The 72,089-nt window shown below is 34.1% G+C and overlaps 4 protein-coding genes across 5 annotated transcripts; 2 read left to right on the top strand and 2 right to left on the bottom strand.

The window, feature by feature from the left end:
- Window positions 1–3,417: 3,417 nt before the first annotated feature.
- Window positions 3,418–9,175, top strand: LOC108918008 (trypsin-1). The gene is made up of 4 exons (XM_018724847.2): window positions 3,418–3,488; window positions 7,395–7,683; window positions 7,824–8,035; window positions 8,855–9,175. The coding sequence occupies exons 1-4, from the start codon at window positions 3,443–3,445 to the stop codon at window positions 9,127–9,129; spliced, it is 822 nt and encodes a 273-aa protein (XP_018580363.1). The 5' UTR covers window positions 3,418–3,442; the 3' UTR covers window positions 9,130–9,175.
- Window positions 9,176–20,086: 10,911 nt separating this feature from the next.
- On the bottom strand, window positions 20,087–24,193 carry LOC108918010. 2 transcript variants are annotated; one of them, XM_018724849.2, is made up of 3 exons: window positions 24,109–24,193; window positions 21,890–22,199; window positions 20,087–21,048 (listed from the first exon to the last, which is right to left on the bottom strand). In XM_018724849.2, the coding sequence occupies exons 2-3, from the start codon at window positions 22,190–22,192 to the stop codon at window positions 20,521–20,523; spliced, it is 831 nt and encodes a 276-aa protein (XP_018580365.1). In that variant the 5' UTR covers window positions 22,193–22,199; window positions 24,109–24,193; the 3' UTR covers window positions 20,087–20,520. The 2 variants fall into 2 exon arrangements, with proteins under 2 accessions (XP_018580365.1, XP_018580366.1); XM_018724850.2 differs by lacking the exon at window positions 24,109–24,193 and adding an exon at window positions 22,433–22,469.
- LOC108918009 (ketimine reductase mu-crystallin) lies at window positions 23,015–39,982 on the top strand. Its single transcript, XM_018724848.2, has 5 exons — window positions 23,015–23,458; window positions 23,580–23,753; window positions 32,665–32,863; window positions 34,763–34,972; window positions 39,749–39,982. The coding sequence occupies exons 1-5, from the start codon at window positions 23,150–23,152 to the stop codon at window positions 39,832–39,834; spliced, it is 978 nt and encodes a 325-aa protein (XP_018580364.1). The 5' UTR covers window positions 23,015–23,149; the 3' UTR covers window positions 39,835–39,982.
- Window positions 39,983–45,741: 5,759 nt separating this feature from the next.
- LOC108917992 lies at window positions 45,742–52,806 on the bottom strand. The gene is made up of 2 exons (XM_018724827.1): window positions 52,746–52,806; window positions 45,742–45,887 (listed from the first exon to the last, which is right to left on the bottom strand). The coding sequence occupies exons 1-2, from the start codon at window positions 52,804–52,806 to the stop codon at window positions 45,742–45,744; spliced, it is 207 nt and encodes a 68-aa protein (XP_018580343.1).
- Between the last annotated feature and the right edge of the window lie 19,283 nt (window positions 52,807–72,089).

The following is a 72,089-nucleotide window of genomic DNA, read 5'->3' as shown; positions in this document are numbered from 1 at the left end:
GCTAAAAATAAAAGATGTGGTTTTGACTTTTCAAGACCCCGGGAAATTGTTATGTTTTTGGACTTTTCCGGGTGGAAAAGCGGAGGAATCGAGAAAAGTCGCAGAGGAAAAATGTGGTAGACTCATTAAAAGGATGCGCCTCAGGAGTTATAAAGTATGTGGTAATCAACTTTCCAGGGGGGGCCTGTACTGTGGACTAATTCATTTAAACATTTTAAAAGCCCATCTTATATCATTATTAATACAGATGAAAATAAGGTATTTTCAAAGAATTATAATAACAAAACTTTTACGTTTTGTAGACAAAAAACTGTTGTTTTCGTAAAATGTTACTGTCGCCTCGAGACGAAAATGAAAATATCAAATTGATATTGAAAGAGGCCTATATCTACAAGTGTTTATTGTTATGTCTAGAATGTATTCATTTACTGAGAAAAGTAAAAAGAAGATTAAATGATAAGCTGCCATAGATTAAAATATAATTACCGGTTCAACATGAAATTTCAATGGGAATTATTCTGTTTTAAAATTAATATACTGACTTATCCCATAATCACATTAAAAAAACTTGATCGATTAATCAATTAATACCAAAATCCCATCTGTCATTGATTAAATCAATACAACATATTTGTTTAATAGTCCGCTGGAGAAAATTTGTAAAAATTAAAGCGTGCGTGCTTAAATAGGGTGGCCCAACAACCTCGGACAACGTGTACTATTGTTATAGGTTATACAGTGTGGTCCAATTTGACTGTGCAACTTGTACACTGTATATTAATTAAAATTAGCATAGAAAAATAGTAATTATCTAGAAGCACACGCTCTGGAACCACATGTCCTTAGAACTGGGGTAAACTCACGGAAACGTTTCAACTTTTGAACTTCTGATGTGCCGAATCCAAATCTGAAGTATTTTCAGCTGCATTCCCCTTTAGATTTTGCAAAAATCGCAAAATAATAGTAAAATATCACCGGACATATCGAAAAATCGCTAAAAGTCACTTTAGTGAGCGCAAAATTTTCTCTGATCTTGATCTTATGTAATTTGAAACGCTGAATTTGAGTCTGAAGTCTATTAGCTGTATCCTCCCACATATTTTGCAATAAAAACGCAAAAAATAGCTGAAAGTGGCAAAAAATTATATTAATGGGAGAGAAAATTCAGAGAGAGGTTTTCTAGATTGGATCAAGTGTTCTTCTCATAAATTTTATAGAGTCGAATTTGAATCTAAAGTCTATCGAGCCTCATTACCCAAAAAATTTGCAAAAGTCGCAAAATGCCGGAAAAATCCCAAGAAATCATGAATAAATGTCATGGATATGAATTACTTCCAAATAAATTCCACTGACTCGAACCAGGCTTTCTTTGATGTTGCTCTTACACTTTTCTTCTCTTGTAGCGAACACTTTTCTTTTCGAAGTACAATTTAAGATTCATCAACCATCCCAACTGTTTGAAATTTTTCAATATTTCTTCAATCAAATTTTCGTAATCCTCGCTCTTCTTATTTCCTAAAAAGTTCCGAGAGATATTCTTGAAACTTTACCATGCTGCTTTTTCAGTGTCATTCATCCCTGCTAATCAAATTTTTGTTTCGAAAAAGAGTACGCATTTGAGGACCATCAAAAATACCTTCTTTCAATTTCGCATGAATTATCGCTCAAAACTTCTTTTCTAAATATTGAAAACAATTACCGTCTTTGACCAGAACTTTGACAAACTGCTTCATGAGACCACGCTTGATATGATGAATTTTTGAAGGCATAATCAGTGGTCTTCTTCTTCCTTTCCTAGTGGTTGGTCCTAATAAGTCCCATAGCACCGCGGCCTAATTAGGCCTATTGTGCATCGCACTACTAGTCCTATTCAGTAAGTAGTTTTGTCCTTTTGACAAAATCCTAAAGCTTCCTTGCTGACACTTCTCTCAGTTCCTTAGGTTCCAAATAGTGTCTCCCCCAGCGTCATTCAACTCATTCAACTACGTGCAAATGCCGGACACTCGCCTAGGATATGCAGGGATGTTTCATCCATCCTCGGCAGACCGGACTGTCCCGTCACTCTCCTGCGCTGGATTTTATTCAAGCTCAGTAAATCGTTTGTTCTTTCCTTCAAAGGATACTCCATGAGCTCCTTAGAATGGCTATGTCCTGGCCTTGAAGACCAGTATTTCCTATGTTCTGTCTCGGCCCGCCTGATCGTACTGGGAGATGTACCACAGAAGGGCTCCGGACCAATGAACTCACATCCCTTCCTAGCAAGTTCATCCGCTTTCTCGTTCCCACAAATGCCTTTGTGTCCTGGCAGTTTAACTGTATTATTGATGGCCAGTACAGTCAGCATTTGTAAACAGTCCCACACAAGTTTTGAACTCATCTTGTTTGTGCTTAAAACTTCACTGGTCAGTGGTCTACATGTATGATGTTCCTCGAATCTGAATGAAAGAAGCAGGGATATTTTGTGAAACCTGATTGCTGGCCCAGAATCATGGTTGAATTTTTTAGATCAACGCAAACTTTCCATTGATATTTTGAGTAGTTTATTTTCTCCAACATTATCTGTAAATTCTCGTGAGCTTTGAGCTTCATTGAGTAAACCACACTTGATCAGGGTCAGGAAAAATTTTTTTTCGAATTTTTTTGGGCTCACTAACGTGATTTTTGGCGAATTTTCGCTATTTTTGGTGATTTTTCGTTATGATTTTACAATTTTTGTAAAATCTGGGAGGATACAGCTTAAAAGACTACAGAATTGGATTGAGCATATCAAAATACACAAGAAACCCACTTGATCAAGTTTAGAACAAATTTTTTCGGATATTTTTTCGCTCACTAACGTGATTTTCGGCGATTTTTCACTATTCCTTGCCAATTACTCAAAATTCTGGGGGCTTGAGCTAAAGCCTATTGGGTCAAATCAAAGGCATATACCACTTTTTTGTGTGTCCCGGTATTAACGTGAATATACTTTTATTTTGTGGAGAGAAATTTTATTCAACTCAATCTTCCTCAACCAAAACGTAATAAGACAAATAAATGTTTCCTTCAATATGATCAAAGACAAAAGGTCTGTTCCAACAAGTGTCAGGGATTGGTTCCGAACCGTTCGAAATGTTTGACCAGCTAAGTTCTAAATGTTTCTTCACTGAATATATCGCAAGAATTAGTTGGATGCACATTTCGAACGGTTTGGAACCAATTCCTGACTCATGTTGGAACAGACCTAAAGGGTTTCGTTCCGAGAACATCAGTTATGCGTCTGTTAAGATAATTTTTTTTTCTGTATAGGAATATCCCACTCTATTTTTGCCTCATTGTAAGATACCTGACAAATTGTCAGTTAGAGGAATTAAAAGTATTAGTTTTTAGATAAATTTAATTCCTAACTTTTTCTTATAAAAGGATACTAATCGAAATTAATGCAGGCATTCGTCGAGCCAAAATGAAGGTTGTGTTGTGCGTCCTAGCTCTTGCTGCAGTCGCCTTAGGTAAGATACAAACAAATATATATTTTCATCTCATTTTATTATAGCTAATATTAATTAATTTAGGTGTACAACTTTTTTTGGTAGAAGCCTAGTCATATGATTACAAAAATTAGATCTTTCTTGATGCATATATCCTTTGTTTGTGAAAACAGTAATATACAGGGAGTTCCTAAATATTATGTATATAAGGGATGGGGTAATTCTTTGGCTTATTTCATGACTAAAAGTTCGTATAAATATAGGTCCGCAAACGCTTCGTTACCGATCTACAGAGTGTTGAAATTTTAAGATTTTTAAAATTTTTTCTCTATAGCTCCCACAGTTTTTGAGATATTTAGCTGAAATTTGGAATATACGTTACCCTGTAGGGCTTACATCATCGGGCATGCCAAATGGTCGTGATATTCTATAGAGTGATATTTTTTCGGGGTTCATGCCCCCTTTTCTTCCCCTGAACTTTTGTGTGGTGCGCCGCTGGTAGATACTAAAACTAAAATGAATTTTATGTTTTGTTGAGAAACTTTTTTGCTTCTTTTGATTTTTTCGTATCTGCGATCGTTATCGAGAAAAAAATAAAAAACGATTTTATGTAATTTGTTAAATGAAATTTAAATTCTTAAAAAGGTCCAGTAGGCTCTAGCTTTATTTAGATAATCTCTTGTTTCTATTAATTTTAACAGTTTATTCGCCACTACCTGTTAAAAATTAAAGCTCTGAGATGACCTATTTCAAAATTCGTAAAATGAGATTATAATGAGTATTTAAAACACTTTTACACGTTACAGTTTGTAACATAAACCTTTAATTTTTAAACATATGCAGACCCAAGTTACTATTTCAAATGCGAACTGTCAAAATTCCTTATGTACATGATATTTAGGAACACCTTATATATTATTTGTTTGTAATGAATGTGCATTTATCCGTAATGCCAAAATTCTGATCACTCTGTGCTCTGTGCATAGAAATTTGCGATATACGAGTTTGTCGAGATAGAATTCTAGTACTAATATGAGGATCATCTTCAATTGTATTCAAAATAAGTTCTTCGTCTTGTGCCCTGATTGCAATAGCACGTTCTCGAGTGTTACTCAAAAACTTGCCTGTTTCTCGAGCCCATCTCTTAACATTGAAAAATGTTTCTCTATGGAGGATTACACGATTTGGACATCTTCTTTGATATTCTTCAACACTTCTTCTATAGTTTCCTTCACAGACACCTAACACTAATAGCATGTCAACTTGTTCGCTGAATCAAAACTTCCCGGTCATTTTCAAACTACTTTACTAAAATTAAATCCTAGATTAGAGAAGTATAAATTAAATGACTTTTTTCCTGATCGTCAAGTTTGACGTTTAAATTCATAGCCAACTTTTGAATTTTCGATGATTTTGAATAACAGGTACAATACGTATTATAGTGGAGTCAAGATAGATTTTAACTTCGCGGAAATTACTGGGAGAGAACTTTTTATTTTTCGCTTTGTAAAGTTGTCAGAAACAACATATAAAAAGTTACCAACTGTAGAGTGTACGCTAAATTATTTATTTAACAAATTAGTTGCAAAATTACAGTTTTTGCAAAATATATAAAAAAATATAATTTAAAAAAAAATAACTGTGACCTCACAAAAATTTAAATGAAAGAAGTATCATCCGGCTATCAAAATTTTATGTCCATAAACTTGAGAAAAAAAAATATATATATGTATATTACGTATACAAAGTTACATCATTCTATAATTTTGTAATAAAATAGCTCTCATGCTTTTAATTTTTAAAATAAATATCTGTAACTTTCACAGATTATTCTTCAAATGACGATTGAAACAGTGAGCGATATGGAAAAAATCTTAAAAATTTAATTTGAAAAATATTGAGCCCAACATATTCAATAATTTAAAAAAATCACAAATTTGACTTTTGAGGCCATACTTTATAGATCAAAAACTATAGTTGCAAATGTGATATTGAAACTTTATGAGAGCACTTTTTAAAGCTTAAAATCTCTACTCTAAGATGGCGCATTTTATTTTTCTTAAAAAATTGAAATAATAGTTGAAAAAACAAAAAATAACAAAAAATAAAAATATTTCATGAGAAATCCCTGAAATTTATTGTTAAATAAAGTTTAATAATGTACAAAAAATATTTATTTTTGTTTAATAAACTATCAAAGAATTAAGTTAAAACCTTAAAAAAAGTAAATCCTGGGAAAAATAATTTTTTTATTTATAGTAATAAGTGGAAAATTGCAAAAAAATTACGTTTTTTGATTAATTGATTTAATATTAATTTTTAAAACGTATATTCTGTATCTGAAATTGTGAATATAAGTTCTCTTATTGATGTAGACACAGATATGAGTCTAATATATGCTCAAGAGAGACAGAAGAGAGAGGAAACCTGCTCGGTGAGTATAGCACGCACTATTACATAGAATTGTTTGCTAAGGGGAATTTTGAAAGTTGTTTTTCTTGTCAGTTTGGGTGACGAAGCTAAGCAGTGAACACACCAAATATTTTTTTGTTACTTACAGTTTCATTTATTTTAAAAGCGTTTTTCGTTTATAAGAATTAAATAATAATTATTATAAATGGTATAAGAATATGATTTTTATGCTTTCGAGTAAACTGCAGTTATCAGTGTGTTAAATAGTGTATTATTCACATATTTTGTCCATTTTGAGGTTATACTCTCTTTCACTTGTAAGTCGCTAATTGCTAAATAAATTGTTTACAATAGTCGGTCATATTGGATCAGCCATTTTGAATTATCATTTTCCGACATCATATTCTTGTTTAGCGACCTCAAAAACTCCTATATTACAAATATAAACAAGTTTGATTTAAAATCGATAATTGTTAAATAAATTGTTTAAAATAGTCAGCCATTTTGAATTTTCATTTTCCGACTTCACATTCTTGTTCAGCGACATCGAAAACCCCTATATTGTCAATTTGAAAGAATTCGATTTAAAATTCATTGAATTATTTTAAATGTCCTTAAAAAAACTATTTATTATTGTTTAAACAATTAAAAACAATTAGCGTACAAAAATAAGTTTATAACTTTTTTTTAATACTTATCTCCAAGTAATTTCAAAAGGTTTTAGGAAAATCCATGCTTTCCATAATTATTTCGAAATAATGCCTAATTTTAAGCTATCTTGACTCCACTATTATTAGTTATTCGCGTTTTTGCTGAAAACGACAAACTTTCTTGAAAACTAACAAGAGTAAGAAAAGTTTTAGAATTAAATAACAATAATAATCTTTAACTTTCTTCACCATTCACCAAATACTAATTCTCCCCAAATATTTTTCTGTTCCTCTTCTCAACTTTCCTAAACTCTTCACAAGCATTCCTGCCAACCCCGTTGCCAACATAACAATGGGCGGCAATTTTGAAATATACATACCATAAAAAATCCTTATATTATCATCCGTTTAGTTGACTTAGCTCAGTTATTTGTATGAATTTGGTGGCTTGCACTTGATAAATTTATATGAAGAGACACGTACGTTAGTGTTATTAACCATACTAAAGGATGATTCTTTTCTATTTTTAGCATTTTATTTTCATTTATTCATTTTTAACGTCTTATTAAAACATAGGTACCTTATTAATATGGCAGTGTGGAGAAATTAGTAACTAACTAAAACTTCCTGTTCCTTACCCTCTTCTTCAGATCGCTGGGTAAGCTCTATACTTTCCCATTGCAAATCAGAAAGAACCACTGTTCACAATGCAAACTCCAAAACCCCATACCTCGACAACTCATTCATGCACCAAAGTGACGAAGTCTAGTTATCAGCACTAAGAACATCTCCCCTGATTTATTTTATTTAAAAGTAATTTAAATAAGTTGAAAAAATCATTCTAAAATCCTATCTTCATCCGCAGGTGCTCCAAGTGCACCAGGCGGTCGCATCTTCGGGGGTATCAATGCTGCTAGAGGCGAATTTCCCTTTATAGTTTCTCTGCAGTATTGCATAATTGGTTTCTGCCAACATTCCTGCGGGGCCACCATATTGTCGCCAAGTTGGCTGCTCACCGCTGCGCATTGCTTCACCGAATTGCCGGGTATAGGTAGTGTACGAGTCATAGCTGGAATACTGAATCAGAACGACGCAAACGCAGAAAAGCAGACCATTAATATTGGTCGTTATATCGTCCATCCGAACTATGAAGGGTAAGTTAGTATTGTGGATTTTGTGCTAATCCGACAGTTTTTGAACAATCCTAACCTCAAAAAGTTACAACCTAAAATAAATAATAAAAATTAATCTAACTAAACTTTGTGAAATAAATAATTGTTGTTTATCTCCAAAGTGGCGTCAATCCCCACGACATCGCCCTCATAATGTTGTCATCTTCTTTAATCTTGAACGCGCAAGTACAACCAGCAAGACTTCCCAGACAGGGCGAAGAACCGCAGGGGCCATTCGATCTGGCAGGATGGGGTTCTATAGGCGGTAGTAACCTCTTCCCACAGATGCCAAACAATCTGCAGAAGGCCGTCGTTCCGTTAGTTCCCATTAGAGGTAAGTCTAGTCATTGTTTCTCAATATTCATTCAACCATTATTTATATGAATTATTTTTTTATTTAACTCTGTTACATTATTTCAAGGGGTTAGTTTAGTTGCTGTTGAAATATAAGAAATATTTTTAAATTATCGTACTACAGTATCTAGATTGACCAAGATCAAGCAACCTATTGTTCTATAAAAAAAGTATCAAAATTCGATATCATAAACAAAGTATAGGAAAATAATAAGAAAATAATCAAATGTTGTTACACGATTTTCTTTCGTTTTCAGGCTGTGACGTAATAACTAATTTTAAAAATTTTAAATCAGAGTATGTGCATGTCCCAAGCTCAAAAGTGGGATATTTTTCAGTTTCATTTTATGTTAAATCTCTTAACATTTGATTACAAGTTTCTACGCAAAAAATATAATTTGCTTCAAATTGATACCAAACGTCAACGTACAGGGTAGCAGAAAAGTTGGAGCCAATTTAATTCAAGTGAACCTTGATAGTTGGCACCCTCTACAAGCAGCATTAAAAGCAACGACATATTTAGCATCCTAAAAACTCCCGTACCCCAAGTTGTTTGCCATCATTCAAATCACCCTATGTATATCGAAAACTAAGCACTTGTGGACCCACGTGTATAGGAAAAAGTCTTATTTTGACTTCAAAAGTATGCACCTAAATTCTTTATACTGAATTATTTTTAATCAACCTGTATACTGCAGATAGTATACATTAATGAGTCAAACTGAACAACTCTGAAAATATAAAGACCAGCCAATAACCACGATCATTCTTGTTATAAATATTATTATTCAATTTTTAGAATGCGACGCAGTGTTGACTAGGATCTTGGAAGGAAGACCACATCCCCTCCATTTTGAAAGTAACGTCTGCTCTGGGCCTTTGGACGCGCCGATCACTGCTTGCGGCGGAGACTCAGGTGGGCCCCTCTCAAAAGGCAATGTGGTGGAGGGCGTTGTTTCCTGGGGTATCAACCCATGTGGTGGAGTAGATGCTCCTACCGTGTATGTAAAGGTCAGCAACTACATCAACTGGATCCAGCGGTACGTCGATGAACCTTTATTGTTCGCCGATTAATCTCTGAAATAAAGTACCATGTTTTCAATGAATTTGAAAATTTTAAGCGTCTTTTTCTGACCCCTGAAATACAGTGACCTGTTCCTTGGCTTTTTTTCATGAACATGATTTTAATCGGCATTCAGGATGTCTTTACACTTAACAATTTCTGTTTCTCTTTGATAAAAGTAGTGGACGTAGTTTCTCGAGGAATCTCACTTTGTTGAATTAGTGCCAAAACCCGGAAACGGCCACACTTCCACATTTGACAGAATGACATTTATCGATAAAACAATTCGATTACAAACTAATATTTGTAAGCTGGAAACTGGACAGTGGACTGGAGGTTCGATAGATCTCTTGCGGGGTAGGCGGTACGGGAGGAAAGCCTATGCTTATACACGGGAGATTCGTTGCAGTACCCAAGGATTGTATACAATTTTTTTTGTATAAAATCCTTGGCAGTACCAACCTCACTGTAAGGACCTTACATAAACTAATTTGAGCGAACTAAATATAATATATGCGAATGAAATTTATAACACATATTTTTCGTGTGCAATTAACTTTTTATTTGAATAAAACTGTCTAATTCATTAAGAGCTTGTAAAACTATGGGTGAAATCTGGCAACATTGCACATCAGTGTGGCGTGGTGGTAAAAGTCAACTGACAACTGTGCTTAGCGCGTATACCGTAAACCGTAATCATTAGAGAGCGGACAATGTGTGTCTTTAACCCGAAGAATAGGTCAAATTTTGGTAGAGATGTGTACGCGTTCAAAAATGTATTGTGTATAAACTATGCAAAATATAATTATTATGTATAAGAAATATATCGTATTATCCTCGTGAAGATTTGTATCCTTTATTTAAAATCCGCAAATCATGTAAACTGGTAAAACAACGAGAAAATAATGAAGTTAATTTAATTCTAAAGAAATGAAATGACACTCGCGCCCATCTCTAGTCCATCCGTCGACATCGGTTGCGTTTATCGAATTCCTATTGGTCAGAATTCAAACTGCAGCCCTGTTATGAATGGAGCGTGAGTTGGACTATTCTATCATGTGCGTCGCCTGAGGCTATTCGTTACATTGACTCCTAATTTCCAATTAAAAGAATGATACTATTTTTAACCGAACTTTATTTAATAAATATGTAGTATACAATTTCTGATTTTCGAAATATTTTATAACGCCTAAAAATTTATGCACCGTGGAATTTTCGTGAATTATCACGTAAATTTCCGATTCTAAGTTTATGAATGACATATCTGTGTTCAAGGTTAAAGACACAAATTGTCCGCTCTCTGGTAATCATGAATGAACATCCAACAAGATACAAAGGGAAAGTAATGACTGAAAACAATATAAACGGCGTATGAAACAAATATATTATATGAATTGATGAGAAAGAAGCAAAATGTGCAAACCGAGAATCCATATGACAACTTATTTATCGTTCATGTTACCGCACGTAGCATAGACAACCACGTAGTAAGCACATAACACTTTATGTGGTAGTAAGTAGTAAAATTGCTTTTGGTTCATCTTAGCTACTTAATTGTTAAATCGTTAGTCGAAGTTGTTGTTGCCTTTGCGTTGCGTGCTTTTGCCATTCTTACATTCATAACAATGACTTCTTTATCCATCTCTGGGACAATAAATAGTTTAAATAACCTATATGGGACTACTCGAATGAAAATTATCAATTATATCGATTATAAAAATCTCTCGAGATATCTCGAGTGATCATATAAATTCATTCGATTATTCTTAGACGAATGACGAATGACAGTGGCCACAGTATTACTAACGTCAATCGTCACTCGTCATCACCGAATAACGCAAACGCGCTGCTCGAGCGAGAGCACAGGTGTTTCGATTATTCCAACGCTCTAACGAGCTACAAAACCTCGAGATAAGACGGCCGAGAGGATGGATGAGACAATCGATTATCACCGCATAAAAAAGATATGCAGTATTTTTATGAGTGGCATCGCGCGGTTTTGAAGGGCGGTTTAGAAGGGAGCTTTATTTAGCAAGAATAGAAATTCATATGAATGAAAATAATACAAAAATTATGTTTTCTATATAATATTTTTTTTTCAAAAACCCAAACAATGGATCTCTTTAGGCGGCGACTACTCATTTTAAACACATGCTGATGAACCACTCAACTGACAACGAAGAAATGCCGCAATACGCGAAAGTCATTAATTTCGTTTTTTTTCGCATATAATTTTTGGGATAGGTCGGAAATTTTGGAAGTGGACTTTCGATTATATATCATTCGAATGATCATTCGATTATAAAATTAATTCGAAAGGTAACCTCTCGATTATTTAATTCATTCGATTATTTCCATCGCTACTATATAGTGAGGCCTCTGGGCCTACAAGCTCTACGCAGGCGCTCTTTCTAAAAATAAAATAATAAAATAAACGATATTAAATTTCCTTTGATTCTAAAAAAGGCCACGCAATCATAAAATTTGAAAATCGACACTTTTTGATTTAATACAACTTCAAACATAAACACTTTTTAGTTTCATTAAAAAAAATATTTCCAGATCTTGCCGAGGTCCCCCGATATCGTGAGGCCCGAGGCTGCAGCCCCCGTAGCCTCCCCCTTAATCCGATCATGGGTGAATTCGAATCCGATGTCGAATTTTTCAATTGGCTGTGGTTTTCGAGATATCCTAACCTAAAAGTGCCAAAGTCGCGATTTTTTTTATATATTTGAGGTTATGTTACATGGAAAGGAACATTTTTTTGCTGAAACCATTAATGGGGTCTTATTCTTTAAAACGCACTTGGATTTATCCCGATATCATTTTTCGCATTTGAGAAACCGCTTGTTCAAATTTAGTAGTTCGACTCATTTCTCGATTTTTGAATATACTGTCAACACAGCACCACAAACCTAAATTCATCGGCATCCGGAGGTAGAGACCTTATTTGTTTTTGGGGACGTTGATCACGAATTAGTACCTCCAAAGTACTTACGTGTTTGAACTTTATGGGTTTCTGAATTAAGGGTTTACATTCTTGTGGGTTTGTGTTTAGAGTTTATGGGTTTGGAGTTTATAGGTTAAGGGTTTATGGGCTTAAGGCTTATGAGTTCGGGATAAGCGTATCGGTTGATTAGGACGGCCACAGTAAATTTTCAAAAGTTAACACTTTTTTTATTTTTAAACAATTAGATTACATTTATCAATCTGTAATTTAGTTTTTTTAAATTATAATTTTAAAGTACTATTTTTTCTTAATTTTATCTGTATTTAACAAAAAATTTAATTTCCAAATAAAAATAAATAAATAAATAAACAAATAAATAAAAAATAAATATCATATTCAGTGTGTTGAAATATATACCGTCATCTGGGGTGAAAACGGACGATTTTTGTTTTTTTTTTACTGATAACTGGTACCCTTTTTGTACAAAAAAAATCAAAAAAATAATATAGATAGCCCCATATGTGTCTAGAATATTATGGGATAAATAAAATATGCAAACATTTTATCCCCACTTTTTTTTTTTCTATTAAAGCTTGTTCGCCTTCGCTCCTACATGTGGGGTAAACATGGACACCCATTTATTTTTATTGAAAACTCATCTTTTGGCATAGAAAGAGGCGAAGGCGGACAAAAATGCAAAAAAAATGTTTTATTAAAAGAAGTGGCATTAAATGCAGAAAAACAATATTTTCAACAAAAACGCTTTATTCAAGGTTATGAAATAATAACTTCAAATTTTCAAAAAAAAAATATTTTTTTGAAAATTTGTTTGCAGAAAAAGCAAAAACAAGATCTTATGAAATTATTTTTTGGGTGATTTATTCAATTCTAATGTTTCTATATTTTTCTAAAATAGTGAACTGATGCCTGTCGAATACTTTTATAGCCCCTCCCACTAAACATTTTTCAGTTTCTAACATATTTCAGAAACGTTTCCATTTTTCTCGAAACGTTTCATAAAAAATCCATGCAACTTTCTGGTAACGTTCTAGAATCCCAAGATCCCCAAAATACGTTTCCAATGAAACGTTTCAGTAACATTCTTTTTATGTTGCATTTATGCAGTCAATATTTTTGTTTTACGTTTCAGTATATTTTCAGAAATGTTTCAGTAACATAATAATTTTATTACCATATTGTTCTCATAATGCTCTTAACTTTAGATAATTTTCATTTCAAAAGCGTTTTTTAAATAGTATAAATAGTGTGAGTAATTTTTTAAATATTTCTAATACTCTTGTGTGATATTTTTATTTGTATTGTGAATGACTTAATTCGAACTCCAGACAATTTTTTCTGATTTCTCAAAAAATGTAACTAAAAAAAGTTGTTACGTTTATATTAAAAAATAATAAATATGCCCTTCTAGTTTGGGGATGCAGCAACTTTTACCAAGAATTTCTTTCTTTTTGAGAAGCCACTGAAAGTTTCTAATATGGATTACGAATTTTGCCATTCATCGTACAAATAAATATGCCACAAAACAATATCAGAAGCATTTTAAAAAAGCTACACATCACTTTATATTGTTCAAATACGCTTCAGCAGAAATGGAAATTTTCTAATGTTGAGACCATGGTGAATATGGTAACAATGACGAACTGATAATTAGAAAAGGTTAGTTATGATTATGAATCTTGAAATGGTAGGTACATGAAAAACAAATAACATTATTGAAAAATAATGTAAAGTTCAATTTCTTCTACGCGTGGAATAAAAGAATTTTTGTAGCAATAAGGGTGCCAGACCTGAACTGATCCCCTCGTCCCTTCATAATGTATAAAGAAATTATTCAATTTGTAAAACCCTTAAAGGTGTACTTCACTGGTTCCCTTGACAGGCAATGATTTATTACTTTGCATCGAATATGATCGTACTATAAACTCTTTTATTTAAGCATGCCTATACACAAACAAATATAAACATTTGTACAAAATATAAAATAAATGACGTCTATTTCGCTTGATTCATCCATATTTCAAATAGTTCTTACTGACGAAGTAGTTGCTCTTCAAATTGTCCTCTTCTATAATAGGTGTAGTGGGGTGTAACTATGTTTAGGTAGATGTGACGCAAAATTGGAAATCTCTTTACACATATCGTTTTAAACATTTTGCATCAATATTCATTATTTTATATGCACCTTACAATAACCATAACTGCACACACTACAAATTATCACATAAAATAGCGTCAAAGTAAAGATGGAGAACTACGAAGCCAGGCAAACTGGCAAACCGCAAACCTAACCTAACATAATACGAATTGAAAGCGACACACGGGAAACAAATAAACTCGGGCTGTTACGCGTAGTCTACGCAAGTCACGAACATGAATTTTTTCTAGACTTGTGTTATAAATATGCTACCACAATTTTTTGTTCTGTTTATGTTTATTTGTATAAGAAAGGCAAATGAACTAACGCTTAAGTGGGATTGGGAATTGAGAGCAAAATTTAACTAATGCCGCATGTTCCATAAGATAAGCAAAAAAAGCAAAGGATTGTTCGTCTGTTATGTTTCCGAGATCGAAAGGGAATGTTTCGAGTAATGTTTCAAACTCTCTTCAATTGGAACGTTTCGGCTATGTTTCACTAAATAAGTTTTCAAGTGCTACATTTCTGTAATGAAACAGGAACGTTTCTAGTTAATGTTTCAAATGTTTAGTAAAACAGCTCATTTGCAACGTTTTGCAAAAGTAGGTAGGTAAACTAAAAAAAGTATGGTTACCTATCATTTTGCGGCCACATGTTATCCATACACTATTTAAGACTTTAGTGCAAAAACATGTTTTGCATATATAGGCAATATCTGTGGGTAACAGTTTGTTTCCAAGATTTAAAAAAATTGTAAAAAACGAGTTCATATAAAAGTATAAAACCTCACCTGTACGCTTCTGCCATAAATAAAATCAAACCAATATTCGTCCAGTCTTACATCCTAGTCTCCATTGACACCATAGAACTGATTTTAACATTTTTTTGCAAATCAGTGGCTTATTCTTGAAAAATATATACGTACACGTGCGTCTGTCCGCATTCGCCCCTACTATCCGACTTCACCCCAGATGACGGTACGTAAACAAATTTTTTCATTGAAAAAATGCAATAGCATAAGGTAAAATATACAGTATGTTTAATGCATAAATAATAAACTTTGTTTATAACAAAATATGTGCAAATTAGACAGCTGGCATTACGATATTCGAATTCCTTGGCTCGCGAGATATCAGATTAAAAAAAAGATCGAAATTGGTTCATTTGAAGTCGAGATAATGCAATTTTTTTCGTACCTTCGCATTTTGAACCACCGAATTCAGTCTCGGAGCGAAAGCCCCCTTCCCCACTTTTTCGTGTTTTGAGTCACTTTTTGCGCGTGCGAGCGACAGCTTTTCCGCTGATTTATCTATGTTGGCGATAACTTATGGATATGAAAATTTTTTTCAGCTTAGAACTCGGAAAAACGAAGCCACTGGATCAAAGATTATTGCTAAATTGTTTATAAATTAACGGTAAATCTCGATAACCGCTTATACCTCGAGAAATAATAAACGGACTTTAACTTTTTTTTTTAAAGCGTCTTTCCGAGTATTATAAAATTATAATTTTTGAAAAAAAACTAAATTGCAAATTGATAAATGTAATAAATTGTTTAAAAATTAAAAGAGTGTCAATTTTAAAAATTTACTCTGGCCGTCCTAATCAACTGATTTCAATTTTTCAAAAACCATTTGAAAGGTTGAGAGGTCTTTTCTGTGAAAAATTTTTTAAATATGTAGATGCTTTATTTGAGGCTGTACAATATTTTGAAGTCGAAAATTTTTTTCAAAAAATTATTTTGCAAAAACTTCGAACAAATTTTAATGAAATTTCGTGGATTGTTTTGTTACACTCTAAAAGTTTGTTTTAATTAGAATGCCTTCAGAGCAATTAAAATTATTTAAAAAAAATTATCCACAGAACTTGATTATTTTGCTTTTTTTCATAAATTATTTCTATTTTGCAACATCTGTAATAAATTCAAACATTTTTAACTTACAGTATATTGTGCAAAATTCAATTCAAAAACTTTTTTCCTCTTCAATATTCTTCAAAATGCATAGGTTCCAGGATATAAGTAAAACACTCAGATAAAATACGCATTAAAAAAAAAATAAATGTTCTGGACCTCGCCCAGATCTAGGAATCTACACTTTTATTATGTGAGTTGTACTGAAGGTATTCCAACAAAAATTAGCTTGTCCCGTCTTACATTCAAGAAGTGGGATATTTCGACAGATCCGCCCTGTCTAATAAGGTAAGTTGCGTTAAAATCACTATATTTTGGATTCCCCTAAATGCTCCTGCTCTGTGTCGGTTCGTATGCGAAACACCCTGTATAATAATGACAAATGAGCATGTAAAGCATTGGTAAACAGACAAATGTAAAAAATTTGGAAGAGCAGCAAACTTTCAGGATATTTTACGATTCATAGCCTCCTATAATTCCACATAAAGATATTTAACTTTTTATAACCACCCTGTACAGAAGTATTTCCATAATAGCTGTTCACTTTTAGAAAATTAGAATACAATGGCTTTTCAACTTTTATTAATTAACTAAATATACAAAATATACCTCCTATAAACTACCATACAAAATATTATACTAAAATCTACGGTTTACGACTACCTTAAATTAAATCGACAATATTAACCTTGATTGATATTTTTCAAACAGGCGTAATATGCATAACTTTGCGTCGGATTTGATCTCGACGCAAAATTTAACGCAGCCACCGCTCGAATAAACAAAATTTTCCCATACGGGGTGTTACAAAATAAGTAGGGCGCATAGTTCAAGCTCGCGATAAACAATTTAAAGACGCACCGAAATATTCGTCAGATTTTTGCCGATGTTCTTAATACAAAATGGTCTTTTTTTTCATTCCCTCTTTATGGGAAGTACCTACTCTGAGAATTTTACGACACGTCATAGCTTACAGTTAATGGTTAAAAAGAGCCTCGTCGAATACAAACGTATGCGGTGGATGCGCTAAACGAACCTAACCTAACCTTAAAAACTAAGTGCAAATAATAAACAAATACATTTGCATAAAAATAATAAGAAAAAGCATTTGCATAAAAATAATAAGACAAATTATGTACTAAAATTGTTATTTATGGAATATTGGAATTCTGTAGACAACATTTCTCGGCAGCTACAGTACGGTAAAGATTTCGGACACACCCTGTATATATATTCCAAAAAAAAGAGAATTAAGAGAATATGTAATGGAAATAAAATGAGAACATGTGCTGCTTGGAAACGGGATGTAATATACAGAGTGTTCTAAAGTAAAGTTAGACTCTAGATTTCAACGTTCATATGTATTGCAAAACAGTTTTAAATTTCGATGAATTTGAACTACTAATACAGGATATCTAGGAAAGTACTGCTCCGAAATATTTGAAAATTTGTTAACATGGCAATGTCCCTGGTGGGAACACAACTAAAATATCTAGAACTCTCTAGCACCTCCAGTTATACCGGAAGTCGACACCAACTTTGTTATTTTAAATGGGACACCCTATATATTATTGCATATTTGTATTCTACGTGAAATTCGAGGGTCACTTTATTAAATATTCCCTATACTTAGGAGTTATAGATTTTGAGATATTAATTTTGAAAGAGATAATTTGACAGATGCAAGGGTCTGCGGAGATGCAGGAGCAGGATATCAAGCGGATTTTTGGTAGCTTTAAAGGGCATAGGTAACACTACATTATGGTATGCCAACAAATTAAAACATTTAATATTAGGTGTTTCATTTTTGCTGTTACATTTTGATAACTTCAAATAGCTATAACTTTGTTAACTTAAATGGAACACCCTATATTTTTTACTCGGTCGTATGCAGATTGAAATTTCCTTTCAAGCCTTATAAGCATTGTTAGGGTTGCTGTTACTACTTTTAGAGATATTTGCAGTTTTATATTTTTTTGACAGTTTTTCTCGTAGCAAACCTGTTGTCAAGTTGGCCATGACCAGAGACACTCCAAAAACAATTGAAATAATATGACATTTGTCAAGTTAGTTGTCAAAATATTGTTGTGTCAGAATAGTTTTTACCGAAAATTTAAATAAAAATGCCTGGGGATCGTTTAAATTATACTAATGAGGATATATAATCTGCTGCTTTTTTTCATAAATAACAACAAATTAAAATAATCCTCATAAGTATAATTTAAACGATCCCCAGGCATTTTTATTTAAATTTTCAGCAAAAACTATTCAGACACAACAATCATTTGACAACTAACTTGACAAGTGTCATTTCAATTGTTTTGGAGTGTTTCTGGTCATGGCCAATTTGACAACAGGTCTGATAAGAGAAAGTGTCCAAAAAATAGAAAATTGCAAATATCTCTAAAAGTAGTAATGGTAATTATATGGCTTGAAAGGAAATTTCAACCTGCATACGACCGAGTAAAAAAATACAGGGTGTTCCATTTAAGTGAACAAAGTTATAGCTGTTCGAAGTTATCAAAATGTAACTGCAAAAATGAAACACCTAGTTTTAAATGTTTAAATTTGTTGGTATACCATAATTTAGCGTTACCTATGCCCTTTACAGGTACCAAAAATCCGCCTGATATCACGGTCCTGAAAAAAGTTACTAGTATCTCCACGGACCCTTGCGTCTGTCAAATTTTTTCTTTAAAAATTAATATCTCAAAATCTATATCTCCTAGGTACAGGGAATATTTAATAAAGTGACCTTCAAATTTCATATAGAACCCGAAAAACCAATAATATATAGGGTGTCCCATTTAAAATAACCAAGTTGGTATAACCGGAAGCGCTGGAGAGTTCTAGATATTTTAGTTGTGTTCGCCCTAGGGACATTGCCATGTTGCCAAATGTTCAAATTTTTCGGGGCAATACTTTCCTAGATATCGATCAATGCAGTTTCCGGTGGGACACCCTGTTTTAAAAGAGAGATACATTGTTGCATCAAAACTTTGGCAACATACGGAAAAAATTCAGTCATTGATAGAGAAATTTCACTTTAACAAGGATTCGTCGAAAATTTTTACTGTGAAGTTAAAAAAAATGAGATGTAGGATTATATTTCGACGATTCTGAATTTGCAAAGTTAAAGGCAACGAATACGATTTAAAGGCCCATTTAATTGGACTATACAACAAAAAAATTCAAAGTTTTCCAGTTAGATTTGAAGAATTTCCCAGGAAAACATGTTCTATAATTGCCATTTTTCAATCGCCACATTTCCAATTTTTTTGTTTATCTCTCCTTCATAAATATTATTTCAAAAACGATACAGTAGCTGCCATAAAGTTTGAACCTTATTTTCACAAAATTTGAATAAAAAAAAAATTATCTAATAATTTTTGCTCGTCTGAATATTAAGTAAGTATCGAAATATAAAGTGTATTTTTTTTTAAAGAGGGACTTTTTGCCTAATTCTATTAGCATACAGGTCCAGAGGTGTTTAATTTCCGAGATACAGGGTGTTCAAGTTGAAATTTCTAAAAAATATATATTTTTTGATGTGTTCAAAAACATGTAGAAAATGTATAAAAAATTGTATTCTTTATAAGAATGAAAACGATAGCGATGGACTAGAATCATTCGGGGTGGGTGAAACTGGACGGTTTGGGAAAAATTCTGTCCCGTCCTCAGGGTTTTTCACTTATTTAAAACCACAATTTTAAGATTTGGGTTTTTTCAAACGAGAAAATAAAAAAACGCAAGAGGCCGCTTTTGTGCGAAAAACTCAAAATTCTGGTCAAGTTTTGGGAATTTGGAGCAAAATTTAATTAAGCTCCTAATTTTTTTGTTGTATGTTCTTCAATTAATTCTAAAAATCATTAATTTTTTCTTAATTTTCTTAAAAAAAAAGAAGAATGTTAATTTTTAACTTTTAAAATAAAGTAAAAACACAAGAACCAATAACACGCATTTTAAAAAAACTTTTTGCTTATTCTGAAGAGTTCTACCACCAAGTAAGTTCGGTTTCTGCAAATCTGGACACCCTGTATATAACAAAAATGGAAACGGGAGCGTTAATAACTAACCCACTGACGTCCAGTCATATCGCAACCGATTACAGCTGGAATCAAAACAAAATCCAGGAAAATAGGAAAAATTCACCGAGGTTTTCCCGGTTTTCCAGACCGACACAAAAAAATTCGACCATCGATAAAAAATCGTTAGAAAAATATTCCACTTTAATAATTATCCGTCCAAAATCTCATCAGTCGCCAAAAAAAAAGTCCACAAGTAAAAGGAAAAGTACACCTAGTACGTCAATTTCTCTTTAATACGCATTAATTTCCATAAATAACAATCCACCAACGCAAAAACAGCAAAAGAAATATTATGGCTCACTTTAGAGCGGGAAAATCGTCGCAATTTAGGTTAAAACCGTTAGACTGTGACTTGAAAAATCTATCGGCACTGTTACCGTCTTGTCGCCTCCAGGAACCGTCATCAGAACCCGGACTGGTTCTTTGCCAAGCGGTCCTCTTTCCGTTACAAGGAGACCTCAGACTTGGAGATTTCTCACTCTTTTTAATGGTGGACGATTTGGTTTTCGGCGAAGAAGCGTTCTCGGAGGCCTTTTGTTTGGATTTCGCTCTTTCCTCTGCGGCTCTCTGGCGCATGACGCTCAACGGGGGCGGAGGACCAGACTCTCCGTTCGTCACCGGATGTGGCGAAATCGAACTCAAGGAGGAGCAAGTGGAAGAGCTTCTTTCTATCAAGGGAGAGTTCGGATGTGCCACTTTGTACGGAGATGAAGTTTTCGAAGTGCTGGTTGTCTCAGAGGTTGGGGTTTTGTTTTTTTCGTTGGCGATAGTCATAGCCCTGACCCCTTGCTCTATTAGTGCGTTGGAATAGCCCATGCCCGCCACCTGAAATAGTAAAATACGTATTCGCATTCGCTAGTGTCAATTATTTGTATCAAATTTTAAATCTGCATTTGTCTTTCTGTATTCGGAGGACAGAAAGATTCTACTCGTTTTTAATATGGCTGACTTGCTCAAAGTCACAATCCTTCATCTCCAAAAAACAAAAATGTATGCCCTTACTGAATTGTTTGATACCTACTGTGATAACGTTCTGTTGGTGAGAAATAATTACTTATAATTACATGCATATTTGTTCTATAACCTCAAAATTTTATTTGATTTGTGTCGCAAAAATCTCGACTTTTGATGAGTTTTTGAAAAAAATGTTTAGTTATTTGTCACAACCGGAACAACCCTAAAATTAATGTTTTTAAAACTTTAAAAAGTTTGTGCCTACTGGAGTTATTTAACAGTAAAATATTGTAAATCAAGTAATACTACGAAATATTGTGCAATAAACTCTCCTTTTTAAATCGATTTTAAAAATAAACAAGAATAAATTTTAAAGATATTAAGCTAATACAAACAAAACCAAAATTTTTTTCTAAAAAATATCAAATGAAGTTGAACAATGTTCTTTGATACAAGAAATCTGGATATGCAAAAGATATCTAACCCCACATACAAGACCACAATTTTTGCTATGTTCTATTGTTTTTCAAGTTCAAAAACAGAGATAACCGAAACTGCACAGTTTTACTTCTTGACATTCTGTCATATTGTGTCAATTAAATGCATACTACATTCTCAGATTCTCACTTTCACGTTATATTGACCCTAACACCCGCAATGTCCAGTCTGGAGGCGCAAAAGCATTATCCTTATCGGTAAAACTGGCACCCACCTGTCGAATTTTCCTTTGTACATCCTCAGTCACAGAATTATCAGAAAGCTGTGAGGCCCCTGGTCGCATCATTGTCCTGAATCCTCCCCGGCCTCGTCCCGGCATAACATAAGTAACGTCCCCATCGCCAAACATGGGATTGTCGTAAACACTCCCAGTATTATTCGCTGCCATCTGAGCTCTGTACTCCAGAATCGTTGCTGGCGGAGGTTCCTCTATCTCGCGGCTTCCTACGCCTTCCATTTCCGATAGGGCCCATATGTCATCCATGCCATCGGTCTGATTTCGCCAGGTGGAATGCATTTTGAAACTAAATGTATTTTAATTAGTTACATATGTAAACGTAATCACTTACTCTTTGGTAATATATGAACGGTAAATAGGTCTGTAAATGTCGTGTACACAATAGCAATATTGCTTTGTTTTGCTAAAATTCACATCAATCAAAATGAAATGACACTTGTTAATGAAACGTAATAACATGAATACATCTTTTTGTAGTTGTTTTTAAACGTTTCACATATTTATTTTATTTATACTAACCGCGATTTTTGTAATTTTTGTCATAAATGGATTTGTCGTCTGTCACTTTTTTTAAATCGTCATCGTCAATCGTCAAACGCCTGTCAAACGTTTATTAAAGATTCACAGGAATATTTTGCGTTTAAGTTATTTTTCGAGAACTAACATTTAATCAATGAGCTATATACACAGTGGAGTCTACCGTGTTTTGTTAGAGTGCGAATTGACGGGGGCACAGAAAGAGAAGTCATAAGCGGGAGGGGTTTGTTTATCTCTTCGTTTATGATAATTTTATTAATATCTAGAGTTCTACATAATTATATCTTCTGTTGCTATATTTAAATTTGTATTAATAGTTTACCAATTTCATAACGAAAAGAAGTCATTAAGAGTATAACAAGACCGTTTTAAAAGTAAAGTCTTAGATCACGTAACTTAGGGCAATCGTCATGTTCGACCAAAAAGGTGATTAGACTCCATCGATTCCTTGTTAACTTTTTATAATAAAGGCTTTGGAGACACATTTTTGATATAAACTTACTTTTTTCCAAAATGATTTACTTCTGTTTGTTTTGGAGGATGTCTGTGAAAACACGCTTTTTGTTTACATCGGTGGTTTGTGGTTTGCAGCCAACTTCCTGGTTTTTTGTTGTTAATAATTATCGAACTAACGAAACTAAGATAAATTGGTACTTATCCATTTGGAAAATAGAGAGAAAGAATATTCTAACTCAAAACATGATAATCATCACTGAAGAACAGGTGTCCGATTTACTGAACTGGAACGATACTTTCCGCGCGGTGGAAACCGCCATGTTGAGAGTTTCGCAGGGGCGGGTAGTTCAAAAAGCGCGGGTCAACACCGAACTATTGAACTCCGACAATTTGTTACTGACCATGCCTGGATATTTGGAAGACAAAACGTACGGCGCTTTGGCCTGCAAATTAGTGACTATGTTTAAAAGCAATGCCGATATGGAGAAACCCCTTCCGACTATCAACGCAAACATTATGATTTTTGACGAAACCACCGGAATTTTAAAAGCTGTAGGTTTGGAGGACTATTATTTTATTATTGTAAAATAAATATATAACGAATATTCATGTATTATAGGTACTTAATTAATTATAGTTTATGGCGTAAACAAACTAAGTTATTTTGTTGCAGAGTATTGGGGGCACACAAATAACAAAGTGGAGAACAGCAGCAGCTTCAGCGGTTGCTACTAAACATATTTTCAGCAAAAATAATAAAAAGTGTAACGTTCTAGCCATTCTCGGGTATGGGGCTCAAGGGAGGGTACACGCTGAGGCGTTTTACAATTTTTTTAATTTCAAAGAAGTAAGTAAACTTAATATTTCCTATAATATTTATCATTGTTTATCTTTTGCGCGGTTACCTACTTATACGGTATATTACGGATAGCATAATTCAAGCTGTTATATGAAGCCTTTTAACATGTTTTCTTTTAAAAAATCTCGTTAATATCACGAGCATATAAATATATTTTTCAACTCGTACAATACTTGAATTTGTATGATTCTTGTGCTAATTTACGCAATTACAATTACATGAAGTATATCGTAATATTTGTGGTGCAGTAAGACGAAAAAATAATTTTAAGTAAATAGGTATACATCGAGAAAAGTGTTCGTGAACAGAGACAAAATAAAAATGAGAAGAAGAATCCTCTTACCAGCTTTTTTATTTGTTGATTAGCAGATGCGAACCAAACTGCACATGCACAATAACTAATTACTGACGACTCTGGCGAGTGACGACAAGTTGAGTAGAGAGTTATCATGCATATGACATATGATGACCGCAAATATTTCATGTGAAGTGAGAGAAAGGGAAGAAACTGCCATGGAAAGTGCTTCAGCAGCAAAACTACAATGATAGCTTTGCATGATGCAAAACTAACCCACGCGTTTGATAATATTACTGACATACGCGATAACATAAATATTTTACTTTCAGTTTCCTGCTATACCTACTTACTTACGTGAAGTGTCGTTTAATAACCTCAACGGCGTCCTTTATACATTAAAAATCGTTCAGTGATTTATTTCTATAATGCCGTTATAATGGCTGTTAAAATAATTTGTTTATGGAGGGGAAAGTAGGTACATATCTCAAAAATGTTCATGAAAATTGTAAGTGATATTTTCATTCCAAACATTTACATAGAAAATTTCGCATCCCTATTCTGTAGCCAATCAAATGTTATTTCAAAATTTTAGTAATATTTCTTTACTAACTGCTAATAATGTTTTTAATAATATAAAAATATGCAACATAAAATAATACGAACAAATAGGTATAACAAATAACTTAATATTATTACAAAATTGCTTATAATTTTGCTCGCAATTTGTAAGATTTTGAGTTTTTCATAAGGGAAAATAAAGGATTGAAAAGAGTGACAAGGGTGGAAATCGGTCGTCGATTATTAGGTTGACAACATGTGAATATATTTGTTAGAGTTGTTTCAGAATCTTATGAGCTTTGACCTTCATATGCGCAGAAACATAATTCCGAGCGTCGCCTAAATTATTCTACATTCTAAAAACATAACATCTATTATTCACAGCCTATCTCGAGCTTTCGTAGCGTAAACAAGCCTTTGATCCTATTACAATCATAATAAAATGCCCTATTCTTTATTATTTTAATTTAAGCAATAGAAATATATATAACGAACGTTGCCAGTTGACTTTATTGATGGCAGAGCGCCTTAGTTCATTTCTACTTGTAATGATGCACATGGTATAGTTCTGAGTCAATGTTTTCACAACGTGCTTATTAGAAGAATTATGCGGATACGCCACGCCTTTCGCGCATTTCGCGGCTCATAAGATTTTGAAACTACTCTACCTCTCTTGCGAGCGCAAATAATTATATGTGTAACTAAAGAAAAACGTAAATAGGTACCTCAGACAAATGGTTTCTTGTCGGGGCAGGTCAGGACTTGACCATTGTGATTGTAAGATGAAATAAAAATGATTTAAAAACATACTTGAGCACCCTATTACCTAGTTAACAAATGTATGTCAATGTACTTCGCTTCTATTTATAAATATGTCGGTGTCCATTTAACATTAAACATACAGGGATGGCCAGAAGTACGGAATAAAATTCATATCTTTTGAATGAGTAAATTTTTTTTAAAACGCCGAAATACGTTTACTGATTTTGATTTTTTCCCATCTTTCGGTTATATAATAATTAATTTTTCTTCAATCCCCTAACCCCCAGCTACCCCTACTTTTTTTTTCAAATGGAAACATAAGGCACGAGGGGGCTAGTTGAAAAGCTTATAGAAAACCGAATCCAGCCATACCAAATAAACAAGTTTTATTTTTTCAATAACAAGTTTTTTTTCATTTAGAAATTGAAACAACTAGATAATTTACAAAAATAAACTCAATGTCGCAAATGCTGAAAATGTCCTCCATTCACTATTTGGCATTCTCCAAGACGATAGTAAAAGCTGTCCACAGCATTCTGAATGACTTCAGCTGGTAAATTATGCATCTCCGCCCTAATCTTGTTCTTTAAATTCTCAATATTATCCGGTCTGTCCTGGTAGACTCTTTCTTTCAAATATCCCCAAAGAAAATAATCCAGGGGTGTTAAGTCGGGGGATCTTGGCGGCCATTCAACTGTACCCCGTCTACCAATCCAGCGATTTGGAAACATTTCATCTAAGTATCTTCGAACATCAATACCAAAATGTGGGGGAGCGCCATCTTGTTGGAACCAAATTCTTTCATTCGGTATATCTGGATCAATTTCATGAGGGAAAATCACAGCTAGAGCAGGTATCAGGTCAAATGTTAGGAAATCCAGGTAGCGTGCGGCAGTAAGATTTTCTTCAAAAAAGAATGGGCCCAAGATTCTGTTGTTGATGATACCTGCCCATACATTAACTTTTTGTGGATGCTGCGTATGCGATTCGCATGTCCAGTGTGGATTTTCCTGGGACCAAAAGCGATAGTTGTGCCTGTTAACCACTCCATTTAAATAAAACGTAGCTTCATCCGAAAAAAGTACGTCTCGTTGAAAACCATTATTGTCGTCACACCGTCTCATCATTTCCTCACAAAATTGTAATCGCCTATCATAATCGTCTTCCAAAAGCTCTTGGACAAGACATACCTTATAGGGGTGGTATTTCTCTTGTTTCAGAAACATTCGAATTGCAGTTCGAGAAGCATCGTGATTGCGGGCCAATGAAACAGTTGAAGTATGAGGATTTTCAACAAGTTCTAATGCAATGTCTAATTTCTTTTCTTCATTCAAAGCACGTGCCCGTCCAGTTTTGGGCAAAGTCTGTACTGTACCGTGTTCCTCAAATTTGTGAAATATTTTACTAACTGTCCCTTGCGAGATTTGGTTTTCGGGATATTTCGCATTAAATAAATCGCGCACTTCAGCCTGACTTCTTATTTTGTCTCCACATCCAAGCAATATCAAGATTTCGATGCGTTGCCTTTCCGACAATACCATTGCAATTCAGTAAATAACTTGATTTTGACACAATAGTAACGTTTCGAACTCCAATTTACAACTAAAGCGAAAAATTAACCAGAAAGCCTGGCAAGTAAGTGGTGCCAAAAAAACGCAACATAAAAAATATATCTTTTTTGCGTTAGCAGTGATAGGTACAGTTTCAAATTCTTTATTTTATTCTGTGCAAATTCATGGAGGATAACACTGAAGATAATTAAATTTTATTTCACTTGTTAAGTAGGTGTTTTATACAACCCTAAAAACCTTGCTATTGAAAAAATAAAACTTGTTTATTTGGTATGGCTGGATTCGGTTTTCTATAAGCTTTTCAACGAGCCCCCTCATGCCTTATGTTTCCATTTGAAAAAAAAGTAGGGGTAGCTGGGGGTTAGGGGGTTGAAGAAAAATTAATTATTATATAACCGAAAGATGGGAAAAAAATCAAAATCAGTTAACGTGTTTCGGCGTTTTAAAAAAAATAACTCATTCAAAAAATATGAATTTTATTCCGTACTTCTGGCCATCCCTGTATATAAGGTGTAATATATCTACTGCACAATCAATAAGCAACGTACACAAAAAACATTGAGCTCTACACTGTCAGTACTGACGAGCAAAACAGTAAAGTGCGTCAAATGCATAGACAACTTATTCACATTAAAAGTTCATCAAACTTACTAGTAGCTGGCCTATCAGCTGTGCAGATTTAGCAACTTAATTCGTAATACCAATTCATCAACAGTTACTAACACAAATTAATCCTTTCTGTAATATGTACTTAACCCTTATTGTTACTCAAATGACAATTTACTATACTGAGTATATATCTTGAAATATGACTTTACTAATCTATGCAAAAGATACTTAATTCTTTCTTCAATTGAATATGCAGTCTAATTAGTGACGCTCGTAAAATCAAATATACTGGGTGTAAGAAGTTTGACTGCCATTACTTCAGCAAGAGATAAATGAACAAAAAAGTTGTATATTACAGGAGGGTAAGATTAACACTTTTCAAAATACAGCGAGTATTAATTAATATTGGGGAGTTTCATCACAACGTGACAACAGCGCTTAACCTAACACTACACAGCTGATGCAGACCACGTGTGAACGCAGCAGACTTGTTCCAGAATAAGAAAAATGTAAACAACTGTTGTGAAACATTTCCAGTTTTTAAAGAAATTAAATAATCGATTTTGAAGTACGAAGATAGTGTCGTGTTTAAATTTTAGCTCGAATTTTACTAATTATGAATCTGTTAAAACATGAACTTGATTTTTAATCAAATTATGAAATTGAAAAATATGTAATTAAAGTACCCATAGAATCACGTCGTCCAAATAATCATACGTATTAAAAATAATTTAGGTACCTACTTACCAAAAAGGAAAATTTTCATTTTTCAGAAGATTCTTCAGCGTTTTGCTGAAAATTGAAGGGTGATGGAGCAATTCTGACTCCGGATTCGTGTTCAGCGAGCGAAAATACATCGGAAATCATATGTCGCATGTACATTTCAGACAACTTTTTTTTTGTGTGGTGGGGTTATTTTTTGGAATTAAGCATAAAGAAGTTCAAAAAGGGGATAAACATTGAATTTTATGGTATTCTATGCACGCAGTTATGTCAATATTCCTTAATTAAACGAACTTTTGTACATCAAGTGGGATTGACAATTTTTTTCTCGGAAATGGTTGAGTTTAGGACCCATGTCGTATAAGGTTTTTTTGTTTAATTTAATGTATTCTATCATCTGTTAAAATTAAGACAGTCAAACTTCTAAAACCCTGTATAACTTCTCAGTAAGATTGACAACGTAAATTAATATAACACTTCTAACAATTATTATTTTCAAGATAATATAGCAATGTCAATCAATACTAAATAAGAATGCTCAGTAAGAAGACTCACAAGTTATTGAATTAGTTATAATTTCTAACAAATAGGTATGCTCAGTAAGCAAAGCTCTCAAGGTATATAAATAGACTATAATTTCTCATAAATGGTGTAAATAAAGTAATCACTGCCTGGGACATCCGGTATACATCGCTGATGTGGTCTACGTGCGTCTCCAGCCGACTATTTAGCTCATTCCGCTGAGATGACAGATTTGTATTTGTTTATATTATTATTAAGATACATTTTTATGTTTAAGAATTGGGATTGAAAGAATTCATTGTGCCTCGAGCTGTAGACCCTAGCGGTTTAGTTTAATTTTTTACTTATTAAGACCAAAACTCACCGAATATTCAATTGTGGCATAATTCACGTTTTCACGGTACGGTCACACACATGTAAAGAGGGTCAATTTATATAAATAAAAACAACCCGTTGAGGAACAAAAACGTCGTGAGGATATCTATGTATGCTATTGCTTATCCAGAACTGCTCGATTCCGTTGCGTCCAGGCCCATGTCTTGATTTCCCGCCCTTGTTTTGACGTCCACCAATTTATTGGACCCCTCACCTTGACTAAGGTGACACAATCGGGCTATTTTCTCCAATACATAATGATCTCTTGTCAAAGTTTAGGTATAAAAGGGTCTGTCTGAAATTTCTCTAATCTAATTAAAATTAATGGGCGTTAAGTGGCCACTTGAGCTGTTTACAAATACCAGACGGTATGCTTTCTTTCTAATAAATGTAAGCAAAGCTTGATCAATTGCCTGTTTAAACTCTGCCCTGTAATTTTAATAAGTTGTTGCTGTTCAGCCCCCTTTATGGACAAATGTAAGATACCAATCGCTCTTGCAAAATGATTGGTTATTATAACTTTCTTTAGTGCCAATTCTTCTATCAGAAGCTGCGAATTTAAACCAAGGACATAGCATTCTTAATGTAATGTGCTATAGTTGATATAATCATAAACGAATATGGCATGTTACTCACAAATTCACAAATCATTAAACATATGTGTTCAAGCTAGCACACACATTTAATAATCAACCTTATTCGGGCGCTGGCCAGGCACCACTGTCACAGAGAATAACCTCTCTTAGTTTCGGCATTCTGGGCTACGTTATATGCTCATAAATTATATTATCTCAAGGGCAAATAAACACTTGGCTGGCGCTTTCCGTGTGAACAGCTGAGGTTTGATTCAAAGCAACCACGATAGTTTGCATTTCATAATAAGATATATATTCATTTCTATTATTAGAATACTTTAAAAATAAACAAGTGTTACAAAAGTGTACACGAGTGTGATACCTCATCCCGGAACCCACTGTATATGGAAAAAAATTGTTTAAAAGGAACATTTATTTAACAATTGAACGTCGTCTCCGATGGTTTTCCAGACACGGTCGGAAAAGACAAACCGAAAATCGTTATGGGGTTTTTTTGGGGCGCTGAATCCAAATTTCACCCCGAAAACATACCTCCGGACACCTGGTGCACCGGAACCTCGGCCTGAACGTCATCTCCGAGGGTTTTCCTTACACAATCGAAGAAGACGAACCCAAAATCGGTATGGGTTTTTTTTTGGGGCGCTGAATCCGAATTTCACGTCGAAAGCGACCCTCCCAACACCTGGTGCACCGGAACCTTTATCTTGACATCGATGTCATTCCCGTGAATGTCAATCAAACCCCCGCGTGAATTTTGGAACAGTCCCACGGAGATGACGTTCAGGGCCAGGTTCCGGTCACCAGGTGTTCGGGGGGTCGTTTTCGACGTGAAATTCGGATTCAGCGCCCCAAAAAACACCCCATAACGATTTTCGGTTCGTCTTTTTCGATTGTGTGAGGAAAACCCTCGGAGATGAGGTCCGCGTCCAGGTTCCGGTGCACAGGTGTTTGCCGATGCCATATTTGAATTCAGCGACCCAAAAAACCCCCGGGCGCCGAGTTTCTCTCCTTCCCCGGCGTTCCTGAGCTCCAGGTCGGCTGTGGGTCAATTTGAACATCATAATCGTGATCAGCGACCTCGAAAACCCCCGGGTACCCGATTTGGGCCAGTTCTGACTCTTATTTACAAAGTTATTAAATCTTCCAAAAGCCGTCTCAAAGAATGCATTTTTTGAATGCATTTTTGGCTGCAGCAATGCAATTTCCGGTTTGTATAAGATACAAAGTAGATACATTTTCTACAAAAAATTTTTGGAAGCGAATGCAAAAAACCGCATTCCGATCCGTCTTAGTGCAAAAAATTCCGAGGTTGAGTGCTTCATTGCCTTGACTAAGATCTGGCATCACTTTCTAGGGCTGCCCCTAGAAATGCAAAAAAATGTAATTTTTTTTTCAGTTTTTATTGTTTAAAAAAATTGTTCACGACTTTGCTGTGGAAATCACTTGGGTTTTCATTTACTAAGTATTTTTTAAAAGGTGATACATGAAATTTGCTGTAATATTTAAGTGTGCCAAAAAATCTCCATTGGTTGGCCTAAAGAAAGAGGTAAAGTAAAAATGTACTTTTTTTATTATTCTCAACGTCTTGTCATGTAAATTTAAGATTCGCATTTGGGGCCGCAGCCTCGAGANGTTGTTATTTAAGTATACTTTTTAAAATGACTCCCGAGAATCCCGAGAATAAAGCAAAATTCCCTATTTCCCCAATTCCAAAAAAATCTGTAGATCTGGCATCACTCTGTTAGGTGTATGTTTTCAAGTGGAGCTTATTTACAATTAATGATTAGGATTACCTTACGGGTGTAGTACGTAAACATGCAGTCAGACTGCCAAGAGGCAACAATGGGCAGATGAGATGTGATCAGGGTTCCTGGCAATCACTCGTGATATGCAACAAACAAGTACTGCTGTATGTTCTTAATACGTAACTAATTATGGTTTACACTCACCGGGGGCACCCCGCCCCGTCCCTCGCTGTCCTATCGGGTAGTCACTCGAATAAGCATCCCTGATGTAGGTTGTGCATGCATCTGGAACACCTGTAATCAGAACTACACACACATACGCTCACTTCTTTCATCCTCGTATCTCTCGGCTCAGCCCCTGGATACGGAGCCCCTTGGCTAATGCCCTCGGCCTCATCATTCATTCTCGTATCACTCGCCTGATACGGCGCCCCTGGGCCACGACTACCTCTCGGCCTTACCATCCACTCTCGTCACCAGTCATTCATTCAGTAGTAACACAATAACAATAATAATAATAATAACACCTTATTTATAGAGACAGATCTGCCCTAATGACGTACTTTTATTACTAGGGTTTTAATAAGTAATCGCTGAGAACGTATTCACTACACTGCTGAAATAAGACTCCCGTCTCTAACGCAGGAACCCAGAATCACACCGTCAGCTGAATCTACATAAAATAATAACGCTATGAAATACAATCCATCATTTATTGAGAACTAAGCCCAGTTATTCACTTATTTGTTTATTTAGTTTTTCTCTAGTAAAACAGTTCCTAACAACTCTTTCTAGGGCTGCCCCTAGAAATGCAAAAAATGTCATTTTTTTGCAGTTTTTATTGTTTAAAAAAAATTGTTCACGACTTTGCTGTGGAAATCACTTGGGTTTTCATTTACTAAGTATTTTTCAAAAGGAAATACATTAAATTTACTGTAATATTTAATTGTGCCAAAAAATCTCTATTGGTTGGCCTAAAACTTAAAGAAAGAGGTAAAAATGTACTTTTTTTTATTATTCTCAACGTCTTGTCATGTAAATTGTTTCGTATCCTGGAGAAAACATGTGCAACTGGTACAACGAAAAGAAACTGTTCGTAACTCCACAACAAATTGCTATGAATTTCTTTAATAATTTAAGATTCGCATTTGGGGCCGCAGCGTCGAGAAAGCAAGACTACTGGTGGACGAACTTAATAAAACACTGTCGACCGAGGCATTCAGGGTGGCTGCCAGCGGCGAGGAATGTGTAAGGGAAGCGGACGTCGTAATAACTGCAACATATGCGACGGCGCCTATTGTTCAATTTGAATGGGTAAAAGCCGGAGCTCACATAAATGGTAAGTTTCGCAATTATTTTCGCTGTTTGCTACTCCGTCGACGTTGTGTGGGTAAATGCGACGCGGCGATATTTTATTGCTCTCGTTAATTTCGAATGCAGCTGGAAACTACGACGGGATCAAAAAATTGGGTCACTCCGACCAGCGGTCATTAATTTCTGAAATATGTTTCTTACATGAGTTCTGAGGCGGTTTCAAAATGGAAAATGTTAGAATAAAACCGTTATTTTACTTAAAACACGCAAAAATACTGCAAAATACTCAATTTAATCTTTTATTTGTCATCAGATATCATTCATTTGAGTTTGCAGGGACCCACAAAGCATACAGGGTGTGGCGGTGGCGTGTATAATCTATAAAAATTAAACTACAGTTTCCTGATGATATTTGTAATAGAAAACTCTTATACGAAAAAGTTCTATTTTCTCGTTTTTTTTTTTGTAAATTAAAGTTCATTTATTCAACGAAAATGAAAGCCCACCCTATGTTATTTATTAAAAACTTTGGAAATGTTTCTATGCGACTCGAGATGCAACCTTATAATTTAACTCGGTATAATCTAATACTAGTAATTCTAACAGAAGGTTAGGTTACATTGTCAAAAAATTTGTGCAGTCAACTGATTTTGTATTCGTATTGAATTCATTATTCACTTATTTATTACAGTACCAGTATTCCAGACTAAAGTTTTTATTTAGTAATTCCGCGATAGTGACAGTATAATTTTTATAAAGAATAAAGAATAAGAATAGCGTGCCGATTACATTAGAAACGAGATACTTATTTCTTACTTTGCTTAATTTTTAGTATGTGCACAAGCTAGTTTTACAATGAACCGAGAAAACAATGCATTTACCATTTCCGAACGTGTCGATATGGTGTTAGTGTATGGTGCAGCCAGAGAAAATGCGTTCGCGGCGACTAGGTTGTACCGGGAACGATGGCCACAAAGTCACCCCCCATGTGCAAATACAATCCTACAGTACGTTCAGCGGCTGCGAGATACGGGAAGTGTTATTCCTCGAGGAGCAGGACGTGGTCAGCAAGTGAACCTAATGTTGAAGATGCAGTGTTGGAAAATGTTGACGAGGACCCCACAATTAGTACTCGACGACTCGCATAGCAAGTATTAACCGTACATCGCATTTTAAGGCGCCAGCTGTTGCACCCCTATCATCTGCAACCTATTATGTTAAACTAACATTATGAATAAGATAAATAAAATCTACACACGTGTTGGTAATTGAATAAAGTATTGTGGCAGCTTTCCCTCAACTACTCCGAGGGCTATATGCCCCTACCGGCATTGAATTATACTCGCAACACCTCGTACAACAGCTAGGGTCGTTCGTCAGTTTACCCACCAGGCACAGACCGGTTTCGGACTTATTAGCCCTCATCAGTGTGTCATAGGTGAGGCAACCGACGAACGAACCAGCTATTTTGCGTCGTTGCACAACTGCCACCCACAGAGGGCGAAGACAATGTTTTAATTGTCAGTGTTGCGAGAAACAACTACTCCTAGGGATATATGCCCTTACCGGCATTGGATATATACTCGCAACAATATAGCAGGCTTCCTACTGTAGCCATTTGATTGGCACAGTTGGGAGTCAGCACGACAAATGAAGCCATTTGCGCTCTCGCGTACAAAGCTTTCCCTCATTTTTAACTCAAATATAAAGAAATAAGCCATTTAGAAAATAATAAAAATGAGTCATATAATACAAAAAAAATTGCAACTGTTATGCAACCAGTCATAATTGTATCCGTATTGGTAGTTGCGGAACGAATTACCTTGGTTATCGAATTATAACCACTGAATAATTTAAAACGACTGACTAATTAGTAAAAGTCGACCTACCATTATTTCTAATCACCTCCCGACTTCCATTTCAGCTGTAGGATGTGGGACGAACCACTACAACGAACTGGACGAGCAACTTTACCTGAATTCAGACGTCTACATCGACTACTGGGCCGGAGCCCGCGATTCCCTCTCCGGACTGGAAAAGCTGGGGGTGCACTTCCGCGGAGAAGTCGGGGATGTCATCGGGGGTGGGCTGCCGATACCCGCCCCTGATCGAATCACCGTTTTCCAAAGCTTAGGTAAGCCGTCCCGATGGGGTCTGAGTGCTGTTGCTGGCAGGTGCTTCAAAAGCACTAATTTCTCGCGTAGTCTTTGTTAATTGTCTCAGCCGAACTTCCCTGATTTACTGCCATTAGTAAGGGAAAGGGATCGGACTATTAAAGCGAGGTCGGGGACTCGAGTTTGATCCGTTTGATCGGTTTTAATGAAAGAATTCCTTATAAAAGGGGCTTAAGTCAGAGGAGGCGTACAGACATCTGGAAGTGAGCGCGCTTAATGTTGTTTTTTTATACAGGGTGTTTTCTAAGTATACATATACAGGGTGTTTCAGAAAGACCTCCGGTAAATACAAGAGGTGATAGTACGACAAAAAATACGAATTTCTTGTTTTATGAACTATATGTCTATCTCCTCTTGTTTTCGAGATGCAGAGCGACAAAATAAAATTTTTTAAATAGAATTCTTACGAAAATTTGCAAACGGTTCGAAATATTTTTATCATATTTGGTATTCCGGGGTTTTTAAGGACGCTAAATACGCTGGTCTAATTATTTTTTGTATATTTTATAGAGGGCGCTAGTTATGCTACATTCGTATTACATTTTACGTTCTAATTTTTTTGAGGTTAGGTTTTTTAGCATTCGGGCTCCAATTTCTAATGTACCATTTTATTTTCTAAAAATAATATACTCTTGTTAGAACTTCCTAATGTGGACGGCTTTCGAGAAAAAAGGCTTTTAATTGAACTGTTACAATATTACGGTGAAGAAAATAAGTGACCACAATGACCGTCAAGGTCAAATGTGGGTCGACTTCCAAAAGTCCCGGTACGGCAGAACTTTCGAAGAACGCATTTTGGGAAAAAATGTTTCAGACAAAAGTGTAAGGATTTTTCCGTGGCTGGCTGATGGTGACCTTGGATTTGACCTTGACTTTGACCACTATTGCGGATTTAGAAAGAGCAAAGTCATTTTCAAAGTCATGGTCAATACCATCTTTGGACGTAAAATTTCTTGCTCTTTCCAAATCCGCAATAAAAAATAGTTTTGAAACAACAATTTTGACCTTGAAATGACCTCGAAGGTCAAGGTCGAATACAAGGGCGCCATTGAATAGCCAGGGAAAAATTCTAAAACTTTTGTATTTATAATTTTTTCAAGAAAATACACTCCTGACGAGTTAGTTATTCAGGGGTTTCCATATTTTTGTGCCACCCTGTATAGATGTTCAGGGTTAGCCACTATAATTTGACAACTTATTGTGAGTTTATTATTGAAATTATAAAAAAGTTTTTTATACAAAAGTTTTAGGTTTTTTATGAATTTTTTATAATGTGATTTCCATTATTCAATTGGTTTTTCTAATACTGTATTATAAAAATTAATAAAAAAAAAGATGAAACTTTTGTATTAAAAACTTGTTTGTAGTTTCAATAATAAACTCACAATAAGTTGTCAGATTATAGTGACTAACCCTGTACAAACCATTAACGTAATAAATAGGTACTGAAACAACTATACTTTAATAAAAATTGTTTAAAACGTTAAACTGCATTCTCCACGTATTTCAGATCTATTTAACTGAAATTTCAGACATTTCAGACGGCACGTGAGGAAGCCGAACCACTGCACTTGAACAAAGACATAATTGATGGTGTAATGATTGCTCCAACAATCTAACCGCACATGCAAGAAGTGGGATAAATTTTTAAACCTCGAATAAAGTTATATCCTCACATATGCCTAAAATGATAAAAAAGGAAGTAATAAAATAAAAAAGGTCGCAACGACTCCGGAAAAACGACGTATAACCACGGGGATGGAGGCGAAGTGTTTTTACAGTATTTGACACGCTCTTTGTGGCGTAATGTAGCCTTATAACACTACGTGTGGGCGTCGAGGGTTATATATGACAGTTATCTTTCTTTTGTTTTGGAGCGTGAGTAGAATAAAAAGGCGTTTTACTCTTGGTGTGTTCTCTACAATTTTTTTTCAACAATCATTTCAGTTAATGATTGGTTTATGATGTACAGTCCGTTCGATATTTGTTGAGATGGAATTTCAAGAAGACCCCTGCGACACTTTTTTGGAATTAAGTGCATTCGATATTCGATGTAGAAAGCATAGGCGTAGCTAGAATTTTTGCTTGGGGTGGACCCAGGATGACTGCAAGCTCTAACTTCTAAAAAAAGCTTTCGCAATCAGCAACTTGCCAAATAAAATTTAAAAAACATGAACACGTTTTGATTTCATTGCAAAAAAAGGTCACGCAGTCAGCGACTTATCGATATGCCGATATGATAGACGATCGTATTAGATCTATTTTCTGGGGTGGGCCGTACACACCCTGCTCCCCCCTAGATACGCCTATGGTAAAAAGACATTGGCGCCGTGGCGAAGTAATTCATATCCATGACATTTAGTTCAAGATTTTTTGGGATTCATGATTTCCATTTTTTTTTTTGGGATATTTTGCGGTTTTTGCAAAATTTTTAGGTAATGAGGCTCAACTGACTAGATTCAAATTCGACTCGACAAAATTTATGAGAAAACACTTAAACCAAGCTAGAAAACCGCTTTCTAAATTTTTTCACTATTATTAATATGATTTTCTGCCATTTCAACTATTTTTTCCGTTTTTTTTGCAAAATTCGAAAGTTTTATCACTTTTTTGTTTATGATTGACATTTTTACAGCAACTTTAAAAAATTGACGTTGACGAAAATCATGTCCTAAGCATTTTTTCGTACAAAGTCATCCCGCTGAGTTATTTAAAGAAAACTACTAAAAACATTTTTTTTCACGATTAAATTGTTAATAATTTTTTTTCCTGATAAAATACTTTGTCAGCAAATTAGCCTGTTATTGTACTCATCATTTAAAGTAGACCTGTGTAGTTATTTCCGGGTTATCAAGGTTTGACACACGCCCAACCACTACCAACTGGACTATTAAACAAACCCACATTATTTTTCATAGTTAAATAATTTCTGAAAGACACCAAGATAAAAAGTGAAACACCCTGTATAAATCTCTAGGCGATTTCATTAAGATCGAATCGAATCCTTCCCCCTCCAGCTGCCACGCGTAACTGGAAGCTCATAATCCCTAGTAATGCCATTAAATTTTATTCCCGTAATTAAATTTGAAATCTCCCTCTCTGGTATTTAACCTCTCAGGGGCTGGTAATCACAGCCCTTTCGGTGCGGTGTAGGGTGTAGGCTGTTGGAATTTTAGCGGTAAACATTAAAACAATCCCGCAAATTTATAATGAAAGCGCCAACTTCACTTTCCCTCATAAAAAAAATCCCGGGATCGGTCAGCCCTATTTATGGAGGCTTTGGAAGGCGATGATCTGGATGTAATTTGTTTATTTTGGTGCGAGGGTCGAAAAAGGTTAATGTGGTATTGTGGGATAATGGAAAGTCAGTTTATTTTACAGACGTCGATTTGTGAGCACGGATGTGAGTTCGTCCTGTTCACCGCGTTGCCAGTCCCATAGGGTTATGGGGTTCATGGGTTTATGGCGTTGTGGTAGTTCCTGGTGAAGAGTTACGGGGTTGTAGGGTTACTTCTATTTTGGTTCCAAGTTTAGTCGACCGTAAATACCTGATCATGTGAATTTCTTTGCTCTGTTAACCCTATTCCCAACTACATAGGGTTTTGGGGTTAATGGGCTTATGAGGTTATGGTGGTTCATTCAGTTTTCCATTTCAAGGTCGTGGAAGCCATCAAGATCATCATTGTAGGGTTATGTTGTTATGGGGTTGAGGTTAGGGGGTTTCAAGGTTATAGACTTTGTATGAAGGTCCCATCAAATACCTACTTTAATTATTTGTAGTCGAGTGGTCTAGTATTATTAAATAAATATCCATAACTCGCTATGAGTTTTACCTTTTGTTCCGTTGACCTGAATTAGATGTCGCATGGGGTTTCAATCTCTGATCTTAAGTATGGACAAAGTGAAAAGTATAAGTTATTTACACCGTAAAGGATATAAATAATAGTTAAGTCGGCAAGAATACCCTATCTGTGATTCCTAATAAGATTGCACAGTTTTTGAAACTAGAACATCCTAAAACATATCTATCTAAGCTATCATTCCGAAGAACATCGGCAACGTTACTGGCTAATACAGGAGTTGTTGTATTAGCAATCAAGAGACATGGTGGGTGGAAATTAGCCACAATTGCAGGAAGTTATGTTGCTGACAGCTTAAGTAACAAAAATGAAATAGCCAACAGGATTTGACAATGTGACAATTAGTAAACGCGAACGGAATAATTATTCAGATTGTGTAAATGTTACTAATTGTAAATGTAATAACTGTACAATTACCTGCTATAAATATTCATTCATAATAATTAATAAAATGTAATGTTCATCAAATATTTATATTTATTTGTTCACAAAATATGCATTTATAATTCGAAACCGCTTTTTTCCCCTAGGAAGGTAAGTTGTCTTACTTACCTCCCGTTGTCCATAGCAACTTCAACTTCTACGGTAAAATCCACCTACCTCTTTAAAAACAATACATTGTTACTACTATCTACTATAGTGGGAGCAGATAAAATCTATTTTCCAACTGATTAACATATGCAAGCAAATAACAAAAACCACAGAAAAAGTCACTCACACATTTTTTGTTTGTACGACAATTTGTAATTTCACTTACGAAAACGACTCCTTATCCGTTTTTTCTAATTATTTTGCTCACCTTATACATACTTCTAGCCATAAGTCGCTGCGTTGTTTCAAGCGAAGAATTCAGCAGTAAAATAAATTTCGTTTCAGGGATGGCTGTGGAGGATGGGGCTATGGCTCGTTTGGTCTTCGATTTATACCAAAAAAGGGAGACCGAAAAACAGAACGTCGTATAAATCTTAACTTGACATAATTTTCTTGAGTCGGACGATTATTTCGTCCTTCTTCGTAAACACATTCCAAATTTTTATTATACGCTCGTGACGACTTAGTGATTTTGTTATAACATAGATATTTTTGTAGTATTAAAAAAAACTAACACTGTTCATGAGTTTGTTATTGTTATTTTTTTTGATTTTGCTGAAATTTATCCAAATCTCGTTTAAAAGTAACATAAAAATTAAACGAATGAACGAATTACTTATCAAGAGACGATGTGCTCTACAAAAATTATTCAAAGTTGTTTCCATGTGTTAATAAACATGCTTCTAAAGGAAGGGCCAAATTCTATCACCAAAATCACCACACATTCACTGAAAACCATTGCTGAAACCAAGATCTCCGTACAACGTACTGCAACACACAATGCACGTGCACAAGATGCACAGGGTCGGTTTACATTTATGGTTAATTTTCTTTATTAATTTTCTCGAAAACAGAAGCATTTGGACCACAGACCACCTAGACTGGCTTATAGAGCGATTTTGGTGAAAACACTTTGGAGCCTGATTTGGAGCCCAGCGCTCAGTCGTGTCCTAGCATTTGACGTGTACGCATCGCTGTGATTTCAATAATTAGACGTTTTATCATGGGCAAGTGTATTGTAAAACATTGTATAAATAGAAGTGATCGAGTTGGTGAAGAGAGGCGAAAAGTTTCCTTCTTTAGGTAAGTAAAAAAAAAAGAATATATAAAAGGTAAATATGTACGCCATTTTTCGGTTAACGTCACAAGTTTCCAGGGTTAGCTTTATAATTTTGTTCGCCCACATAGTGTAGTGATTAACGTGATATTGTTATTATAAAATAATGAATGAATTACTGTAAAATATATTTAGTAATTATTTACTTTATGTGAGTTAAATTTTTATGAAATTTTACCAATTCCCGTCATTTCCAGATAGCTGAAAATTAATTAAATATTTTTTTCAATTAAAAAAATCGCAAACATAACTAATTTCAGATTCAGTATTAGTACAGTCAATTTATTTTTATTAAAGATCGTGGTTGTTTGACGTATCCATCACGAGATGTCGTAGTAATATGCTAAGAAACAGAAAAATTAATAAAATGTTTAAATAATAATGAACACCTAGGCTACATAAAAATAAAATTGTTTAGCATGTATTAAAAAACTTTCTGAATGTGAACATATTTGAAAATTTGCATGAACATCAATTTGATAATTTGCCTAAGAATTGTAATCATTTAATTAGAACTTGTAAGGGCTGAATGTGAAAAGTATATGGATGTACGAATAAATCATGAAGTCAAATTATTTAATTCGGTAAAATCTACGAAAAGACAAATATTAAATAAATTAATATTATTTAGAGGATAATAGATATATTTAAATTATTTTGTAGTTTTATTTAATATGACACTAAAATATACTATTTTCTGAATTACAAACTTAAAATTGAATATTTGTCATAAGATGCAATATAATGTTTAATATGTAATAAAAATATTACTTAATCCGGATCTGCTTAAAGATGCGCGCGATCAGTTTGCCTTCCACACTCCACTTCCCCGGATTTTGCATTCACTGGTACCCGTGCATTGGAATTACATATGGCCAGTCTAGGTGGTCTGTGATTTGGATCATCTGTTGCTTCATAAAAGTTGCATTTTTCAGCCCTTCTCTAGAACTGGGGAGGGGTAGAGTGGGGCAATTCCACAGACAACATAATTTTAGAACAGAATTTATTACAAAGATATCCATTAAAAATAATAACAGTCTATCACCCTATCGTAGACTTTTTAAGTAAAATCAATGTTCCAGAATTCTATAATACAATGAAACCTGCTTACAGTTATGTATATAGACAATTGACATTCATCATATACTGCTATATACTCTATTATTAATGTTTACACATAGCTACGTTGGTCCACAGAAAAAGGACAATCTTAGGCTTACACAGTTAGATTTTACGCAATGCCGACAAGTTACAGCAAGTTATTTTTCCATCATCAGAAACAAATAAACATTGCAGTAACTGCCTTTTTTTGGTTTTCTATCCTATAAAGATCGGGACAAATTAACATATTTGGATGCTATTTCGTTTATTTCACTTCATCACCTGTCAAAATCTACCTAGTAGTTTTGAAGAATCGAAAATCAAAATCACTGTTTAATAAAATACCTGGTATGGCGTTAATATTAGATTTAAGTAAAATCTATACGATTTTACCTGTGTTTCTAATAATAGGTGTGCCCATATCCCAATTATAGAAATAGAACCCCTCCAAGCGCTCTCATTCGGTGTATTTCTTTGAGGTTATATTTCTACGTTGCGTCGAAATTGACCGATGGAATTTACTTGGAAATTGTTTATGCTATATGGCGTAAGTATAATCCATAAAACACATACAGTGTCTAAATCTACGCTATATCTAGCTACCCTGGCTAAGTTTTTGGCGCACTCGGTATTACTGATGAGCTACATAATGTATAGATAATAATAATAAATTATGCAATGTTATAGAAAACATTCGAAAGATAGGCGAAAACTGGAAAATTTTCAACATTAAATCGTTTATAGAATCCTCTAAGTGCTTTTGCAAATGGTTAGTCTTAATAGATGGCATTTAAAGGCGGTGTTGGAGCTTATTATGTCGACGTTTTAATGCTCCTAACGGAGATGGTTAAGCAAAAAACTTCGCGGATCGTTACTTTTAGAAGTAATTGAGAAAAATGTTTTTTTTTGTAAAGGAGAAGGATACAAGTAATGGAATTTTTGCCACTGCTTTTAAAATTAGATTTGTTAAAGGTTTACGTTACAATGTGCTATTCAAATAGAATCTTAAGCTGTTTGGATTGATTAAAAAAAAACGAAAAAGTCTATCTATATGTTATTTTGAGTCTGATTCCACAACTCCACAAACTGATTGTTCAATAATTTGTTGCGACATTGTTATAGAATTGCAATAGAATATTAAACATCTTCATCTAGAAAGTTGTATTTTTTAAAAATAATTTTTATTCTTTAACTTTTCTTATTAACAAAAAATTCTACCATTATATAGCTCATCAACCGATATGATTTATAATAATTAATTTATCATAAGTGATTCACCGAAGTATCAAAATTTGGAAATTTTTGTAGGATATCAAAAAATCAATATGACAATATATCGATCTTGTCAAGTTATTTAGAGAAAATTTGAGTTTGACCTTCAAGTGACCTTGACACTTATGATGAAGGTTAATTCCAAGGTCATCAACATATTGATTTCTTTATATCCTACAACTTTTATTAGAAACTTTTTTTGATAAGACTGAACTCTTGAAGTTATCGGTGGGTTCGGGTCTTTTTGGGACACCCTGTACAGTAAAAAATTACGATTATGATACTTTGGCAAACCTTACGTTTGGCACAGTTATCTTTATATTATTTATCACATAAGTTTAAGAAACGGCTTTTATATCTATCTTTACGCAGTCTAGTATCTGTTAGATAGTAACAATTTTATAAATTTCTGTTTATTTAAATATATTACACGACTATTTATTTCATATTTTGATTTTCGTAAACTCTTGAGAACACCATTTAAATACATTAGCTAAAAATTAAGAATTCTAGTTAGTTAATTTTGATTTATGACACAACTTTTTCTATCATATAAAAAGTACTCGAAATAAATCTTTAAAGTATACTTAACACTTTTATAAAATTAATATTTTTGCGAAACACATTTATTTCTACTATACTTATATTCGAGAGGCGCCATTGCCTTCCTAGAACCCACAAAAACTATACACACCCAACAATAAAAATGTAATATAATACTTATGCTTCAATTTTCTAACAAAGTTTTATTAAAACAGAGACAGCTAGTTTCATAAAATTTTGTGGACTTTAGGAAGCAGCTGTCTCTCGATAAATTCATTGGACAGTAAGTTAATACCATATATTTTCGTCACAGGGCTTTTCGTCAGAAAAATGCAGTTTTCTATCAAATTGAAATATAGTATGACCACACAATGAAGTGTCTAAAAACAATATTTTATGTTCGGAATACATGAATAAAGTGATATTTGACGTTAAAAATCTCAAATCAAACCACGCACGCCACTGGAAAGATATTCCTCTGCAAATTTAGCAGTCTATGAATACATTTGGATAAATTACGTTACAAGAGGTGTTCAAATAAAGGAGAAATAATTTATTTTTCCAATGGCGTATCATAATTTGTAAATCTTGGATCTCAAAGTAAATGTTCATATCAAAACATTCTTAAATTAAAAATATTTTTAAAATTTAACGACAAAAATGCTTCTTTATTTTTGACTCGCCCTCGAGTTATCCCCTGTATATTATTTTATTTTATTCAAAAACCCCAGTGGCGTAGTTACAATTATCAAAATTGTTTTTGAAAGATTTTAATACGACACCATCAGTGATTGTTATTTTAACCAAACTTTAGACAGACTTGATTCTAACGAATAGTCCTGTGGATTTGCTTAAAATCTAAGATGGTCATATCAAACATACGTGAGATGGAAAATACAAAAAAGATAATTTGAGGTTCGAAAATACTGTTGTTATTAAAAAGTATTATTTTCAGTTCCATTGTTTAGTAAAGAAAATATGAACATTTAAAATTCTGTTGTAATTCAAATTTTTCAAATAGGATATCTGGAATAATTGCACTTGATTTATTTTTAATGGAAGATAATAAAAGTAGGCAATTGCTAAACATTTTTTAGTAATATGAAGCGGCATTGCCTCTCTCTAAACCTTAGCAGTTCTACACATACTTTTCCGTTGAGTAAGGCTAGTATTTATTTCTAAGTTTTCTTTTCATGCATATTGAAGACAGCAGACAAATGTAAAATGCAATAACACATTTCTGTTTATGTTGACTACAAATTCAAAAGCAGTAATAATAGAATAAACATTATATGATATCTGTAACTATGAAAATAGGCGAAAAACTAATTTAAAATGTTTTTTGTATTTTGTACTTGTCTGCTTCTTTCAGTGTTAGATTTTTAGTTAAACAAAACTATTTTCACAAAAATAACCCTTGACTTGATTTTTTCACAGACAACAAAATGCCATGAATGACTGGAAGGATTTTTTTGAAATTGTGATGGTGTGATATGGGCCATGGTGCCTACCAAGCTAAAATATTTTCAAGGTCATCCTACTTCCGGTTATACCGGAAGTCGATACTAACTTTCTTATTTTAAATGGAACCCCCTTATATTATTGCATTTTTGGAAAGAACATCTAATTTTAAGTTGAAAACATATAGCACACTCCATACCATATTGACCGTTTTCGAGATATTTTGATTTTTAAGCAAAAATTGACAAATACACACTGTCACCAAAATTTAATTTTCCCGGAAACACAGGTTTATTTTTTTGTGCAAATTGGACATTTTGTAGAGGAAGACCTAATTTATCGAATTTGACATGGGACATTTTCCAGTTTTTATACAGGGTGATCAAAAAAAAATCGAATATGAAGTTCAGAAATTGTACGATAACCTTGAAAATATTTTAGCAAATTCAAAAAAATCCTTCTAGCGGTTTGCCAGACATCCATCGATGGAGTTCGTGGTGGGACACCCTGTATAGGTTTGTGTTATAACCGAAAACAGGGCACGTGAGGAGGATCGCTAAATTTTGTATTATTTTTTTATTATTTTCACATCTCACGTAGCTCGGGGGACTACTAACATTCCCTACTTAACACAAATAAACCACCAAAGTCATGAAGTTCAGCAGGACTGGAAACTTCCGCCCATAATTACGCAAACTTCGTCCAAGACGACCGGGCGGCAAGAGCGGGGACCCTGCTCTCCCCCCTCGCGCCGCCCGTGTCCATTTCACACCGGCGCCACAGTTCATGCCGTAATGTAGTACTCCCGCCTCTCGATGCACTTCTCCCTCATGATGTAGCACAGCGCTATCGTGATCAGAACGGCGATGGCTATGCCCATCCCGATGCTGACCCATATTATCTCCTCGTTGATCCCCTGGTAGGATCGGCCTGCAACCAAGGGAGATCGGTTACGAATGTCTTTTGTTTGGTTCTTGTTCAGGTTTTGTTACGTTTGGGAAATCAGGAGTGGGATTTCAAGAGGAAAGATAGTGGGCTTCGTGCAACTCTTCAAAATTTTATGTGGAATTACACATTAGAGTATTGGTTATTTGCGTAATGCAGGCTTCCAAACTACGTCTGAGTGAGTGGTATAAATTAGGAGCAAAAGAACCTTACGCAATTGAAACATCTCCGCCACTGTCATATGAATAAAAATTGAATAAGCACCCAACAGTAGCTAATATTAATGACAATACGTGTATAAAATTTGATTTCTATAACTCAAACGGTTCCTGAGATATTGCCAAAAAACTGAAAAAAAATTGAAACGGTGCGTTTGCGGATCCATGTTAGTAACAACTTTTTTTTCTAAGAATGAGCCAAAGAATCACACCCTTCATTCTCATATGTTTTGAAACACAACATCTGAAATTAAACCGGAACAACATAAAACAGCAACAAAATTAAGCCGCGAATGATGCGCACGAAACGAAAGCTATTGTTGTGAAGTGCGATTCTTATAAAAGCGTGTCTTTGGCGGCTTTAGACCAATAGTTTCGCAGCTGCATGTGCTTTATCGTTGTTTACACACGACGCACCTAATATTTAGTATTAAAAAACGGGTTTTAAACAATAGTAAAAAATTTGATCCATTTCCCTTACAAAGGAAGATATGGTGCTTTGTATTCACTTCAAAATAATAGGACAACATTCATATTTTTTTCTAGTTGAAATTTAAAAAAATCGCTGCTTTTTAGATAACCCCACAAAAAAAATCTAGTGGTGTTAAGTCAGGGGAGCGTGGTGGCCATTCAAGCGGCTCTCTTCTGCCTGTCCATCGATTTGGGAAAACTTCATTAAGGTAATTTCTTACATCGAGGCGAAAATGTGGAGGGGCACCATCTTGTTGGAACCAGACATCACCAGCAGGCATATCGTGCTCATTAGGGTTAGGAAAAATTATTTCCAAATATCTCCTGTCAAATTTCCCTCAACGAAATAAGGTCCCAGTATGCGATTTCTTACTATTCCAGCCCAAACATTGACGTTTTCCGACCCTTGCGTATGTTTTTCTTGCATCCAATACGGATTTTCTGGGCTCCAAAACCTAGATTTTGCCTGTTCAGGGTTCCGATTTAGGCGAGCTCTCCTAATTGACGGATTCGAATTTTTCAAAAAGCGTTTGACAGTTTAAGAGCCCTTCTATATGTGATTAAATTATCAAATATCTAAGGGCCTTGGTTTTTGCTGTGCAAAATTTAAAACATTTGCAAATTTTTTTTCAAAATTTGGATTGCAACATTATTATGCAAAATCTATCAAACCGATTTTGATGAAATTTAGTGTGATGATTCTACATAACATGAAGTTTTCTTGAGCCAAGTATGAAGGTCCTATACCCAATTTAAAGACCCCAAAAAAATTCCCTAAAAAGTAATGTTTTTTAACCCCATTTTTGGCGATTTTTTCGATTTTTACAATAATAATCATGATTCATTCGATTTGTAATTAGTCATATTTATATAACATTTTTTCATTTTCCATTTTCGCCTAAAATCATCTCTTGAAAAGATACATAATTAAATAGGAAGAAAAATATGACATTATTCGATTTTTTAACATATTGTGCCGTCAAAAGTTAAGCCCACGTTTTTTATGCGCATAGAATAATTTTCATTTCTAGGGATATTTGAAAGCCAAAAAGCCAAAAATCTCCGTGGATATACGATTCAGCAAAATATGGACTTTTTGAAACAGATACCGTCTGGACTATAAACGGGCAAGCATTTTTCAAAATAATTTTGAACAATGAATGAATTGGAACTAGAACGATTCACATTATACCTAAGGTACCCTGGTGGATTTTGTGTGTTTATAGATGTTTTTTTTTTTGGGAAAAGAAGCTTTAAAGTAAGTAGAAAAAGATTAATAAAGAGTAGGTACGTTTTTTAAAGTACAGAAGAGACTATGATTCTTTGAAATAGTCACCAGTAGGTCTTTAGATTTATACTATAATTAAACAAAAATGTCGGTAATGTTATTTCTATTTACTAATTGACCTGTTCCAGCGATTTTTTTAAATCTGAAATGGAGAAAAATATGAATTTTGTTGCATCATTTTGAAACACACTGTATAAGTGCAATTTTGAATAGAGGTAAGTTCAGTTAAATTGCCTAACTTTCACCCCAAGAATCTGCGTTGGTTCCATGAATATGAAATATTGAGAAATCCTTCTTAACTAAAGACAAAAGACGATCTGTACAATTATTACGAACGAAACAAAAGGTGGCGTCGTATCGTTTGTCATAATTTAGACGACCGCTCGAGAAAAGCCTTATTTTCTGCTCTGTTACATAATCTGACGTTGCTTTTTCTGTAATACGTCTGCCACGAGTTTTATTTTGAGTTATGTCCACCGTATATCAAGCTTCCCGGTTCAAGCAAATCTTTTATAATCTCAAAAACAGGCAAGTAGGTTTATACCTTATGGTCCGTAATTTATTTGAGTTTCGAGAGATGCCGCCGGTTTTATGTCGCTCCTATATCTGTGAGACGAAAATTGGCAAGCACGTGTAACTTTGGGAACCTTCCAAGAATGTACGCGAAGGTTTTTCGTCGATATATGGCTCAGTAATCAGAGCAGAGAACTGGAAGCTGATCGAAATCGACGATATATTATCTCCGATAACTTTCAGGTCAAGACAAACATTAAAAGAATCAAATTAAAATTGTCCGCTGAATTAGGTACATCATGTACGTTTAATATAACATTCAGTGCAATTTTTGTGTGGTTAAATTGATTATAATGCACTTGAGCGCAACATTTTAATGTTCTTCATCAAAGCCAACTCGATTTCTGCAACTGAACCGGAACGAAAATCTAATGGGATTCATCGAACAATTCTCCGAAATCTCCATATTTTAATGGACGGGAATTATTGGGATTGACGGCCATAGATCTGTATTAAAAGATCGGAATTACTACACTGAGAACAGAGTTTACTCGAACGAGAACAACTCGCGCAAAAAATTATCACTTCGAGATTCTACACTGAAAGAAAGTGCTTATTTTATTAGTGTAATCTTCTACAGATATATTTGTGGTTTCTAGTAGTAGGTATGTTTAATGCGAGTAGCCAAAAAAAAAAGAAAGGAAACTTCCATAATATTCTAGCCTCCTCATAATTTTTTACCTTCTGTAGAGAAAATAAAAGAATAGTACAGAATGAAGTTTTAAATAGAGAGAAAGGCGCAAAATTTTATATGCCTTTTCCATTTGAAGTACTATATGAAAGTATTTGGTACGCTGTCATCTTTTTTTGCCGAAAATCACTAAGAAAAGGTGTGTAAAAATACTGGGTGTAAATTTGAATGAGGGTTATGTTTATACCGAGGCTGCCTTTGACCTTTTTGATTTTTGATTTTTTTAATGCCTTTTTCATAATTTTTTACCCCGCCACTGGCGTCAAGCATGTACACACTTGGAAGCTATAACATACTTTGTTGTCAATTCTCTCTCGTTAAGAGAAAAAAAAAATAGTAACAAGTTATCAAACAAAAAACTCAAACAGTAGTAAAAAAAAATGAAGATACTAATACAGTGCAACCTCTTTAATCCGAACACACGTTAATCCGATCACACGCTAATCCGAACGGCGAAATCTGAACGATGACAAGCGAGATGACGAGATGACAAGAAAAGACTAGATCGCTTCGCGCGTACGCGAGTAGTCGGCAGCAATGCAGCAAGATGCAGCAATTAAAAATAAGAATCACAAAAATAACAAACTTTTTCAATGCGCCAGACAAAAATTAAAGCCTTTTTATTTATTTTTTGTTACTTAAATTGATAAAAATTGTGAAAAGCGTAAAATAATACATATGTATTATTTATATAACATTTATGTATATGTAACTACATGTTTATGTTTTACTTTATATAAATTTTATGTGTCTTGTATGATTTATATTTATATTGTTATAATAAAATGAGTATGTAGTTACATAATATACATATTGTACAAATCTTTATAGTATGTTCGATAATCCGAACGATTCGATAATACGAACAATGCCTGGCAATGTGGTGTTCGGATTAAAGAGCTTACACTGTACATCGTACATACCATTACTAAACACTGAAATAAACGTTAACCATTTGTTATTTACTCGTCTTCCACCCTGATGTCATGATCGTATAACTGAGATGTAAAGTCAACTAGCATTTCGAGCCTGTAAACATGACCAAGTACTATAACATGCATATATACAGAACCGTACTTCACAACGTATAATAGTTTTTATTTCGTGCGTATCATTTGCGGTTTAATTTGGTAGCTGTTGTATATTGTTTTGGATTAATTTAAAATGTCTAGCACGGATTCAGATGATGAAGTGGTTTAACGAGAAGAAAGAAAGAAAAAACATATAGTATTTCATTTAAAATTTTGCAACTTCTGACATGGAGTGTTACAAACCAAATGTATTCTTTAAAAAATAGTAGCAAGCATTAAAAACTTGAATTATTTAAATTTGTCAGATCAGTAAATATTTTTATTTATTGTTATATATTGTTATTGTTATATTATATTGTTGATAAGTGGAATTTAGGAATCGAATTCGACCATTTATTTGATTAAGCAAAATAATAATAGTTTCAGATTAGTGTTCTGTGCAACACGTACTATTGCTCCTAAAAAATTGACCCCCATTTAATTTTACACACTGTATATATTGTCTTGAAACGTGGATAAATTGGTGAAGCTTTTTCTCAATTAAACGACTATCCATTATATAAATATGACAGAACATAGAGAAAAGAGGTAACAGGGAATACAGTCGCAAATAATTTGAAAAGAATATGTGTTACAATTTAACAGTTTTATCAGTGTATACTTATTTCATTTGCGTTTCCAATACAGTTGGCGTTGCTTTCAGATTTTCACTTCACTAATCGCAATAATCTGCATTAAAAGTCGCCAGAGGGCTCGTTATAAGGGCAGCAGAAATCCAGGCTGTTTTATTCAAACAAACCCATTTATTTTTATCCTCATATTTACTTTTATAGGGTCATTAGGACGTTAAAATTTGCATTCAACGCTGCCCGGAGAATAGGGGAAGAGGAAATGGGTTTTGGAATGTTTTTTTTTAAAGGATAGGTTCGTAATTATTAGGGGTTCGATCCATCATAACGAGAGATTAAAATGATTATTAGAATAGAACAGCAGATCCACCAGACATATACCGGGTTCGAAGTTATTAGTTATCTTGAACCCCATGAGTAAGTTTTCTTACAATTTCCAATTTTTCACTTTTTATTGTTTTTGTTTCGAGCATTGTTTCGTTTTCCAATAAATAAGTGTCTGCTAAGAGGAAACTCTCATTCAACAACATCCTGTGTACTACGTAAGGAATTTTTTTTATTATAACGTCTAGAATTTTGTTTTATTTTGATTTTTTATTTTTACTGGCACCACGTGAGGCGCCAAGATTTTATGTGTAAGAAATTTGTGCGAAAAAGAATGTTTGTTAATAAAAAGTTTTATTTCTTAAAAAATGAATAAAGGCATATGTACTAGCAAAAAGTAAACTTTGCATATTTCAGATAGATATATTTGCTTTGTTGTGTATATTTTATATTTTTATTATATTGGTTTATTTTGTCACCATTTAGATAATTCCAACTTTTTTATTGTTTTGTTTTACTTTGTTTTGCCTTTTGAATGGGTTGTAGACTGCTGTTGTCTCTGCTCTATTTAATACTTTTTTTTTACTGATATACTTTTTTCTGTGCTTCTATTAGCAGAATTTATTGCTACTAATTTTTGTTTTTGTTATCCTAAAATTTTTGGAAAAACAATACGATTTTTGCAACTTTACATTTATTTTATTATTATTTTCTCAGTTGCTGATATTATTTCCTCTTTATTTTCTTTAATTCGGTCATTTTTCCCGCACTTTCAATAGTGACTTTTAGCTTCACTTTACATTTAATTTAATTTTTAGTTTATTCAATTTGAAGTACTTTTCTCAATCCGCATCGCTCATTTAATTATTTTTCTTTTATGTTACAAATCGATGCTTGCCTTTACTGGGCATACAGGCTGAAATATGGCTACAGTGTTGCCAGATCAGAAAGTACGAAGGCCGTAGGAACAAAAATATCGATAGATTGATGAAAACAAGTTTCATGTAGGTTTAAATAATGTTTTAAAAACAAAACTTGACAAAAAATAATTGATAAATATGTAATTATAATAATGTAAGTCAACAAAATAAATTAAATACATATAAAACAAAACGAATGTCTATATGAAATAATAATAAAGTTTACTCATTGTTGTTTTTGTTTTATTTTTGTTATAAATTAAGGCCTAAGTTAAATTGTAATAAGCAGTTTTTATCTTTACAATTTTTTGTTTGTATTAATCATATTATTCTTCCTTTAATAGACAAACGGTTTCTCTGATTAGTTTTTTTTTAATTTGTCAAACTAGGTATTTAAAATATCTACGAGTTGTAAAACTTTTTTACGAAATGACTCCATTTTTCATGACGCATTGATTCCCAATTTTTTTTGATAAGATATGAATCATCCTATATGTTTCAATACATTTATTATTTTTGTGCAATTGTAACTAGCTGGTATATATTTTTTTAAATTTTTTTGAAACAGTGAACGCTTTGCAGAAATTAAAGAATGGTCATAGAAAAGTGCAACAAACTCTCAAATCAACCAAAAGTTTCCTCGTCAGTTAAAAAAAAAATCAACCAGCGTCCTTTACTTATTATTCAAACCCACTAACCGTTGTAGTTGTTGGAGATAATCCCGCTGACTTTTCCCGCTACCCTCCCGCCGACCGGCATTTTGGAAGGATCGAGCGGCTCCCTGCAGGACCTTCAAGCTCCTAGACGCCGTCAGTCGTCCTGAAAAAGAAAAGAGAGAGGAAATGTAGAACGGAAGTACATAGATGGCCTCTGCGAGCGTGCGGTGCATTTCGTTTACGAGCTCTTGCCCATAGGCGACCAGATTTCTCTGGGGATTACTCGGAAGGTGGGAATTTAACATATACAGGGTGTTTGAGGGGAGCAGAAAAAATTGTTTCGTAAAAATTGTGTGATTTTTCACGTATTATCTTCTGCAAGGCATAAAATAAGTAAAACGTTTCGAAAATTAACAGAGAAAGAGAAAGAATGTCGATTTTGTCGAGAAATTTGAAAAATATTCGAATGCCTTTTAATATCTTAACGTTTACAGTAAAAAAATGTTATTCTTGATAAAAAGTTTTGCCTATCTTGGGAAGCCATGAACAGTAATCAAGTATGTAATAAAACATACAGGGCGTCCAAAAAATTTCAAAATGAAATTTTCCCTAAGCAGTGCCTTTAATTTTTGTTTTTGTTAAAAATTGTATTTAGCAAAGTTGATCGAGAACTCAAGAAATTCTTAAATATGGGATTTAGTCAAATGATTTAGAAGAATAAGATTTAAAAAAAACAATAATCACATTTTGCAAATAAAAAGACTTCGCAATTTTTAACCATCTGTATATTATTCCTTTTTTGGATTTTTCAGAAAATTTTAGACATATTTCATGTACAATATCCTATATCTATCTTCAATTGTTTCGGAAATATAAAGTGTTTTCGTCGGAGTCTTTCTTGAAGTGCCTGGTATGGAAACTTTTGGAACTTGTACGGAAACTTTAAGACCTGTGAGAGTTCAAAATTTTTTAGAAGAAATTTTATATAAAGTGAATATTCGTAAAAATTTGTGTGATTTATTGTATTTCTTTATTCAGTTAACAACAAATGGAAGTTATTCAAACACCTGTATATAACCGTAAAAGCAAAATTTGTAGCGCACTACATATACTGGCTAAGTTCCGATCCTGATTATTAAACTGTATGGTACTCGAGTGGACGTCTGAACACAAACCACGCTGAGTCCGCAAGGCCTAACAGTGCAACTTCGTGGAGAAATTCCCGATTTTCGTGCGTGAAATTGTGTTTGCTCGGCCTGTTCCTTTCGTGCGTCGTAAGTTGTCAGCACTTTCTTGTCCACGGTTCCGAAATTTTAGGGGGATTTGTGCACCGTGAATGGCTTTTTTAAGGTTCATGTATCCTTTGCAAAAATGTTGCCCTACCACTGTATTCCATTGACTAAATCCTCCTATCAATCTAGATCATCACACGAGATTCATCGGTCAAGATTTACAGAAACTTTGGTCTCAAACATCAAAGCGACCCGTGAAAGTTTTTACTCTTTGTACGTACATCCTCTTTTGAACAATCTAAGCCCGATCTGATTTTCTTTCCATCTTATGCCTCTTGCTACTCTAATCCCAAATCATATCCAGTACCCCTCCTACTTACCTTTCCCGATTTGAATATTCATTCGCTATATTTCGGACGGGCAAATAAAGTCATAAGCAATTCAAATTGCTGTTTCCCTGGGTACACCCATAATCTGAAACGCGCCATCGATTTGTCATTACTACATCAAAAGATTTGATCGAATTAAGTAATTTCTGGGGCTCTAGCTAAGCCGATTGAGGGCGTAACATAAATTGTTGCGGACACCCGTCTGGGAGGGTTTGGTAGTAGTTTGTTTGTCTCACGTGTATTGAACACATTAACTACTTAGTCGATATAGCTGTAGATTGCATTTTTTTTTATTATATAGGGTATCCCAAAAAGGCAGGAATCCCCCGATAACATTTCAGGATTGAGTCCTATAAAGAAAGGTTCAGGTAACAGTTTGACCTTGACTTAAGGTTTAAGATCAAACCAAGGTCAGCTCGAAAATAATGGAACACCTTATTTGTTATTCCAACTGTGGAGGCACCAATCTCGGGTACGTCACTGTTTTCATGGAAATAATAAGTAATATTTCGGCGTAAACAAGAATAAAAAAAATTCTAGTTATTAATAAGCTTTATCTCTCGATGTAAATATTTGTATTTAAATCATTTCGAGTAATATTTACAATTAACGCATTGTACATTTAAGTATATTTTCCTGCATTGCTGCTGCTGCTGCTGCTGTTGTACATGTTATTGCTGTCGTTATTTTTGCTGTTGTTGTTGTTGTTGTTGTTGTTGTTGTTGTTGTTGTTGTTATTGCTGTCGTTATTTTTGCTGTTGTTGTTATTGCTGTCGTTATTTTTGCTGTTGTTGTTATTGCTGTCGTTATTTTTGTTGTTGTTGTCGTTGTTGTTGTTGTTGTTGTTGTGGTCGTCGTCGTCGTTGTCGTTGTTACTGTTACTGTTGCTGTTGCTGTTGCTGCTACTGTTATTGTTGCTGTTGCTGCTGCTATTGTAGATACGCCAGGAATTTTTTCTGGTATGTCCTTGCAAGCTATTTGGAGGTCATACTCATTTCTTTGAATAACTCCGCAAGATTGAATTGTGGAGCAAAACTTTTCAAGCAAAATTTCTAGCAGTTTGCATGCAAATACAATGGTGACCTTAGATTTGACCTTCACCACACGTTGCAAGGTCAACCTAATATCCATTAAGTCCATTTACTTTTGGCAAAAGAATGATATTGATTTGGACATAGTGATTAGTTCCAGTGACATATTTAATGAATTGAAATTTATGATACTTGTAAAAGAAGTTAATTAACTAAAAAAACTCGATGAAAACGCTTTTATATATAGTAATATTAAGTATACAAAGTTGTAACATATCGCGCCGAAATTTCACAGACGGTGAATTGCTATTTCGTACGTAGATCTACATTTCAAATAGGTCGTATATCTCAAACGGCGCTATCAGTGCCAACCTTAATTGCCTCCAGCAGATTTTCTCATTTGCATTATGCATTTACTGGAACTTGCCTCATAACGATGCTGTTTCACAAGCTCTAGAGAATGCGCTTTGGGATGTCAATAATCTCGTGTGATATTAAATAATTTATTAAAGAAGCGACGGTACTCAGTTACAGTTTGTTGAACATGTTTCATGACATTTCCAGAAGATGTCCCACATTTCGTCATTTTTATCCAGCCATCCTCAGAACTATATTTTATTCTGATAAAGTCATCTAAATATAGTACTTATCTCTCTAAAAAACTAATCAGCAGGAGCTAAAATATAAATTAAGTTGTTCGTCCATGGGAATGAGGACAAAGCGTTTGTTAGAACAAAAAAATCTGATTTTAAAATCAAACATGTGTTTTGTAGCTTGAACAAAAAAATATTTTCAAGATATCCGAACAATTCACCACATATCTGCTGTTGTCAACTCTAGATTGTGATGATTTCAACTAGTAGGCATCAAACTCCGGTGCAAATTGCAAATCGATAATTACTCGCCTATTACAAAGGAATTTGGACGTGGTTAGTGGAAGTTATTACATTTGCTAATTGATTAATAGATTGTTACAAGTACTAGACCAGTGAGAGAGGAACAATTTCCAGTTATATAGCCCTTTGTTCAATCTATGACGACAACAGTAACTTCAGTTAATTTATAGTCAGAGATTTTGTAACAGTTCTAATCAAATAAACTGTTAATTGTTATTAATAAACAGTTTTAATATAATTTTGTTGTAGTTAATACAAAAATAAATAACGTACTGGAACTGTTATCTGTATAAATATGCATAATAAATTGTTTTAATCTGGACCCCTTTGAAAACGTCAAAACTATTTTTTTGTAGTATTAACTAACTCAATTTTGAACTCGCTAATAAACCTATCTATGTTTAAGGCGAATAAACTATTTATTACAAGTATGTCCAAGTCAAAATTTACAAAAAATGTAGTCATAAACATCAAAGGGACTCTTAAAAGTTTCTACAACAAATTAATTTTTAATTGTTATTAATAAATGGTTTAATAAAAATTTTGTTGCATTCAATATAGAAATACATGACCTAAAATAATATTTAAAAATGTGATCTCGTTTCACACCTCTAAATATATTGTAATATGTATGTAATCTGATTTGTATCTGCTAATAAACGGGTGTTTGAGTTAAATAAATGGCATATTTGTTAAAAGTATGTCCGTTACGTCAAGATTTGTACAAAGTTTAATCACAAGCTCAAAATGACACTCAAAAGTTTCTACGATAAATAAACTTTTAATTATTAAAAATAAACAATTTTATTAAAATTTTGTTACATTTAATGCTAATTTGTGTAAACTATAATAATTTTTAAATTTAACCCCGTATTATACATTGAAACTGGTTTTTTTAGTACTGTAGAGTTAAGTAATTCAATATTGTATTCACTAATAAACTCATTGTGAGTTAAATAAAATATTTATTAAAAGCATGTCAGGATTACTCAAAATTTAATCACAGCCATGAATGGAACCTTGAAAACCTTTTGAATGAATAAGCTTGTAATTACTGTAAATAAACGTTTTCGTTAATAATTTTAGATTTCTGAACTCTGATTTTGTACCCACTAATAAATCCATATTTGAGATAAATAAATTATATGTTTGTTACAAATATGTCCATTAAGTCAAGATTTACACAAATTTTAATCAGAATTATCAAAGGGAACTACAACAAAATGCTTTTAACTGTTATGAATAAACGGTTCTATTAAAATTTTGTTGCATTTAATGCAAAAATATACTACTCACAGTAATTTTTTAAATCTAACCTCGATTCATAACTCTTCTTTGTAGTATTGTAGTGTTAACTAACCCAATTTTGTTCCTACTAATAAATCCGTGTTCAATTTAAATAAACCGTTTATTAAAATAACGCCAACAGAGCCAGTGCGTTTTCATTTAATATATACATTGGCGTGAAAGAGAGTCGTTACAAGTCCGGGAATTCCTCCTCCAAAGCTCATTTTTCATCGCGAAGCTCAGTTACGTCCCGACATTATTTCTCGCGTTATTCTTAATTGAAATTTCGCCGCATTTGTCGTTGCATTAGCGATAAAAATCTTTTCCTGTTACAAAAAACGAGCGCGACGAGTTATTAGCGTGAATTATGCCTTCATTGGGCGTAATATTTCGCGTTAAAATTTCACAGAAATGATGATAGATAGCGCTTAATTATGTTGTCGTTATAATTTCTAATAATGGAGACGTAATGGGAGATCGAAGGGTCGCTGGAAGGGTTCGGAAAATAACTCTCTCGGCGCAAAATGGGGGAATAGATAATATGATATTTTGCGGTAGGCGATTGTGCGGAAAAATAATGGAAGAGGAACCACCCTTAGCGTTAAGAGGAGTTGTTCCTTTTCCATATACAGGGTGCTTATGAATTTTAATGGTGGATAGATTTTGAAAATAAAGATAGTAAAAGTTGCTTAAAAATTAACAGAGTATTTACACCCTGTATAACAATTATTCTTAATAATGTTTTCATGTAGATACTTACGTTTTATAAAATGAAAAAGAAATTTTAAAAATAATTTAGCGGATTGTGGAAAGGATTACCATTTAACCCATTGATATCCTTGAATACACAATGCGTTCAATAAACGTCCTTTGATAAAGCGTTCAGTTGTTGGCTGAAAGTCCCGTAAAGGGTGAAAAATGCGTGAAAATCCTGGGGGATCATCCACAAAGGGGGTGAAAAATGGCGCGATTTACGCGGATGGGAAGCAATTAGGGTTTTGATTTATTGCAAACATTTCGTGTGTGAGATTGATGTGCATTTTTACGAACGTTAGATAGCTTACTGTGATATAGAGAACTGTAACAAAAGCCGGGACGCGTGGTAATTTATTTATTAGTTCTCGGAACGGATGGGTCAAAAGGTAAAATATTTCAGTCAACACTAATTTATCGAAAGGTTAAGGGTTTTCAAGTAGGTAGAGTCGCCACAAGGCGAGTAAATGAGATTGACTAATCCGTCCCGTATTGCTACACGGAGTCACTAGAGGAAGGCTAGGGTTACTTGTATGTCCAGTTAGTCACAGAATTATTTATATAAATGTAAATTCAGTCCATTAGATAACTATTAACATGGCATAGTTATGTCAAAGCGTCCCGATATTCAGGGTTTCCGTCAGTAAGATAAGAACAGAAACGTCTGGACCCAAGAAATGGGCGTGTCGAAGCGAGGTGTCGAATTCAGGAGAAATCTCGAAAAAAAAGACAGTTTTTCCTTGGGTTCCACATTGAGCAGTCTACTTAATTTTAGAGTCTCGGGTTAATTTATATATTTTTAAGATAAATAGGTATTATACAGGGTGTTCGACAAACTCTATGACAAACTTTGACAGATGGTAGCTCAAACAATATGAACATAGGTCCGATTCGTTTTTGTTTAAAAGTTACAAGCATTTTAAAAAATATAATTTCTTATTGCAATCAAAGTAGCCTGATAAATAAAAATGGTGGTCGTTATAACAACAATTATTATTTGTGTTTAAAGTTTAAATATTAGTTAACCATATTAACAAATCTTAAGACTACAAAAAGACTACTCGAATGCAAGCCTCCCATCAGCGTACTAAAGATTCCGCCAATCGACGTATGAGATTTGGATTATTTTATATCTGGTATCTGCATCCTGAATTCTTTGAAGTAAGTTTACCTAATTGTAATGAATCCATAAGAAGCAAAGCATTTCATTTAAAAATTGTAAGGGACCCTGTTTTTGCTATAAAATAAAACGCGATGTAAAAAAATATATTCAGTTGGAAAAATGTCCATGTTAAAGTCCTAGTCATAAAAAGTGAATCACCCTGTACATATACATTTTTCAAAAAAAAAGAGGGGTACTTCTATGTAAATTGTAAGCGTTTGTTAGTCTTTTATATTCATTCTTCGTATTTTTACAAAACTTAATTCTATTATGTGTGTCGAATTACTTACTGTATGTTTTCTCTTGTCGGGAAGTTATTATTAGATTGACGTAAATTTATATTGTTTTATTTTTTCAAGATTATATTTTATATTATAATAATTTGGAGTCGAAAGGGCTAAGGTGTAATTAATAATAAAATTCTTACACATTTTAAATTTTCGGTAAAACGGTACACTATACCGATTTTCAACAGGCATACCTTTTTCATGTAGAATTGTCGATGGAATCTAAAAATGAATCCCAAATGATTATTAGGCCATTGGCGTAGAAGTTGGGGTAAAAAAATCCCACTTCACTACCCATTCCTACGCCACTGACATACAAAAATTTTTAAATTTTACAGTAAATTATGCACATATGTAGATGTGACCACACCAAATTTGAATCAATAATACGATTTTAACAACCGACCAATACGGCCCTGTACAATCAAAAAGGCGGGACTTAGACCCTTATAAGGCAATTCTGGACTATTTATTGAGTTCTATTTATGGTTAAAGTTTGATTCGCTCGAACTGAAACACCCTGTATAGAAGTACCTACTCTCTCTCTTTCTCTTTTCGTCGATATCCATTAGTTTGTACTCCCACATATTAATTTTTTTTCAACAGTTCTGAACTGAGAAAACAACACGGGATGTCCTTGTGTTCGTCCTTGGTACCGAGCCTGAAATAATACCTTTATTTGATCACAGGGGATAAGGCTTTTGTTAACATCCAGCTTTATTAACTTTTTCATTAGGATTACAATAAAGGTAGCTTGACAAACTTATGAAAATATGCCGGGCTTTAATATGCTCACAATAAAATTATATTTGTCCTCGTGGGGAAGTTTTTACGTAGGAAGAACGTAGGGGCTTACTTCTTAAGCTTCTTCGGGGGAAAGTGAACAAAGAAGAGGAAAAGTCGGTGGCTCACGCGTATACGGCATGTTTTTTTAATACTGCGGAAAAGTTTAAGCAGCGATTCCTTGCCAAAAAGTAAATTGTAGTCTTTATGTAAACTTATTTCCAAAAATGTCTTCTGTCGTAATTAACCCCTTAAAGGGGTAGGTTAAAATTGAAATTCAGTTTTTATTTTATTTAATCAGGATTTTCTACAGCTCGGGTTCTATTCTAATTTGAACAAATCAGTCGTTCAACGAATTTTAAACACCAATGGGTATCATGACAAATTCACAATTTGCCTGAGCATTACTTTGAAAACAGACTAAATTTTATAGCCTAAATTGTAGTAAAGGTAGAAACTGTTGACCAGAATCTTTTTCGGCACGTTCTTTGGACGGACGAAAGTCGGTTTGCCAGTAATGGTTGCCAAACAAGCGCAACGTACACTACTGGTCCATTGAAAATCTCCACATTGTAAATTGCTACGCTATTCCAGCCTCTACAACTCTACTAGTCAGAAGTCAATAAATATTATAGCTGGANCTAATTTACGGCAAGTCACAAAAAAATTCAAGAAGAGCTATAGAGTTATATCGAGAAAGGTATCCAGAGCGCCTCATTTCTGATCATAGAACCTTTACAAGATTGGAGGCGACCTTGCCACGAAATGAAGATGCATTTTCTGTTCGGAAAAATCAAATAATTGACCGAAGGGTAAGAAACAATGTTAATACAGCTAGACTGTTAGTATTTCGAACAAAATCCACGAAATTCTATGCGGCAAGCTAGCCGCGAATTGAATTTGAACAAATCAGTCGTTCAATGAATTTTAAACACCAATGGGTATCACGACAAATTCACAATTCGGAGTATTTGCGTGAGCGTTACTTTGAAAACAGACTTAATTTTATAGCTCAAATTGTAGTAAAGGTAGAAACTATTGACCAGAATCTTTTTCGGCACGTTCTTTGGACGGACGAAAGTCGGTTTGCCAGTAATGGTTGCCAAACAAGCGCAACGTACACTACTGGTCCATTGAAAATCTCCACATTGTAAATTGCTACGCTATTCCAGCCTCTACAACTCTACTAGTCAGAAGTCAATAAATATTATAGCTGGAAAGGCAGCACTCTTAATCTCAGGGTTGAATTTGTCTTAAGTCAGGGCACACAATGTTACTTGTGAAAAGGAAGTTATTTATTAATAATCTGTGTTTGCCTATCGTTCACTGCAGGGACTGATGATAAAAGAAACTTACAGGTTAACTCTGTATATCATTTACTAGTCATGTAGAGAATCAATGAGATATATAAGGTTGAACTTCAAATTTATGTCACAAATATTGTTAGTTATATCCCCCAAAGTGCAATTGCAAATTGTGTACAGTTAGCTAATTTATAAATCTAAAATCCTTAAACTAATATCATCAAATTAAGCTATAAGTACTACAACAATACAGATATCGAATAAACAATGAAGGATATAGAGGCCAGGTACTTATCTTCAAACGAGGTGTTAAAACTAGTATATATTCCTAGGAAGAGTAAGGTCGTTCCTTGCTAGCTCTTTAGGGAACTAAGGTGGTGCCAGTGGTGGGCAGTTCTCCTAGTATCAACAAGTGTCTTGTCTCAGAATAGCTGTCAACTAAACGAGGTTATATCTCTCTACACCGCTAACAGAATCACGGAGCGTGGTGATAGTAGAACGAGCTCAGCATGGTGGGAAGGCAGGATGTCCAATAGTATATTTTGTCAAAGAATATTCCCCCAAGGTCGATTCGATGTGAATATTTTTGAATTTAAAAACCGTCAGAGAAAATTATACAAAGAACAATTCTTACCCAACTAAGCGAGCTTCTCCTCGTGAAATAAAATCCAGGGGATAAACCCTATATAAATATTACTAACGAAATCCAACTTCCACGTTGATTAACTTTCCAAAAGTTACACAATTGTTAATAATATCTTTCAACGAGCTAATGAAGCTACGAAGTGATCCCTTCAACGGTTGAGATTTAAAAAGAAAGAAAAGACCTATGGAATATGGAATTTTAAGACAATGGTCACCTGACTTAGATTTATTCGTTCTGATAGAGTAAATTGAACAGTTTCACTATACCCTGGTGGCTCGGAAAGTCACCAGATCTAACACCCCTCGATTTTTTATGTGGGGGATTTTAAAAAATGAGGTTTACAAAACACCTTCGCGAGATATTAATAATTTGAAAGAAACAATTACAAACGTTTGTAATGAGTTAAACGGCGAAATGTTGATAAACGCAGCCCACAAAGAAGTCAGGTGAAGATTGGATATGTGTCTTGAAATTAGAGGAGGTCATATAGAGAATAGGTTGTAATATGTATGTAGTATGAAAGCGTTTGCCCCATTTTTTTAGTTTAGTTATTGTTATCATCACCTTTTGTTTTAACTGTATTAAAGAATTATCGAGTTTAATCCTTTTATTTATTTTTAATAACATGTATGCAATTTAAACAACGAACGTTCACTTATTTTCCAACGACTACTTGATCCTTTCACCGCTAATGTGATTTTTAGGTGGTATTTGTTTTGAGACTCTTTAAAACGATATTGCTTATAACTTTTAAATGGGAAATAATACAGAAAAATTTCTCTAATGAAAGTTTACTAGAAAAAAGAGAGCTTTTTAACAGAAACCAATGTGGGTATGTTTCTGGAAAAAATATAATAATTGATGACGTCATTAGTCGTTTCTGTCAAATTTTATTTAATTTTTTTGTGTCCTCACAGTAGGCCGATATTATTCAGTTTGAGCCACCCTATACAGTTTTTTTTAAGCTTAATGGCATGTCCCAAAACCCTGAAAATTAAAATTTTTGATACATAAAACTATAATTTAAAAAAATTTATAAGGGCTCTGAATTAAAAATAATTTCGCATTTACGGATAAAGTTCTGTTATATTAATCTCTCAATTTTCACTCCATATACAGGGTGATTCAAAAAACCTCTGACAGACTTCTAGGGTAAGTAATACATGAAAAATTAAGACGAAAAGTCTTAATAAACATAGGGTCGCAAATGCCTCCTTAACGAGATACAGGGCGTCAAAGTTTCCGTAAAATTAAAGCGTAAAAATGACAAAAAGAAGCTTATAATCTAGTTTACTTAACTCACTTGTACACATTGACATTAGTGACAGGCGATGTTTAATTTTATTTTGAATAGCACAAGCCTACTATGCGAAACTAAAATGAATGAAAATAAAATTGGCTTTACAAATTTTCTACAAAGGTGTTTCTATTAAAAATGGTTGCTTTAATCCAAATTTTGCAAGAGACCAATTCGATAGACAGTTGAACACTTTACACGAAAATAGTGCCCTTTTGACAAAATTAGCAGTGGCGCAGAAAATATTTTTAAAAAAGGGTCACGTTGACCCCGTCTCTACGACACTGCTGCTCATAAAAATTTGAGCAGTACATCAAACATTGGTTTTAAGGTGCTAACAACGCATAGCAAATTTGAAATAGAAATGTTCAGGCATTTTGGAATTATTGCAGACAATGTTTAATTTTACAGAAACTTTGACGCCCTGTATCTCGTTAAGGAAGCATTTGCGACCCTATGTTTATTAAAACTTTTCGTCTTAATTTTTTATGTATTATCTACCCTAGAAGTCTGTCAGCGGTTTTTTGAATCACCCTGTATATATAATAAAAAAGAAATCTAAATCCGATATCTTACCATCCCCAAGTTCGAGGCACTTGTTATTTTTATAGCACGTTATAAATTACACACGGCGTCGGGGGAGAACATAATCGATAATTACCTACAGTTTTCAATAGGCATCCTGTTGCTTTAACATCCTCATAAAAGTTTATTGTACAAGGCTTTACTCTGGAACAGCCAGAAAAAACGACTATGTTTCTCTTTGAGATTGTTTTTCCCGCTCTTTACACCGTTGGGGACGCCACTGTGTCGTCAAGAGACCAGTGTTAGACGTAATACTTTTAAGGACGGAAACCTTATACGAAGGCAACAAAGTTGTCATAAAAAATGTAATTTCTTTTCTAGAAGACTGGTAGGTGATGCATTTTTCGTGTAGGGCATCGTATGTCACTCAGTTTGAAGGTAATGTAGAAAGTAGCGACCATTAATTTCTAGCGAGCTTCAACGCTTACTTCTTCTTGAACCGTATTGAGGCTCAAGGATGCCAGACGAGATTGGGAGTTTATTAATGGTGACAAAAAAGCAACGAGGACTGTAATTCAAATCAATTCCAAATCGAAAGTAAAGTCACTATAATTTATTTCAGTCTGATTTTGGCGTCTCTCAATTTGTAATTTATAACAAAGTCAAGAAAATCGCTGTGGTGTTAGGTTAGGTCGACTTTTGATAATCAAATAATATTTATTAAACATCAATTTTCTTAAAAGTTACATATATCATATAAATATTATTACAAAGGTGTTAGGCTAATATGTATAAATAAATTACGTTATTTCCTAAAAAACTCTATCAATGAAGTCAAACAATGTTGATATTGCAGGAAACATCTACTCTATCCAGCTACTATGCAGGGTGTCCCAGAAAAACCTCCCAATAACCTTCCAGGACTAAGTTCTATAAAAAAAGTGTTGTATAAAAGTTGTAGGATATCAAGAAATCAATATACTTCGGTTTGACCTTGTTTTAAGTTTCAAGGTCAGCTTCAATAACTCGGACAAAAATGTAAAATTTTTTAATAGTAGTATTTTTTTAAATTTTTAAACATTTTTGCAATTTTGAAAATGTTCCGGACCTTGCCCAGATCTAGGGATCTACACTTTTATTACGTGAGTTGTACTGAAGGTAATCCAGAAAAAATTTGCTTGTCCCCTCTCGCATCCACCTCGAAACAGATCCGCTCTGGTCTAATCGGCCTTAACAAAGACCAAATAAAACAGCCACTATAGAAAGACCTTACTATTTCCACATTTTCCTTAGGATTGCTTCTTCTGGTGTTTTCCTTGCGAATGGAATTAATAAAAAATAATAGAACAAAACTATAAATAAACATCAAACTTTTAGGAAGAATTACATTTTAAAACGACATCGACAGTATCAAAAGTGTTGACAATATGATAATATTGATAATACATTAATATATTGTTATGGCTTCATTCCGTAGAGTTTGTTTAGAAAAAAAGTGCCATCATTTCTCGCTTAAAGGATATAATGGATACAAGCAATAAATGACTAATATCTTTCCATCCAAGAAAGAAAAAGGGGTTAGTCATCAATCTTACTAAACGAAAATAGGTTATAATGTACAATCAAAGCTGTACAGTTGCCAGCAAATCCAGTGGCGTACCCTAAGGGTTCTATGGTTACAGATAAACATATAATTTGGTACATAAAATAGAATAGACAATAGGTTAAATGTGTGATAAGTACTTTTAAGTTTTTTCAAGTTTTCAGTTTTAATCCTATGGAGTATTGTACCGAGCTTGTAGAAAATTAAAATTACATAATTTATTAGAAAACCGGATTTTCCTACTTTGTTTGCAGCTAAAATAAATTCCGAACTTCACTAGGGGTATTCATATATTCGAACTGTAATAATTAAACGAGTTGCAAAACTGGGATCTAGATCGGGGTATTATTAAATTTGTGATGCATAAATGCAAACTATCTCAGCATCGTGCTTGTTTTTAAAGTTATAAATTTTATTCTGGAAGGTTCAGGACAAAGGTTACTTGATTTTAATGCAAAATAATGTTTATTATAGAGTTATACGAGGAAGGCTGTATCTTAAGTCGTTCAAGTGTTACTAAAGTGCATGAAATGTTCAGTGCAAGGCCATCGTGATTGAATGTACTTTGAACAAAGCTAGCTTGATTCTGCTGTTCCTTTCGTGCTATTTGCTCCATATACTGCACTTTGTGAATATATTATTAAAAAAGGGATGCGCTCTTGGGTAATATATTTTCTCGGATTATCACTGCATCTGCCGCTCCATTTCTCAGAAGTGCCCCGTTTGTTGGACGGGTCATAGATGGCGAAGATTATGAGACTGTTCTGAATTCGCAGAAAATCCCCTACACTCGATTAAATTGGTTTATCTACGACCGCGTAAAGTTGCAGGAGCTGTTTTAACTGTACTACAAAAAAAAAAGAAATAATATTTTTTATCGAAGAAAATAAAATAATCTTAAAACATATAGGCATCGGAAGCTTTGTGGTAATAACAAATAAATAAACAGTAGTAATCTATATTATCTAGTAAGCGGTAATAGGCACGCGTTGTAGTACCAGACATAGGCTAAATTTGTGGTTAAGCCATGTGCCGATATGCTCACAATACACAATGCTAATCACTGCCATAGAAAACCTTACCATATACTCGACCCAACAAAGCGTCATACTCACTTACATACGCACAAACGTTAATGAAACGCATGCCAACGTCTAGGCAAAAAAATCGCGATTGTTCACCGGCACGTTAGGCAAACAGGACAGGCATTAGGGTGCTGCTAGTACGTATCGAATAAATTGATCGATGCGAAGCTTCAGATTAGGCAAACGTGTATATGTTATTATATAATGAGAACTCCTCCAGTGTCTTCCAATAGCGTTGTGCACGTCCGTCTAACAACAGAGGAAGCTATCTGGCTTAAAAAAATAAGAATTAAACAAATATTAACACAATGCGCAGTTATATATAAGGTATTGGTTGTAAAACTCGTCAATACTGTGCCGTAAGAACCTAGTAATGAAATATACTGTTACCTACGTGTTTTATATTCAAAAGCGTAGTAAAATGTGGAGACTTTATATTGGTAACAGTGCAAAGCCTTGTTACAATACAATTAGCGTCAGGTTTTTATATGGCCTACGACGATTTGCAGCTATTAAATATAAACCGGCATCGACTGTAGCGTTTACGAGATCCTAAAACGCCAGCCTTCTATTAAGTTAGCTCGGAAATAAAGCTTTTCACAATACAAAGCAAAAGCGGACCGTTTTCGATACAAATTATTCTTTATAGCCACGTTTAAGTCTTGGCATAATCCCGTGTGTTCTGGAGGTGCCTCACAAAGAGTATAAGCCGTATTACCGACTAGGCTTTCAGCTTAATATTAGCTTGGTTAGAGCAATTACCTTCACTTGTGCTGGATAATAGTCTCCTATACCTCAGTACCAAAATAGTAGGCAGCATAATAAAAAATTAATCAAACGTCCTATAGTCACAAGCGCCTATATCTTTTTTCCTAGACATCCGAGACTGAATTGGTTTGAAATCTCGGTGAGGCGTGTGAGTGCGTGTCATAAGCGTACAAATTAGAAATAAGTGCTATTTTCACATCTTAGTTATTCCAATATCTATCTGTTGTTAAGAATGGGATCGTATACGGTTGTTAGTGGTCAACCCGATAATTAGGGTAGTCGTAAACAGATCAAAAACGTTATCAATAACGCATAAAATGTGCAATTCTTTAAGGAAAGAAAACCTGGTTGCCATGTCATCGGTTTAGGTTTAGTTTCGAGATACGATTGTCTACGAATAGACAATTATCAACATCTGCATGAAGCAGATGCAAAACATCTTGAATATAGACGGTATGTTAAAAGTAAAATTATTAACAATTGGCACAAAACAAACCAATGCAAGGTGTAGTGACTATGTCAGTTACAGTGATAGTAATAACGACAATAGTAATTACTGATATGGGAATGCTTATAAGTCTCGTCTCTAGTGTCTTATCTTTCCAATAATGTTTATATTTTTTGGAACCCCGTAAAATGATACGTCTATGGAATCGCACTGTTGATAATAAGTCACTGCCCACTATTTTAACACTGATGTATAAGTCTCGTTTATTTCTTTATCTATAGAAAATGTTGTTTTCACATCCTACAATATTTACGAGCACATTTCGTTGTTTTTAAGTCTGCATCTTTTATTCATTATTTGCTTTGTGCCTTGCCTTCTCTGGACAAATTACCTCTGGTACGTTCCGGTTATTTTTTCTCTCCAAATGTTTAAATAAGCTCATTGTCGCTAAACACACAAGTGAGAATATTAAAGCGAAAGTTAGAAAATAAATACAACCAAGGGACGGGAGTGAAAATTGGACACATCCTTCAGTAGGAAACTGCTAAGCTCGTCTGATAATATGCCGTGTCAGGTTTTTACCCCATAAAGAGATGAATGTTTTCCTAAAGCTAGAAAACTCATACAGATAGTGTCAATGTCAACATAAAAAAAGGGAATAGATTACAGTAGAGTCCTTATCTGAAGGCTATAATTAGAGCTTGACACTTTGGTGCGTAAGTAAGACGGAGGAGTGGGGCGCTTATTAGTGCGATTCGTTAAATACACGTGTTGATACGGGTCACTACAATTAAAGTCTGAAAAGGTCTCGTTTGACCTCTGCCTATCAAGGAAATAAATTTTTTAAACATATTTATAATTCACGCTGTACTGAAGCAATAATAAAATTATTTCTGAAACAAATACACATTGAAAGACAACGATTCATAACAGAAATCCACTCTTGCAGCCACCGTACTGGAGATTTTTATGAAGAAATTTAATAATTACTAAAAAATGCAGATCTTACACAATTACTTTATATTTTGGTGAATGACTTGCATCAGTTTTATATCTCTAGATGCAGATGGTTCTCTTTGAAATTACTCCGTCCTTTTCACTAATAAGCGTATCTGTTTGAAGGAATAAAGTTAAATTAATTTCTAAGTTTCTTAGTGACGCCACTGACCATGCACGCAAATGTCGAGCTCAACTTATAATAACGCTAAAGGGACTGATTGGACTAATTAGGCTATTCGTTATCATATGCCGTCGAATTCGCCAATAGAAAATGTAGAAACAAGATAAAAACTTTGTTGTATTGCTCCAATAGAGCTCGAAGGGCATTAATGCTGTTTAGAAGGACTTTAAATAGATCCGTGCTAATGAAAGGGTCACATCCCTATTTAAAATGGTGTCCGGTGGTCATTTGGGCTAATAGATGGTGCCATATTAATTAAAATCAGATAATGCCGCAGCTGCTGAATACAGCAGACCAATTAAGTATTAATTAACAGTTCTAATTACATTGATGCGTTACAGAGAGGGTTACAGTGTCACAGACGACGTAAAATAAGGAAGATCGAGACGACCGACATTTGAACTGAATTTTATTTCAAACAGGGCATAGGCGTAGGCATTATTTATTAAAAAGCAAAAAATTAAGTTGTCTACAATACACCATAACCACCAACCGATAGGAATAGGAATTAATTACCCAACATCCGATAACAAAGGCAACCGTATACTAACGTGACATGAACGTCAAAAGCATTCTGAGGCAGCGGCTCACGCCATTGAATTGCGGCTCCCTCTGACAATCCTACTAATAACACAAACTAGTTTTATTCCCTAAAAAAATGCACTGGCGATGAAAATTATTCTTGAAGATATATCTGCAATGTCAAATACATTCTTGAACAAGTCTCTTATGTTTCTACGTTGACAGTGCCAACAGCGGCCAATATTACTGCAAAAGCAAATATCGCTCTTTACTGACGTCGACGCAAGTCATAAAAAAAAAATGGTAACCGACTTTATACTACTTCAACTACGATTTTCTAGCTAGAGCCAACGTTATAAGACGTGAAGTTGTTTTTAGTTATTTGACACCCTTTGGAATATAAGACTAGCCGTCGACGCTCCAGATTGCATTACTTTTGAAATGGTAGAAGAACTAACGGCGCAAATGGCTCGCCTTAAGTGATTTTCTTTTGTCAACAACTCGGCAGCGGCAATCGCAGCCACTTTGATTGCCGAAGTTTGCCGGTTATTGATTTTATTCCGTTGTTCAAACAAAATGAAGAAGTTCGTCGTTTGTCGTCCTACATTTTTGATGACGCGCGTATGCCATTTTCATCTAATATAGTCTCCCAAGCTTTTAAGTAAACTGTTGTGTGTATTGACTTTGCCGAGGCCTGACCTGTGTGTGTATTGGGATACCGCGGCTTGTTTGTTACCGAGACTAAAGTTCTGAAAAAAGAAATAGAGCGTTGGGCTTTGTCTGGTGTACCCTAAGGCTGCCCGAGAAAATGCTACACAGGGAAATGTTTCTCTACTTTGTCGGGAAATTATCTTCCAGGAAAGTGTCGTTCCGGAGAACTTTGAGATCATCGGGAAAATAGTTCGGGTAATAAATTTTAAGCTTATTCTTTTAAAAGTTTACGTATACAGGGTGTAACTGTAAATGGGGGTCATTATTTAAGGCTAAATATGAAATTATTTTTTCTTTATTGAAATAAATAGTAGAGAAAACCGTATCAAGAAAGTGATACGGTTAGAGTATACTTTTTGTCGGGAGAAAACGATGTTGTTGCAAGAAAACAAAATCAAATGGATTATCCCGACCCAGAAGTACCAAATAGGAAAATGTAAGATTGTTTTAATAAATATATATTAAATAAGAGATTTTGGGAGCTTTGAACAGCAATACGATAATGTTGGAGGAAACAAACTCAGAGAGTGAGAAACTAGAACCAGAAATTTTAATATCTGTTTCTAAAAGTCAAAGGTCTGTGTAAATATGATCTCCATTGAAAGCACGTACGAAATCTTAAACTTCTATGAATTATTCTCAGAAACATTTCCTAATTATAAACGAACAATAGTTAAATAAACTTCATCTATCACAAATGCAAGTTAGAATTGTAATACAGAAAATTGAGTTTGTAATCCAGATTTCAAAGTCAGAATAGTTGCCGTGACAAAACCGATAATTATTAAATTAACGCTAAAATTTCCCACAGCTTAAGGGTTAGATCATCACTGGTGACGTTATTTTAAATAGTTTCCTTGTTTTCTAGAAGCAAAGGTAGTTTCAAGATACATTTACATCAAAATATCCAAACAAACCTTGTAATAGAGTCGTCACATCTTAAGAACTCGAATGACAAACTTGGTAATACTATTATTTATTTTTGCTTCTACATTATGACTTATGCGACTTGTGTGAGGAAAGGGCGGTGTATTAAGACACTGTGAACCGCTTAAGCGCCTATACTTTTTTTAAACGACTGCATCTAGGCTGGATAAAAAGTGTGATTTGTTATAGATCCGAAAGCGAGGATTTGTTCCGGTATAAATCATTCATCGATGGGCGGTTTTAAATCCCTTTTAGCGGCGAACGCATTCATCTTGTTTTTCTGGATAAACATCGGTTGTGACGTGTGTACGTGCCCTATGGGGGCGAAATATAAGTTAGTATCAGGAGGATAATCAATCAGGGAGGGTTTTCCAGAAGTCACGTGCTTTTGTACACCTGGGAGAAGATCTAGGAGGATATATGAGTCCAATTTTTTTTTATACTCGCCCGACGCAAACACGGTTTTTCCATATTAATCAATAAATATTTTAACGCTCTGCTGGAGGTATCACTAAGCAACAGTAAGTACGTTTCAAAGCGAATAAATTAA

This window comes from Anoplophora glabripennis, unplaced genomic scaffold (genome assembly GCF_000390285.2).
Source record: "Anoplophora glabripennis isolate ALB-LARVAE unplaced genomic scaffold, Agla_2.0 scaffold90, whole genome shotgun sequence".
Lineage (NCBI taxonomy): Eukaryota > Metazoa > Arthropoda > Insecta > Coleoptera > Cerambycidae > Anoplophora > Anoplophora glabripennis.
The sequence above is the reverse complement of the archived record's forward strand: the minus strand, read 5'-3'. Positions and strand labels throughout refer to the sequence as shown.

Bases quoted from the DNA above. Each gene is read 5' to 3' on its own strand.
- LOC108918008 (XM_018724847.2), top strand. From the start codon at position 3,443: ATGAAGGTTGTGTTGTGCGTCCTAGCTCTTGCTGCAGTCGCCTTAG. The intron at 3,489-7,394 runs GTAAGATACAAA...CTTCATCCGCAG, and splicing joins TCTTGCTGCAGTCGCCTTAG to GTGCTCCAAGTGCACCAGGC. The intron at 8,036-8,854 runs GTAAGTCTAGTC...TTCAATTTTTAG, and splicing joins TCCGTTAGTTCCCATTAGAG to AATGCGACGCAGTGTTGACT.
- LOC108918010 (XM_018724849.2), bottom strand. From the start codon at position 22,192: ATGCATTCCACCTGGCGAAATCAGACCGATGGCATGGATGACATATGG. The intron at 21,049-21,889 runs GTGGGTGCCAGT...TTACTATTTCAG, and splicing joins TACAAAGGAAAATTCGACAG to GTGGCGGGCATGGGCTATTC.
- LOC108918009 (XM_018724848.2), top strand. From the start codon at position 23,150: ATGATAATCATCACTGAAGAACAGGTGTCCGATTTACTGAACTGGAAC. The intron at 23,459-23,579 runs GTAGGTTTGGAG...ATTTTGTTGCAG, and splicing joins CCACCGGAATTTTAAAAGCT to AGTATTGGGGGCACACAAAT. The intron at 34,973-39,748 runs GTAAGCCGTCCC...ATTTCGTTTCAG, and splicing joins CACCGTTTTCCAAAGCTTAG to GGATGGCTGTGGAGGATGGG.
- LOC108917992 (XM_018724827.1), bottom strand. From the start codon at position 52,806: ATGCCGGTCGGCGGGAGGGTAGCGGGAAAAGTCAGCGGGATTATCTCC. The intron at 45,888-52,745 runs GTTAGTGGGTTT...CCTTGGTTGCAG, and splicing joins TATCTCCAACAACTACAACG to GCCGATCCTACCAGGGGATC.